Source organism: Episyrphus balteatus, chromosome 3 (genome assembly GCF_945859705.1).
Source record: "Episyrphus balteatus chromosome 3, idEpiBalt1.1, whole genome shotgun sequence".
In the NCBI taxonomy this organism is placed as follows: Eukaryota; Metazoa; Arthropoda; class Insecta; order Diptera; family Syrphidae; genus Episyrphus; species Episyrphus balteatus.
In genome coordinates this window covers 95,375,635-95,447,723 of record NC_079136.1, presented here as the reverse complement: position 1 = coordinate 95,447,723, position 72,089 = coordinate 95,375,635, and the positions used below count along the sequence as shown (strand labels likewise).

At 30.5% G+C, this 72,089-nt stretch overlaps 4 protein-coding genes across 4 annotated transcripts; 1 reads left to right on the top strand and 3 right to left on the bottom strand.

The window, feature by feature from the left end:
• Nucleotides 1-11,357: 11,357 nt before the first annotated feature.
• On the bottom strand, nt 11,358-12,186 carry LOC129914731 (protein archease-like). Its single transcript, XM_055994084.1, has 3 exons — nt 11,996-12,186; nt 11,881-11,905; nt 11,358-11,812 (listed from the first exon to the last, which is right to left on the bottom strand). Exons 1-3 carry the CDS (start codon nt 12,048-12,050, stop codon nt 11,422-11,424), a joined length of 471 nt encoding a protein of 156 aa, XP_055850059.1. The 5' UTR covers nt 12,051-12,186; the 3' UTR covers nt 11,358-11,421.
• A 12,458-nt stretch (nt 12,187-24,644) lies between these two features.
• Nucleotides 24,645-32,550, top strand: LOC129914725 (circadian clock-controlled protein daywake). The gene is made up of 3 exons (XM_055994079.1): nt 24,645-24,839; nt 31,854-32,151; nt 32,213-32,550. Exons 1-3 carry the CDS (start codon nt 24,668-24,670, stop codon nt 32,493-32,495), a joined length of 753 nt encoding a protein of 250 aa, XP_055850054.1. The 5' UTR covers nt 24,645-24,667; the 3' UTR covers nt 32,496-32,550.
• A 2,473-nt stretch (nt 32,551-35,023) lies between these two features.
• LOC129914711 (DNA polymerase alpha catalytic subunit) lies at nt 35,024-48,535 on the bottom strand. Its single transcript, XM_055994054.1, has 8 exons — nt 48,394-48,535; nt 48,137-48,331; nt 47,014-48,071; nt 41,029-41,214; nt 39,853-40,960; nt 35,891-37,148; nt 35,353-35,825; nt 35,024-35,292 (listed from the first exon to the last, which is right to left on the bottom strand). Exons 1-8 carry the CDS (start codon nt 48,404-48,406, stop codon nt 35,162-35,164), a joined length of 4,422 nt encoding a protein of 1,473 aa, XP_055850029.1. The 5' UTR covers nt 48,407-48,535; the 3' UTR covers nt 35,024-35,161.
• A 2,837-nt stretch (nt 48,536-51,372) lies between these two features.
• Nucleotides 51,373-62,675, bottom strand: LOC129914732 (uncharacterized). Its single transcript, XM_055994085.1, has 4 exons — nt 61,632-62,675; nt 52,056-53,294; nt 51,853-51,988; nt 51,373-51,632 (listed from the first exon to the last, which is right to left on the bottom strand). The coding sequence occupies exons 1-4, from the start codon at nt 62,055-62,057 to the stop codon at nt 51,496-51,498; spliced, it is 1,938 nt and encodes a 645-aa protein (XP_055850060.1). The 5' UTR covers nt 62,058-62,675; the 3' UTR covers nt 51,373-51,495.
• Nucleotides 62,676-72,089: the final 9,414 nt, after the last annotated feature.

Sequence of the window (72,089 nt, the reverse complement as noted above, 5' to 3'; positions counted from 1 at the left end):
TGAGGTATCGATGGCTTCCACAGTTCCCCTTTAACTTCGTCCACACAAAAACTTCTGAAGAAGGAGGCAAGCACATATCTTCTTTGATGACAGTTCTAATTGTTGTTGAATTTTCGTTGCCATAGACCATTGGGATCTCCACATTTCTGTATTTCAGGACTTGATTACCGATATCCAAAATGATTCCATGCTCCTTCATAAAGTCGATTCCAATGATGCACTCGTCACATATATCTGCCACCAAAAACACATGCGAAAACTCTAGTTCTGCCATACGGATCGTAAGACGAACTTCACCGTACACCCTTGCTGCTTCTCCTGTGGCGGTCTTCAGACGGTAGCTGTTGGTGTTATGTAGCCACGTCATCTTCACCAAGTCTCTTCGTACAATAGAGGCAGTGGCACCGGTGTCAATTGTAGCCACGTGTTGGTTGTTATTTATGGTTGCCTCTACTGTCAGACTTTTGTTGTCTCGTTTAGTCTGTGAGACTTGAATTGTGGTTCTGGGGCCATCGATACCAGAAACCAGCTTCTGCCCCTCGAAGTTGGTTCTTACTCGTTTCGAATGGGAATCAAGTTGAGGATGAGCGTTGGTTGTATCGCTTACCTGTTGTTGGGCAATATTCCTGTTTCCACAGTGTTGGCAAGCAGTTCTTCTTGGTGGCAATCTGCACTGCCGCTGGAGATGTCCGGTCTTGTTACAGTTCCAGCATCGAGCAGCTCCGTCTCGCTGGTTTCTTTGGAATACGAGTTTTTGACAAGAGCATTCCTCCACTCCAACTTCTCTTACCCGATGAACACCTTGAGAAGCCTGTTCTGCTGCTTCCATAGTTAGTGCGAACGCTAATGCTTCAGGAAGGGAACGTTTTCCAGCTGTTCGAATTGCTCGCTGAAGATTTATATCAGATACAGCACGTACAAAGGCTTCTGTCGCAAACTGATTGATAATGTCGTCTCCTGCTGTCGGATATGCCAGATGAGCTAACCTTTCAATATCTGCTTGGAGTTGTTGCAGAGTTTCTCCTCTTTTCTGGACTCTTGTATTGAGTTGGACGCGGAAGACTTCCTGCATATGGCCATCTCCAAAGCGTTTTTCAATGACCTGGACAAGAGCGTTAAAGTTACCATTCTTTTCTGGTGGTAACGTTTGTAACAACTCAGCAGCAGGACCTCTAAGAGCAAGAGTCAGCGCTATACATTTGTCTTCGTCATCCCAGCCATTTGTTGTGGCAGCTGCCTCAAACTGTTTCTTGTAGATCGACCAAGAACTTTGTCCATCAAAGGTTGGTGGATGCATTTCCTTCTTCTTTGAATACTCACCAGAACTTTCTCGGGCCTTAATTTTTCGAACCTTGTCCAACTCTTTAGTAATGTCTTGGAATTTCTCTTCGAACTTTGTGTCCATTGCCAACAGCTTTTCTTTGTTTTCTTCAACACGCTCGTCAAGAGCAGTGAACTTCTTCTCGAAATCACCAAGCTTTCCCTCTAAAAGATTTTTCTGTTCTTCTAGAAGATTCTTTTGCTCATCGCGATGTTCTTCTAGATGTTTCTCCATTTTTTCGAGAAGATTCTGTTGTTCACTCTTTTGCTCGGTACGTTGTTTCTCAATTTTTTCGAGAAGATTCTGTTGTTCACTCTTTTGCTCTGTTCGTTGTTGTTCCATTTGTTCTCTTTGTTCATTGCGTTGTGTCTCAATTTGTTCAAGAAGATTTTTCTGTTCATCCTTTTGTTCTTTACGTTGCTGTTCCATTTGATCTTTCTGTTCTTCAAATTTTGCAAGGAGAACAGCCATCATGGATGACATATCGGAACTAGTACTTACTCGTTCTTCTACCATTTCAACTTCGAATTGAAATGTATCCAAATCTTCGTTTTTCTGGGTTAAATAATCCTGCAGGCGAATAATGAGGTCACTTTTCGATCCAGCAGTAGGAAGACCTCGTTTAGTTAATTCCGCCTTCAGCTCAGTCAAACTTAACTGATTCAATGTCTTACCCATTTTAACTTTTCAAAACGCGAGCACTTTTACTTATTTCAAAATGTTTTACACTTTGTTTATTGTTAAAACACACGCGCACTTTTTATTTTATTCGCGAAATTATCTGATTCGCACAAATAAATAAGTTTTATTCCACTTTTCTGACACCAATGTAATGTTTTATTCCGGGTTCACAATAAAACTTATTTCGTTTATTTTAACTTCCACTTATCTTTCCGTTCAAATAAGAACACACTTTATTTCAAATCAATTTACTTTTATTATTCGCTCAAACAAACACACTTTTCAATCACTTTATTTACTACTAACAATTTCCAACACTTTATTTCACTTTGTACTGTACTCTTTCACATTCAAGATTAAACTGTATCCGGTCGGTGTCCACGCTGCCCTTTTATACCTGAAATTCGGAATTCGAGAATGTCTTCGAAGGTTCTCGTCTTTGCTTCTCGAAGCTTCCTTTCCAAGAGGGGGCGCTTCATACTTCCAGTCCAGTGGGATATTTTGGGATATTCAGCAGTCGAGGGAATTTCTTTGGATGCGTTCAGAGGGTAGTTTCTTAATTACTAAAGGTCCGTTCACATTTCTACCTTTACTGTAGCAGGTAGTGTGTTCAGACTTTTATCTTAAAAGTAGTTCGGTAATTCATCGTTACAATACATTTAAAACAATGAGGATTCGAAGGATTTTGATTTTTTCTTTCAGTTATAAAGTTTTTTTTGCAAAAATTTCCTTTAAAATTTTTTTTTCAAATGTTTTAATACATTGCACTTAAACATATGGAGGGACCCAGAAAAGTTGTTCTAGTGTTTGTTGCTTATTTACTCAGCTTTCAGGTGCTGGCTTATTTCTGTTCAGATTAGTCGTTTATTTCTCAAGATATAGCCCGAATACTAATAGGCTAGAAAAAACTTGGCTTGGTTCAAAATTTGGTGAACAAATTTGTTACAAGTTAAAGACTGGATGCATACTACATGCTAAATGTAATAAAAACCGTAGATAACCAATATGAATTTTTTCTCATAAAACCATCCCCGAGAGTTGCTATATGTTGACTCGTAATTTCTAATTATGCACAGTGTTTTTTTTTCACGCAAAACTATTTTCAGGGGAGTCATAGTCTTGGTTTTAGTTCCATTAGGGCCAGTTGTACAAACGTGGTTCAGTCTCGGATCAGGATTTTAACCCACCGATTTCGGCGGATTACCTGCGGGTTCAAGCATGGATGTGGCTATTTTTACATATGTTGACCTTGCACCAGTGCTAAACCCATGGGCGTAGCTAGAGATTTGTCTAGGGTGGGCCAGATGATATCGTCCACATGAAGCCATGCATTTTTATTTTACTTTGCTCCCTACAATGGCAAATTATTCGCCAAGCTCTGTTGTTTTAAATAACTTAAAATTTGTCAAAAATAATGGTTGTGTGTGTAACTCAATTTTTTTGAAAAAAGGTGTTTTTTGATTAATGGTAGGTATCGTATTTTCTTAATATCATTCAATATAAAAAGGAATCAACTTCAATTACACAATATATCTTTGATAGTTACTGTTTTTTGTTTTTATATTGTGTGGTGTTAGGTATATGGAATTCCTTTTTTTAAAAGCTTGTTATCTCGAAATGCAATTGGACGGAGTTACAGAACTTTTATTTTGATAGACACACATGTTGAATTCATTCAAAATATATGACAGCGATTGGCTTTAAAAGCTGACCTTACCAAGTTTTCAATTTTATTTTATTTGCTTTATATTTTTACTTAAGGTGCTCTTGAAACCTAAGCCGAAATGTAGGAAATTAAATTTTGGGCATTGGGTTAAGTTAAGAAATTTGAATGTCTGGTTAGTAAAAAAATTATCTTTGGCTTAATTTACCTGTGTGAATTTGAATAAATTTTTAACGTAGATATATTTTTTTTCTGCAAAACTAATAGACCAGGGTCGATAATTTTTGAAACCAAAAAAAATCATAGTAGAATGAAACCCATTGCAAAAGGAGGTGAATATGATGAAAATTAAAGGAAAAATAAATTACGGGCGAGCCGAGTTCGGGAAGTGGGTGGGTTGAGTTTTTAATGGTAAAAAATGGTATATCTCGATTTCCGGCAAAACTACAAATTCTATAGAAAAAAGTTGTATGGCAAAGTTGTAGGTAATAAAAAGATCTACAACTTTTGTATGAACAATTTTTTCACATAACCTCAAAATTTATGTGAAAAATTAAAAAAACCGAGTTTTTGGTTTTTTATTTTTATCTTTTTCAAAAACAAAAATTTTTCTACGAAATTTAGTGAAAACTTACCTAATTATGTCCCAAATACACTGTAATTTATTTGATTTAAAATATTAATTTGTTCACCTTATTTTGACTTAATACCAAAAAAACACCCTAATTTTCAATCGAAAATTCACGTGTCAAAATATCAGCTTTTTTCAAAAAGTCGGTGGGCATTTCGTACGTTAAAATGTCTGTTTTCTGATGGTGTAAAAAAAATTTACATTAGTATACTATAGAACATGTTCTAGTAAGATTCAATAAATGAAAAACGCTTGAGTTCGAAAAAAAATTTTTATCATTGTTTACAATAGGTGTGTTTTTTATTACAACCGGTCTTAATTAGACAAAAAAAACGCAGTCTGGGCTAAGCAATTTACATGTTAAATACAACAACACCTTAGCCCCTTGGGCTTAGTTGTTTATCCCGGAGATTTCTCTGGGCTTAACTTTTTGAAGAGTTTTAAATCTGTGCTACCAAACTAATTTTTTCATAAATTGTTTAGAATTTGTTTAAAAACGTGAAAACTCACGTTTGGAAGGACAAAATGTATTAAAATAGTTTTGCTAGCATACATTTTTGTATCTCTTTGTAAAACATACATGAAAAATACAAGAAAATGACGAAAGCGAAAAATATGACAACTCTAAATTTTTGTTGTGTCTGCTGTTTTCGGAACATTTAATATACAGTGCTGCCAAGATTTCAGGTTAAGCCCCGAGGCGTTTTTTTGTCCAGTTAAGACCGGTGGTAATAAAAAACACACCTAATTTTGGCCTATTTATTCAAATCTACACTTTAATTACTCAAAAAACTTAAGATTAATCAATGTTACATGAAATCTTACGTTTTTTGAGTAATTAAAGTGTAAATTTGAATAAATAGGCCAAAATTGTAAACAATGATACAAAAATTTTTTCGAATTCAAGCTTTTTTCATTTTTTGAATTTTACTAGAACATGTTCTATTAACTAATGTAAATTTTTTTTACACCATCAGAAAATAGACATTTTAACGAACGAAATGCCCACCGACTTTTTGAAAAAAGCTGATATTTTGACACGTGAATTTTCGATTGAAAATTAGGGTGTTTTTTTGGTATTAAGTCAAAATAATAAGGTGAACAAATTAATATTTTAAATCAAATAAATTACAGTGTATTTGAGACATAATAACGTAAGTTTTCACTAAATTTCGTAGAAAAATTTTTGTTTTTGAAAAAGATAAAAATAAAAAACCAAAAACTCGTTTTTTTTAATTTTTCACATAAATTTTGAGGTTATGTGAAAAAAGTGTTCATACAAAAGTTGTAGATCTTTTTATTACCTACAACTTTGCCATACAACTTTTTTCTATAGGATTTGTAGTTTTGCCCGAAACCGAGATATACCATTTTTTACCATTAAAAACTCAACCCACCCACTTCCCGAACTCGGCTCGCCCGTAATTTATTTTTCCTTTCATTCTTATCATATTCCCCTCCTTTTCCAATTTGTTTCATCCTACTATGATTTGTTTGTACTTTTTAATGTTTTTGAAGGCATCTGCACTGGTCTATAAAGAATTAATGATGTTAAATTTTATAAATATTAACATAAGCTTCCAACACACATTGTCCTGTGAATTTTATTTTTGTGTTGCCATTCACTAACAATTTTTTTCATCATCAATAAAATAAAAATATTAATTTTCCCTAATACACACTCATAATAGGTCTGTTTAATGAATCTGATCCGCACAGAAAAGATCCGAAAAGTACAGGTTTGTGTGTTTCATGAAGGCAAACCTTCTCCTAAACTGTTCTACAAACTGTCATTTTGTGTTCCATGAAGTTTTCCAGCACAGTTTAGTTCAAGTTTTTCTGTCCCTACTTTTGAGGTAGAGCAAACGAGTGAGAAGTGTCAAACAGCAACTGATTTGTTTTATTCTTACAAAAAATATATTTAAATGAACTCAAAATAATAGAAATTTGTTTAGAATCTTCTTAATATGGAGAAAAATTAAAAATGTGAGCAAATATTCTGATTAATTATAATTTATTTGAATGAAAAGTCATAACAAAAAAATTTATTTTAATTTGAAATTTTAAAACCAATAGGCAAATGTCAACCCTATAAAATAGGAGGTGTACTTTTGTGATCTTTTTTGTTCTGACAGTTTTCAAGAATTTGTGCTGTTCTGATCTGTTCTGTTTCAGTTTTTCTTCATTAAACAGACCTAATGTTTCTTTCTTTATTTTCAGTTCTTGATTAGATATTGAAAAAAATACATAAAATAAAATATTCTGCAAAATATTTAACCTCTGAAGATAAAAATTAAAATTTAAGCAAGATAAATTTTTGACAACTGAAATTATCTTTTCACCTCAAAAGTGTCAAAAATGTATTCTCGTCTAAATATTTTACGCGATTCACACACGGCCTAAATATCAAAATAAAGTCTTGTGCCAAAATTTTAAGTTGAAAAAGCTAATTATTGAATCCGGCCTTTGAGGGCCAGTTGTACAAATATTTAATCCATGGTTCAGCAACTTTTATCATCTGAATTCGGTGGTAAATTTGACTTTTAGCACTGGTTCTAGGTCCATATAGGTTGAAATAGCTAGATCCATTCTTTAACCAAAGTTGGTCCACTGCTAATTCGCCGAAATCGGCGTGTTAAATTCCTGATCCGAAGCTGAACCACGTTTGTACAACTGGCCCTGAGTCTGCTCATATAAACGAGGTATGTACTTATACTATAGCAGACAGCAAGCGATGTTATGAAAAAAAAAAAAACTGTCAGTGGGAGCTAATACCTACCAGACTAAATCAAGAACTATAATTGTCGGATGAACATGAAACGGACGGCAACAGCGCTCGCAACCGCACTCGCGGGATGAAAACTTATCAAAAAGACAAAGAAAACAACAACAAAAACGTGAATTTGACATAAATTTCCGACTGCTTCCTCCAATTATAGTTCTGGCTTAAAAGTTCCATAGTACTGTCAATTTTTCTAGAGTGGGCCATGGATTTTCTAGGGTGGGCCTGGCCCACCCAGGACCCCCCCTTCCTACGCGCATGGCTAAACCGGAATCTTACCACCGATTTCAGAAGATAAAAGTAGCTGAACCACGGATTTAATATTTGTACAACTGGCCCTTAGATTCAGCATCAAATAATATGCCATAACCAAAGATTGTTTTTTAGATGCCGCTTTGCTTGTTTTTATGCAAAATTCACATGATGGACTAAGGACCCACATTGGGCGTGTTTTTTTGGCAAAGCTATTCCCAGTAAGATGAACCACATATTAACACTGAACATAAATGTACATATTTGCAGGCAATAAGAGAAAGGAAAACGTAAACTTATACAGCTTGGTTTAACTTCTATTCTTATCGGCAGCTGCGTGTTGTTTTTGTGATGCATGTAAACGCCAACTGCGAATACGGATAGCAATGCCAAAAAAACACAGCCATTAAGTAGGTTTAGGTATGTGGATCTGTTGATATCATAAAATAATTTCTATCTTGGAGGGGTCTTTGATTTGGATGTATAAGATGTGAAATTCTTGCTTAGCCAAGTGAACTTACTCTTTCACTTTCTCTAAACTTTCTTAAATAAAGATGATACGTAGAAAAAAAAAACGATACCATAATATGACTGAATTTCCTTCCACGATTCGAAAAAGTTTAGTTCAAAACGGTGTAAATGTTGTCTTCTGACCGTAAAATGTACCTGAAAACGCTAACTTTAAGTGCATGTGTGGTAAGATGTATCCACATAAAACATTCATAAACTAGACATTTGGTAAAAGCTAACAAGATCTATCATGCGGCAACAATTTTGTCAGGTATCATCCTTACTTAAACAAACTATTGTTAGTGCACTTTATTTTTAAATAAGCTCACTTGGCTCAGCAAGAATTTCACATCTTATATGTACATCTATGAGATATGTCTCATTGGTCGTGTCTCATGAGACATGTCTCATCGGTCATGTCTCATGAGACATGTCTCACGGGAAATGTCTCATGAGACATGTCTCACGGTAAATGTCTCATGAGACATGTCCATTGAAACATGTCTCATGAGACACGACCGATGAGACATGTCTCGTGAGGTATGTCTCATGGGACATGTCTCATGAGACATGCCTCATCGATCATGTGTATTGAGACATGTCTCACGGGAAATGTCTCATGAGATATGTCTCATCGGTCATGTCTCATGAGACATGTCTCATCGATCATGTGTCATGAGACATGTCTCACGGTAAATGTTTCATGAGACATGTCTCACGGGAAATGAGAGACATGTCCAATGAGAGACATGACCGATGAGATATGTCTCATGAGACATGTCTTATGAGACTTGTCTCATTGAACATGTGTCGTGTCATGAGACATGGTTCCCGTGAGACGTGTCTCATGAGACACTTCACGTGAGACGTGTCTCATGAGACATTTCCCGTAAGACGTGTCTCATGAGACATGACCGATGAAACATGACCGATGAGAGATGTCCCATGAGACATTTCCCATGAGACATGTCTCATGATATACATATGTCTCATGGGACATGAGATACTAAAATTTCCAGGGGATTTCCGATCGCCAAATAAATTTTATGGGTGAATTTATTATGAGAAAAACCATATTCCTCTGGAGATTCACAATATAACTTCCAGCGATAAGGACTGGTCGTCCTATGGCTGGCTCTTAGACCACAAGTTGAAAGAGTTATTGTTTAGAATTTTTTTTTGTTTTTTGATAAATTAAAGTTGACTCTATTGAAAACAAGTATTGGACAGAAAAAAAGAAATACAAGGTGTCCGGTTAAGAATGGACAAGTATGAAATGGGTGATACCTACACTTATGACTGTCCTAAAACCAAATGGAAAAAATTTCTATCGCAACCAGTTTAGAAAATACTAGCTTCTTTTTCGTTCACCACAACTACGAATTAATGAATTTTATATATTTCTTTTTTTTTTATTATTTTCTACAGTGATTGATTCATTACATAAGATATGTTAAAAGTTTTCATAACCGTTGCATCTTTTTTTTTTAAATTTTGTATAAAAAAATGTTATTACCTTTGAATAGTGGCTATACAAAAATAATTTAACTTTTTTTTAGATGCAAAGGAGAAAAAAATATTTGTTTGCTATATTGATAATTACCATTTTAAAAGATAAAATAAGGATTGGCTCACTATTAGCTGCGTTCCTTTGGAAATATTTATCTTCTTTTTAGTACTTAAAGCTGCTTTGAACTACTTTTTCAATATAGCAAAAGTAGTTCAAAGTAGTTTTAAGTACTAAAAAGTAGATAAATATTTCCAAAGGAACGCAGCTATTAATAAAATTGAATCTAAAAAATATTGGATATTTTTCATAGCCCAATAAGATTGGGAATTCAACACAAATTCGAAATCGTACCAACGTTTTTGATAAAGTTGCATTGGGCCAACGGAACCGAAAATCTTAATTTTGTTTTCAACGAGATCATTAATAAGTCAAATTTCAGAACTAGCTGTTCCGATGTATAATTGTATGCCTTGCTTAAACTGAGCAAACAAAAAAAGTTAAATTATTTTATGATAGCCACTATTCAAGGGTAATAACATTTTTTAAATGGTCATGTATTAGAAAAATTATTGTAAAATATGACTGAACAAAAAAACTGATGGAATCCATGAATTTGTGGCAGCAATGTGGAAAAACTTAAGACTATACAAATAAAATAATTTATTAAATTAATAGGCTTTTTTCATTTTGGTACCAATAACTTCCTAATTACTCTAGATACGAAAAAAACCATCACCATTCTAAAATTTCCTTTAGACGCGCGTATTTTTAAAAAAGTTGGCCACCTACGAAGCTATAGATTTTTTTTATACCACGGCACAGTGGGTCCCGCCATAGGTCAAAAATAAAAAAAGTAAATGTCAGTTTTTTAAAATCCAATGATTAAACAACGTTCTACAATCTCCCATCGAATCAAAACCAAAAAAAATTTTGACGGTTACCCTTTTTTTCATTTCTTAATAGCCATTCAAAGTCGGTATATAAAAAAAGGTACAGTTTTTTAATCGCTGCAGTTTTAAGGTGTGAACTTGCGATAGTGATAGCGGGTGTTAAAAATTGTGAACAGTATTAAATTGTTATGGATATTAAACGAGAAGGTTAAAACTTTCTAAAAACATAAATTATATTGTTAAATAACATTAAGGCTAATTGTAATGGGGCTCGTTAGCGAAGCAGTTTTAATCATTTTTATTTAGCTCAATTTTCATTAAATTAGAGATTTAGTTGGTTTGCCTTCGAGTGCCCTCTACAATTTAAGGTCTCAAATGAAGAATACCGTCCTACCTTTCGAAATAATAGCGCCGTATTTTCCCCTTTTCGAGTAATGCGAGTTTAAATGACGATACACGGAGAAAAAAAAATTACAACGTAAAACTAAAAAAATTCCTTTTTGGCACTATTATTTTTATAAAAGACTGAACTAGAGGGTAAGGGTAAAGTGCTCGACTGACAGTCAGGTCCATTTCCGGCATTAACCATTTTTTTTTTATAATTTCAAAAAAAATTTTTTATTTTTCTTGAAAATAATAATACAGGCGTTTCATTAAAAAAAAATGGTCATTATATTTTTGACCGCACTTTGTATGGAAGGGTACCCATTGTGCACGGGTTTTTAAAATTTGTCATAAATATTTTTTTTTACATTTTGCATCGAAAACAAATTTCAAAATTTTTTTTAAAGAAAAAGTGCAACAGTTATGAAAACTTTTAACATCCTATGTAATGAGTCAATCATTGTAGAAAATTATAAAAAAAAAGAAATTTATAAAATTCATTCGTTCGTGGTTGCGGTGACCGAAAACGAAAGATGATGAAATTTAATATACATTGAACGAAAAAAGCTAGTATTTTCTAAACTGATTGCGATAGAAATTTTTTCTGTTTTGTTTTAAGACAGTCAAAAGTCTAGGTATCAGCCATTCCAGGCTTATCTATTCTTTATCCTGTATATCTTCCAAATATTTGCAACTAGATGAAAATATTAAAGATAACGTACAATTCAACAAATTTAATTTGTAAAAAAATATTATTTACTTATTAAAATAAAACAAATAATTATACATCTTTCAACTTAAATGTCAATTATAACAAACACTTCGTACTTTTTATTTGCATCGTCTTGATGCACCTGCATCGCAGAGTAAGTTATTGCCTTGACTTCTGTTCCCTGCGGGTGTTTGCCAATTTCAAAAGGCTCACCATAGCACTTGCATTCAATTGAAAACGTTTCCATATCAAACTTTGTAATCTCAAGTCTTCTACAGATGAGATTAGGTTCGCAGGAGAACAAAAATAGCAATTCGTCGAGGAAATGGAAGAGCAAACCTTCAATATCATCACCTTGGGCTTCGATTTGGTAGCAAGATTCCACCGAAACATATTCCAATTCTGTCATATATCCAAACATTGCCATGCCACATTGTTCGAATGCCTCTTTCAGTGAATCACCCCATGCGTGTAACCTACAATAATACAGAGAAATATTTATGAATGAAATCTGTGAACTAGGAGAGGTATAGGTGCTTCTTACTGAACATCAGCTGTGTGGTCAAGGTCTGAAATAAAGATTACGATAAGGTGACTGTTATTTTCATCATAATCCAAGAAGATACAAAGTTGGGTTTAAAAATTTGATTTTAACTTACATTCGTATTTAATTTCTGGAAGAAAGAAATCTTCTCTACTAAATTCAACTTCCATTTTTTAGAAAATTTATTTATTTTTGTGTCCAAGGTATTTTATTTTATTACTCAGAAATAAAATTATTTTCTTATTAAATTTATTTAAAGAGTTTCACCATAAATTAATTTCGCAGAATGGTTTTGTTGACATACTTTTTAACGAAAGATTTAAGATGTCAAAATGACATTCGATGACATTTTACCAGTGGTGGGGGGAGAATTTTAACGAAGATTTTACTTTTCGAACATGGTTTGGTACAATTTATTACTTTTGTTTTAAACCGGATGTGCTTTTTGTGGCAGTTACTTTTTAAATAATTTATAACTAAAAAAATATATAAATTATACAAATTTGACTATAAAGTAATAAATAGTTATGCAGATTTCGAATGAAAAAACTAAAAAAAAATTTACATTTACACTATTCAGAAATCCGGATTTTTGCAAACAAATTAATAATGGCGCAATTTTTCACACATTTCTAAAATCTATACTAAACCGACATTAAAATGGGAGTCAAATCTTAAAAAAGAATATATATAATTTGAAAAAAACCATTGCGTGATAAGTCTACAGTAGCCCTGTTCCATTGGAGGTGGTATTTTACTCGTGAGTAGAAATCTAGTACAACAACTACACTTTTGTATCTCCTCGAGTAGAAGATCGTGTGTTAATTGTAGTACTAGATCTACTCATGAGTAAACTACCACCTCCAATGGAACAGGGCTAGTAAGCAGTCATTAGCCCCGTTCCATTGGAGGTAGTAGCTTACTCATGAGTAGATCTAGTACTAGACCTCGTCTGAGGTGGCGCAACCAAGTGGAAGGGGACCTCGATCAACTTGGCGTGCGAAACTGGGAGCAGCGAGCTAAAGATAGAGCTGGCTGGCTAGCCCTGTTCCATTGGAGGTGGTAGTTTACTCGTGAGTAGAAATCTAGTACATAAACTACACATTTCTATCTCCTCGAGTAGAAGACCCATGTTTTAATTTTAGTACTAGATATACAACCACCTACAATTATCTACAACCACCTACAATTATTCTCCTAAGAATAAGAAGTACAGGAATGGGTGTAATTTATGTAATTTATAGTATAGAATTGGGTGGCATAAAAACTTTCAAAAATAAAACCAAAGCTGTCATTCGAGCCATTCTGGTGTGAGATAAAATTAAAACCAAAGTGTTATTCAAATTCAAAAACCCTTTAAAATCATTCTTCTTACTCGTTATTCTTAGCCTACAATAAACGGGCCCCATCGTGAGTTTCACGTGAAGAAGATTCCACCCGAAAAAATTTAATATTACTTTGCCCCTATTGTGAGAAACCGGGCTAAAAGTTGATCACATTTTCCGCTTAATTAGTTTTTTGTTCGCCACAACAAGAAATTGTTAAGTGGAAAATGTTGTTTCCCTTCTGGTGAGACTCTCAACAGCTATTAAAATTCCGGGTGAACAAAAATATTTCGGGTAAAATAATTTCCACGTGAAACTCGCGGTAATAAGTCTTTGGGTTCTTTGTGACTAAAAATATCAAATTTGTCAAATTTTAAAGAGTGGAGATGAAATCCTGGATACTGGAAACGAAAAGCATAACGAACATTTTCGTTTACAATTTCGTTGTTCAAGGCAAAAAAAAAACAAAAGAGAATGGCAAAAAATCGTTGATTTAAATGACTATGATACAAAATTCAATTTTTTTTTTAAATTTAAATTTCAAATTATAAAGTGTTTTTTTTTCCGATAAAACTTTTTTTTCCAGGGATGTCAGATTGTCTCTGTTTTAAGTTCCATGAGATCCAACATCGAAAAATACCCTAGAATCTAGATCACGTACCATAATACCCTGTTTTCACTAGAACCCAAAGTGAGATAATTTCGCAAATTAGGTCAGTTCGAATTCCAAATTCTAAAAATGTTCTATTTTCCTTTAAAAAAGGGTTGCCACATAGAAGTTCCCATTTTTAAAATGTCAGCCCTAGTTTTTCTTTTCAGTTATCAATCTATATTTCATTCCACAATATTTTTAACCTAGGTATATATATATATCATTATAAGCTTATTGGTTATTTGACGATCGCATCTATGACTATCATGAGTACTGTAATAATGTGATCCATAGGAACAGAACTTACATATAGGTACCTATTCCTTCAATTCCATTAACCAATTTTAAAAATTTGCTGTGGATTTGTCATAGGTATGCACTTATAAGAGCGCTGCAGCTCCTTTTTATGAACATATATGTAGACCTCATTGGTTTTATTAAAGGAATTCAACGATCAACAACCTCTTGCTACCGTCATAATAATACACCCACCTACTTTAGCCGAATATTTGGCTTTAATTGGACAAAAACATATAATGAAAAGGAACGCCACCCGAATATTAATTAAATGATTTTACCAACGGCAACGGTAGTAGGTATCACGTTTACATCTCCATCGAATTTGGGAACATCGGACTTAACGATTTTTTTAGGTGCTTTGTTCCCATAAATATTTTATTTGGGAATGCAAAAAAAATAATACAACTTTTGTTTACTTAGATTCTTATTCTAGTTTTTAAAGTTTTTTGGTGGTTAGAAATTGCAATAATAATTAACCTACATCTGAATTAGGTGAGAATAACCTGAGTTAAGTGAAAGTAGATTCTATTGTTTTTCATTACCATAAAATATTTTTACAATATTGAAGTGATTGTGTTGTTTTTATTTAAAGGAAACAATTAAGAAAGTACTTGTTTACTGAGCAGATTTTTTATTTGTTTGTGGCAAAGTTGATATAACTTTTACCATAATTTGTATAAATAGAAATAGGTCAAGGAATAATTAGGACTAATACTCATGAGTCAAGCATGGGTCTACAAACTTTTGGGGTAAAAGTCTTCATTTTTTAAGCTGCTGTCTACGAGTGTAGTTTTTTGATGTCTTCATAAGAACAGTGGTAAATCTAGTAGAGGGTGGGGTGCCCTTGCTATAACCCAGCCCAAACCTCCGATAAAGTACAGAAAATTTTAAGACAAAAAGGTGGGAGGGCTACCTTTGCGCCTCTAAAGAGGTGTTTTTCCTCTTTTTATCACCCAATCTACTTTCCCTCCACTTTTTAAAAATTGACAAAAAATCCTTCTTTTTGATATTTTGGTTCCTTTTTTCCTCTTTTTTACGTTTGATTAAAAAAATTGACATATTTTTGAAAATCAAGGAAAATGTGACTTATACCACTTTAAATTATAACGACTCAAATGTAAAAAAAAATATACGTTACTGTTGTTTAGCGCTGATTTGATTTTTATAAGGTTATTTTTGCTAAATTTTGTGTCGTTTCTTGAAGAAATTATGCACAGGTAATGTTTTTATATTATTCTTATTATGTCCATGTCCATACAATTTAAATTTTAAAAATTTGTGTTAAAAGGTTTGTGTTGCGGTTCGGGAAAAGCGCAAATGAGGTATTTCGTGTGATTGACGTACTTAACTTATTCTATATTCACATATTTTTGTTGGAGCCTCTTTTTTATGAAAATCCTTTTTTTTGCCTCTTTTTGAAAATCTACGAAGGTTGCTTTAGGGCAGGATTTATGGGCATATTTGGAAATTTTTTTGATTTCTTCCACCTTTTTTTAGCGAACACTTGCAAAAGTTGAAAAATCATATCATAAACGCTAGGCAGTGTATCCACGACCGATACTAATTTCAAAAACGTCGTTTTACATTTTGTACCTGTGTATAATTTATAAAATGGAATCGATTTTTTAACTTGTACAATTTTTCTTGTTGCAGATAATTTTTGCTTCAAAAAACCTTAACTTTTTGCAAAAGTACAAAAGTGAAAAAATTTTTTTTTACAAATTGTTTTTAAAAATAAAATAATAAGCTTTCTCCATCATTTATTTAAGTTTTCCAGCTTAAAAAACTATCAAAAAATAAGTTCGAAAATGTTCACTTTGTCAATTCCTCGCAAGAGGAATGTTGCAAGGAAAACATTTTTTTTTTTTAATTTAAAGCTAAGTGATTGAATATAATTCAATTTAAAATTTCAACTGACCTCAACTCCAATAGGTAAAAAAATGTAACCATGTTCGCTTTAAATATTAAAATTCACAGTCTATTTAGGCTGTGATTTTATAAGGGCCTGTATTCCTGGGCCAAAAATTTTGCGTATTAGTAAGGGTATGACAGATAAGTCCACTCTGTCATACCTGGTCAAAACTAGAAATGCACTTGAGTTGAGGTCAATTTAAGTTAAAAAAAATATGAGTCACAGAAAAAGGAGTGTGATAAACTGTAACTTAAACTGAAGTCTGATTAAAATTTTAAAGTTATTTAAGTTGTTTCAACTAAAAAAAAAGTTTCTTCAAATATTACAAAACCTAGCAATTAGGTATTGTTTTTTTTATCATAATGAGCCACTTAGATAGCTTCTAAGAAAAACTGGAGTTTATCCTATTCAAATAACATTATTTCATAAACCCCAGTGTTAGATAAACTGGGGTCTAAAAATGACTATGAATCTACCCCAATAACTATCAAGCTTAAAAACGTCATACCCAACCCAACGCGTCATAACCAAAATGTTAACGAACTTTTTCTACTGGCTTTATAGTACTTGTAACTTGTCCATCTTTCATAACATGTAAGTCAAAATTCAAAATAATGCATCTTACTACAAAATGCGTCACTCTTTAATCAACAAGTTAGCTCAAACAAACAAAAATAACTACTACTACAAAATATCATGTATACACAACATTCGAAGGCAACAACAAATTTGACCAATTTTGCACAGGTATAATATGGATTTGATTTCGGCCACTCTTATTAAACACTGATACTGAGCTTCAAGTATAGAGTGTTAGCGAGGTATAGGCTTTGCTGAAAAGTTTGGTCTGCATCTAGACTTAATGCTACATAGTGGCAAACTACCGGTTACCAGCAATCAGTATGTGAATGGATTTCAAGTGAGTTACCTGTGTTGTCGGTTGGTTTGAAAATTGTGTAACAATATAATCATATTCGCGAATAGTTATAAATTTTTCTATTTGTTTGGAAAAATTCAGTTGCGAAATTAAAACAAAACAATAGTTGAGAGAGAACCCTGAAACATTATAAATTGTTATATTTTGAAATATAACAAATTACCTACTGCTCTGTGAACTACCTGACTGATTGCAATTCCAGAAGTCTTACTCTAGTCAAGGTATGTCTTTATTATTGTTTACAGATGAATGCCTTTTAAACTGCATTTAGATTGAATAAAATACTTGTATACTCGTTGTAAAAGATTAAGAAAAAAAAAATATATAGGATAAGTAAATCTGTAGCCTTAATTTCATTGAAGGTGATATTTTTGTTTTCATTCCTATCTTATTTTTCTTATTTTTAAGGTCACCAATTAAAATTCCAAAGTGTTCAACTAAACTTATTTCGGGTTGTTTTGACCTGGCTTTGTATGACACCTTGAACATAAACTTTAAACTTGTAAGTGAGCTAATCAACAGAGTAGTTGTTATTATCAGGTGTTTAGATTTACGTTGTCCAGGAAATATGATAAATCAAACAACAAACAAAGAAAGCGTTTAAATACGTATTTGCTGCGATGTGCCTTCTGCCTATACCTGTTTCATCTAATGCAATCATTTTCAACCCGGTGGGTATTTCGTAATTTCGTGAGCTTTTTCAATTTATCTAAGTTAAAGTGCATAATATGAAATGAGCCTTGAATAGTGGTCGAACGGATCTTAGTTACATATTAGCCCTGTTCCATTGGAGGTGATAGCTTACTACTAGTAGATGTTTTGGTTAATCTAGTACTATCATCTTCTCATGCTCTTCTTCCCGAGTAGATGCGATTTGTATTGAATTCGTTGAAAATGCGTTCCATTGAAAATCGCTAGTAAACTACTTCTACTAGTAGTACCTTACCACCTCCCAAAGGAACAGGGCTATTATCTCACCATCTTTATTCTTTATTTGTTTAACGAAAACCCCAGAGTCCCTTAAGATGAAAATGACGGTAAATTTTTTTTGGAGTAGTCGAATTGATTTCATTAGATTAGCGGTCCATCTTATGTATGTATCTTCTTCCTTTCCGACAACTGTTATGATATCAAAAACAACTTCCTGATTTTACAATGTCACCCTTAAAATTAACTCCTGCGGGTCATCTTACGTAGATTTCTGGAACTGTTCGTTGCCTTGGACCTTGGAGATATCAAAACTAGTAGTTTTATTATAAGTGCTTATATGAAAAAGTAAAACACTATATACCTACGAATTCCTTTTTTTTAATTTTTTGAAAAAAAAACTGTAACTGATGTAGTCTCTTCCCGTATTTTCTCTTTTAAACAATTTTGTTAAAAATGTATATATTTTATGCCTAATTAAAATTAAAATATTTTAATGGTTAGCTATATCTATGTAGGTGGTTGTAACTACAATATATATTAGACTGATTCAAAAAAAAATTTTTTTTTGTTCAAAGCATTGTTGAAAATATTGTTGGAAATGACGAAAAAAAAAATACTGTAAAAGTTTCAGCCCTTAATGTTAACATTTAGTACCGCCGCATCGCAAATTTCTATTTCCCATACGATTTGTGTGGGAAAGATTGTGTATTTGTGTTTGGAAGTTTTTATCTTTTTAATGGTTCATCCAAAAGGCTTGAAAAAATCATTTTCTTTTATAAAATTGTCCGCTCTACAAAAAAGCTCTTATTAATTTTTTTGATTTACCCCCGCGTTTCGAAGTTATTGAACTTTAAAATATAAAAAGTAATTTTTTCTCATTTTTTTCCGATTTTTTGACGAAATTATTATGTTTTTTCAAAAAAGTTGGCAAAATTTTCGAATATTTGTATTCTATGTTGTGTTTTTGTTTCACACATCCTTTTATATAACTCTCAAAGCCCTAACACTATCATATTAGATTTCTTCAAAAAATTCGAATTATTCATTTTTTCAACTAAAAATTATTTTAATTAATTTTTCGCGTCCGTTTTTTTTTTAATTTTATAAATGCAATTTTGTGGAGCGTTCAATTTTATACAAGAAAATGATTAAATCTAGCCTTTTTGATGAACCATTAAAAAGATAAAAAATTCTAAACACAAATACACAATCTTTCCCATACAAATCGTATGGGAAATAGAAATTTGAGATGCGGCGGTACTAAATGTTAACATAAAGGGCTGAAACTTTTACAGTATTTTTTTTTCGTTATTTCCAACAATATTTTCAACAATGCTTTGAACTAAAAAAAAATTTTTTTTTTTGAATCAGTCTAATATATAAGTTTTTGTCTATAAATAAAATTCACGGCTGGATGTCACGTACTTGTTTTGATTACACAAAATTATAAAAGAATATTTTTGATTTAATTTAAATAGTTTTGAATTAAAAACGAAGTATGAAATATTATTTCTTGTATACCAAAGAATTAAAAAAAAAATTAAAATTGTTGGAGTCGTTTTTTTTTATATACATAACATATGTATGTATAAGTAATTTCAAAATAATTTTTATAAAAAGATTTGTCATTAAAAAGAATATTTTCTAAAAAAATCCAAAAATGATTTTTAAAATTTTTTCATAATTATAATTTATAAGTTATAACAATAAAGTTACAAAAATTTTCAACGCTCACGAAATAACAAACATGAAAAAAGGTTCTATGATGGGTACTGATTATAACAATCCAAAATAAATGTTTTTGCCACAGCAAATCGTTTTATCGGTTTTTTAGAAAAAAAAATAATTTTTTGAGTCATATAGCCCAAGTACCGTTAATTTTGGTCTTAAAAACAAAAATTTCAATTTTTCCTCTAGGGATTCGTTTTTTATACATAAAAAAATTCTTAATATTTTTATTGACTGGCCGACATAATCCTGCTTACAAAAATTAAAACATTGCACTTATTTGAATGTCCTTAAAAGAGCACAGTTAAAAACTGTAATGTTTAAAAAAAGGAGCACAGTACAAAAAATCGTTATAAATAGCATTGTTTAATATGTGCTTAAGACAAATATGTGTTAAAGGAAATAAATATTGAATATCATCTTTTTTCAAAAATGACTTTTGAATGAAATATGTAAGCGGATCAACCCAGAAAATTTGAGGTCATTCCGGAAACTCTAAATGGACTTAAATTCAAATTTTGCACAACACGTTTCTCCCAAACTACTCTGTTGTTTCTCTACTTTTTCGTCTCTCCTGAAAAATTTTGATTTTGGGAGTTACGAGATTTCCTTATGAGACCGACGATATTGAAATTTAAGAATCTCATTTTGTCGGGAACTGTATATGTATTAGGGTGGGTCAAAAAAATCGAAATTCTTTTTTTTGAATTGGTACTCCGAAAAATCGATTGCTAGACCCCTCTAGAATATACACACCAAATATGAGCTCTTTATATTAATGGGAAGGTCCTCCGCTTTGCAATTTTCCATTTTTACATCAAGCTTCTACTAAAAAAAAATAATTTTTTTATTAATTGACTTTTTAGCAAATTTCTTTTCATATTCTTGTAGGAAATTGAACGCTCTACAAAAAAGGCCTTATACACTTTTTTCGTTTATCTAACCGTTGAATAGATATTTGAGGTCCAAATATCGAGAAAATCTTTAAAAATTCGTTTTTTGTTCTTAATTTTGTAACAAATTGAAAAATTATAATGATTAAACGCGCAAGACATATTCTTGTTGGAAATTGATTGCTCCACAAAAAAGGTCTTATTAACTTTTTTCATTAATCTAACCATTCTAAAGATATTCGAGGTCAAAGTTAAAAAAAAATATAAAAACATTTTATATTTTTAAAAAATTTCTAATTCACTGAAACTTTATTATTTTCAAATTAGCAAGATATATTCTTGTAGGGGCTTAAACGTTCTACAAAAAATTCCTTGGAATGAAATTGATTGCTTTAACCGTTTAGAAGATATTCGTATCCAAACCAATGCTCACTGATTTCAATAGTTTTCTTATGACCCGTATGCATTGCGATTTGGATACGAATATCTTCTAAACGGTTAAAGCAATCAATTTCATTCCAAGGAATTTTTTGTAGAACGTTTAAGCCCCTACAAGAATATATCTTGCTAATTTTGAAAATAATAAAGTTTCAGTGAATTAGAAATTTTTTAAAAATATAAAATGTTTTTATATTTTTTTTTAACTTTGACCTCGAATATCTTTAGAATGGTTAGATTAATGAAAAAAGTTAATAAGACCTTTTTTGTGGAGCAATCAATTTCCAACAAGAATATGTCTTGCGCGTTTGATCATTATAATTTTTCAATTTGTTACAAAATTAAGAACAAAAAACGAATTTTTAAAGATTTTCTCGATATTTGGACCTCAAATATCTATTCAACGGTTAGATAAACGAAAAAAGTGTATAAGGCCTTTTTTGTAGAGCGTTCAATTTCCTACAAGAATATGAAAAGAAATTTGCTAAAAAGTCAATTAATAAAAAAATTATTTTTTTTTAGTAGAAGCTTGATGTAAAAATGGAAAATTGCAAAGCGGAGGACCTTCCCATTAATATAAAGAGCTCATATTTGGTGTGTTTATTCTAGAGGGGTCTAGCAATCGATTTTTCAGAGTACAAAATCAAAAAAAAAATTTTCGATTTTTTTGACCCACCCTAATATGTATGTGTATATAAACATAATATTAATTTTTCAAATGTTTTCAAAAGTAAAAATTAATAAACTATTTATCTACAAATAAAACCAAAATTTTAAAAGAATTCAACCAAATATTGCTTTTTCAAAAAAATAAATGTTTTTTTTTTTAATCCAAAATTAATACAGTCAAATAAGGAGAAAAAAGGGGTAAATCTCGGAATGAATGTTAGTAGAAATTTTTTTTGCTCAATATCTTCCTTTTGCCATTCTATAACATATCTCAAAAGTCTAGAAAAATCTCATGTCCGCTTGTCGCGATTTCAAGGTCAAATCGCGAAATGGAGATTTTCAAAATTAGCAAAAATAGGCTATGGTATTATATACACATATGATACATGATTTCAAGGTATTTTTTAATGCTGATTCCAAAAAATCTAAAATCAAGACAATCTGACGTCTCTTTAAAAAGTTATACCTGTTTTTCATCTGTCAACTCATATTATTATAACAGTTGCAAACTTACTGCCGAAAAACCCTTAAAAGTTATGGTAGATGAACCAAATTTTGCATGAAGATTTTAAGATCCATCATTATTAAAAATCAAAACAATCCCTTACAAAAAATATATATACCTACGAAATAATGGTATTTTTTGATGGAGGGGCAAATTTTAGGATATGCACTAAAGAATATTCTTGTTCATCTTAGGAATAAGTGCTAATAGGCTAATTTTGTCATTTTATTCTTTGTTTGGATATTCTTTAACTACCCTCAAAAATCTAAAAAATCTCATGTCCGCAAGTCCTAATTTTCTTGGTTTGAAGATAAGGTGCAGATTTTAAAAAATTAATAAGAAAAGTTTAAATTTTTATGTGTATACCAACATAAGCGACATGATTTAAAGGTATTTTTTAACACTTATTCCAACAAAACTCACAAAAAAGTCAACCTGACCATCCCTGAAAAGTAATGCACCTTATTCATGTTAATCTGACACAAATATCTGAAGAGTAGTTTTTCAATTTTTTCAAATCTGCACCTTATCTTCAAACCAAGAAAATTAGGACTTGCGGACATGAGATTTTTTAGATTTTTGAGGGTAGTTAAAGAATATCCAAACAAAGAATAAAATGACAAAATTAGCCTATTAGCACTTATTCCTAAGATGAACAAGAATATTCTTTAGTGCATATCCTAAAATTTGCCCCTCCATCAAAAAATACCATTATTTCGTAGGTATATATATTTTTTGTAATGGATTGTTTTGATTTTTAATAATGATGGATCTTAAAATCTTCATGCAAAATTTGGTTCATCTACCATAACTTTTAAGGGTTTTTCGGCAGTAAGTTTGCAACTGTTATAATAATATGAGTTGACAGATGAAAAACAGGTATAACTTTTTAAAGAGACGTCAGATTGTCTTGATTTTAGATTTTTTGGAATCAGCATTAAAAAATACCTTGAAATCATGTATCATATGTGTATATAATACCATAGCCTATTTTTGCTAATTTTGAAAATCTCCATTTCGCGATTTGACCTTGAAATCGCGACAAGCGGACATGAGATTTTTCTAGACTTTTGAGATATGTTATAGAATGGCAAAAGGAAGATATTGAGCAAAAAAAATTTCTACTAACATTCATTCCGAGGTTAAACCCTTATTTGACTGGATTAAATGTATTTTTAATTTTTTGATAATTTTGTTATATTTTAATATAAGAGCAACTCAAATACTTCTCGTTTACAATAAAGTCGGAAATCGAAACGGTTCTATAACAGGTAACGGTAATAACTTTTTTATTACAAAAGGACTGTTTTGTATGTAAAAGTTAGGTCCATGCTTGTTTTAAATTAAGATACAGAAAAGAGGATCCACTTTTTGGCATTATCTTTTATTGTCATGTCGATGTCTGATTGTTACCTTGAGTCCAATTTTGTTTTACGAATCCCAAAATCGCCCTATACGAGAACGAGTAGTAGAACCACAAGTATAGCAAATATTCTACTCTTCGAATCCCACATAGTAATGATTAATAAAAAATACTTTGAAAATCTGATTTGTCACCAAGTTTATTCCTTCAAATAAAGATATGGTTTATGGTTATTAAATAAAAAAATGCTACGAAAGACTTTGATGAATAATTTAAGGCGAAATATTAAAAGAATAAAAAAAGTCTCAATCGTGACCGAAATGTTTGAATATCGATATCCTCGATTTAAATTAGTTTCATGATTGTAAATAAATTTAAAAAAAAGTCAAACATAACTTCGCGTGTATAGTTGAAGATGTGAAAGAATATTAATAATGTTCTAATGACGTTACAACTTTGAAATGATTAAAACACTCACGTGCTTGGCTCTGGTTCCATCCGACCAAAATCTTAGAGCAGGTAAATTTTCATCAATCTATTAACCAGCATTGGCATGGTTACATACAAGTGCGGCTGCTTGGTTTTTTTCTTGGAGGGTCTTATAAGAAAAAAATGAAAATGGAGCAAAATTGCTAGTTGTGACGTAATGTTTTAAAATATTTGGAACTTTTGCATATCATCTACTCCTAGCTTCAGTAGTTCACCGCGGTTGAGATTAGTTTCATTACCTTCAAAAAAGTAGGTATACTAGAGTTCAATTCAAATGAACTTCTTACACTTGCACTGTAAATGGGTTAGCTTTAGTTAAGTCAATCTAAACAAATCCAACAACTTGTTTTGCTCCAAGCTTCTTCGTTTCGTGTCAATGGATAATTATATTTTCGGCGCGTTGCTTGGAGGTCTTAATAAGACATTGCTCGCTAACGTTTGAAATCTCTGCAACAAACTTTGATGTATTAGGTAGGTCAAGGTTTTCAAATTTACCATTGAATTATAAAATAGGTATACCTACTAAAACTCGTCTTCAACTGTACCTTTTAATTATATGTTTCATAAATTAATGCGAATGAAATGATTTTATATTTTTGCAGGTCTATATTACCAAAAAAATTACAATCACACACAATTTATAAACATGGAGAGAAGGTTGGTTCTTCTAACCGTATTACTTTGTCATTTGATAACCACTACAGTCCGATGTGATGAAGAATTCTCAAGAATACTTTCAAGATGCCACAAAAATGCTCCAGATTTTGATGACTGTATGAAGGGTGCCTTTAATGATCTTAGGGCGTATTTTCCCACTGGTATGTATTATTAAAATTTAAAAGTATGGAATCATACTCGAATATAATGGCGCAAAATTTTAAACGATTTATTAAAATTCTAAACCTATTTCATTAAATCGCATTCCACTAAATCGCAGCAATTTTCACTATGCTAGTGGCTATGTGAAGTAAGCATTAGAGTGACCGCAACTCCCATAGAAAAAATTTTTTGTCGAATTTTTTTCGGGGGAACCCCATAAAATGTTCCGCCTTTGCAGATTTTTAGATAGCCAAAATTTCAGCTCGATTGGATAACTCTAAATGGTGCCGACACTCGCTCAAAGTATAAAAAATCTCTGTTTTTTCACTGTTTTTCGAAGAAAATTAGCTCTAGCTCCCAAACAGATCGGGTTATTTTCACTTTTTATATAGGGTCAATGTGGGTAAATGTAAACAGGGGTAAATGAGAACATGGCTCATAACAAGCTTCATTTAAATCTCTTTGACGCATACATAAGTACAAATCGCGGACGCATGTATCTTTTAACTTATACGTCAAACTCATTGCTGTCAAGAGAGAATTCATTCGACGAGCGTATTTTCCGTGAAAGATAATTTTTTAAAGTGTCAAACAAGTCGTTATTCTTTCAGAAATATTAAAAATGTTTGCAGATTCAATTAAGTCAGTACAATTTGCAAATACTTTTTAGTTTCGAATTTTGATGTAGATTCTATGTGAAACAAACAAATTTTAAAATACAGGACATTTATGTCGATTTGCATGTGTTTACATTTACCCCAGAATATTTTTCATGTTGGGAAAATGTAAACAACGTATTCTGGGGGTAAATATAAACATACATTTTTGGTGAAATTATTGGTTTTAATAAAAATAACGTATTTTTAGTCAGTTACTATTGCTAAAGTGCGGCGGAGTCACATTTTAAAGTAGCCAACACCATCATTTTCAGTGGATGATGTTGTAAAATCGGTCTTTGACGTAAAAAAACAAAAAATATGACGTTCAGAGCTGCTTAGGATGCATATTGGGCGCCTATATAAAGAATCAAAGGAAGAAAACAAAAACTTTTATTGGAATTTGAAAAAGTTTTTGTCAAATACCTTCTTGAACGTTTTTCAAGTTGTTATCCATATGATAAAGAGGAAATTCTAAATTTTAAACCACCGTTTACATTTACCCCAAATTTGTAAAAAAACACAAACATGGTGGGGTATTTGTAAACATGCCATATTTGACAGTAATGTTAACAATTTGGGAAATATTTGTTTATATTTATAAAGAAGAATTGCCATCATTTCATATTTGCATTTGAAGATACCATTCGAGTTGTTCCGTGAAAACATAAAAAAATCTAAAGTCGAAAGAAAAAAAAGACATAAAATTGTTTACATTTACCCACATTGACCCTATTTAATTAAAGGTAGTGTTGTTACACATAATTCAGATGCTTAATTTGTCTAGTTTTACTAAAAAAGAAAAATATTGTCATCAATTTAAATTTTCAGTACTTACCACAAAAAGAGCTGAAGTGCAAACTCGATTTAAAATTAAACTTTTTTTAACTGTTTTATTCTGCGGATTGGGATAGAATGGATGTTTCTCTATCTCTGGGCCCTCGGGTAGCAAAAGTATGAGGTATAGTCGTGGCTCGTGGGGTGAAAGAGCTATTAACAATGAAACTTTCTTTGTTATTGGATCGATGTAAGGCATCTGATAGAAATGCTTCTCGCATAATTATAGCTACAATAGAAGCACTAGGGCAAAATCCAATTGACTTTGTAGTTTCAAAATCAAATTTACATTCAACAAGAAAAAACTTTTGCTTGGTTTAATGCCCCAAGAGCTTATCTGGCTCCTTAACAAGATCTTGATCTTTTGCGTAATTGCATTGAATACCGCAAGATAGACAAAGATATTTCAGAGAAGGCTTTTGCTAAATTCTCAAACCATTTATGGTATTTGAGTTCAGAGCAGGCAGGTCTGGCGTTCTTTGACCTAACTTTACCAGATGGCGAACAAAATTAGAAACGGCCAACATAATTTTGAAAACCAGTGAAACGGAAACCAACAGAATAGTAAATCCAAAGCTACAGACACATGAAGATGAACAATTTGTCACAGCACGGCAAAAAAATATTGTGAACAAAGAAACATTGAACTTTTTCAGCCGATTGAAAATAGACACAAGTTTTCTCAAAGAACCTCCAAATCTTTGGCCCGAAAACCCGCATTTTAAAGAAGGCTTTAAAAATGTGCAATCACTTAAAGTCGTAAATGACATCACAGAAAGAGGAGTCAAATTAATAACGGATTTTAATAACCTTTTAACTAAAGATGAGGAACAAAAACAATATGTACTTCAAGTAGTCAGTGAGTGCCGAAAATTGTACCCTGATGCTTCCAAAACTACTTTGTAAATCTGTTGATTAAATTTTTTTAGTATTTACTTCATTAATTATGTATAAGAAATGTAACACGATGTTATTTTTTTTGTTTTTTAGGCCGTGTGTGAATTGCGTAAAATAGTTCACATAGTGTAAAATATTTGACACTGTTGAGGTGAATAAAAAATTTTCAGCTGTTAAAAATTTATTGGGCTCTGGGACCTGGTTTCATAGCAGAAAAGAGGCAGAGAAAAATATTAAACAATAAGCCATACAGCTGAAATTTTTTTGTTCACCTCAATAGTGTCAAAAATTTTACACAGTGTTAACTATTTAACGCAATTCACACACAGCCTTAGAATTCTGTTAAATGTTTCGTTTTTTTAAATAAAACAGTTTAAAAAAAAAGTTTCATTTTAAATCGAGTTTGCACTTCAGCTCTTTTTGAGGTAAGTACTGAAAATTTAAATTGATGACAAAATTTTTCTTTTTTAGTAAAACTAGACAAATTAAGCATCTGAATTATGTGTAACAACACTACCTTTAATTAAATATATAAAAAGTGAAAATAACCCGATCTGTTTGGGAGCTAGAGCTAATTTTCTTCGAAAAACAGTGAAAAAACAGAGATTTTTGATACTTTGAGCGAGTGTCGGCACCATTTAGAGTTATCCAATCGTGCTGAAATTTTGGCTATCTAAAAATCTGCAAAGGCGGAACATTTTATGGGGTTCCCCCGACCAAATTTCAAAAATCGATTTCTTGCGGTCACTCTAGTAAGCATATCCAAATGCTAATTTTTTTTTCAAATCTGTCTGGTTCGATTGCCCAAGGTTAGCCCAGGATAGCCCAAGATTTTTTTACGTTAGCCCACCCTTAGCAACAAAATAATAATTTTTTTTTGTTCAGTGTAAAAATTGTGGGTTTTGCAATGTGGTTCTTTGCCCAACGTTAGCCCAGGATAGCCCAACTTTTTTTTTCATTATCTCACTATTTTTTCAAATCATGCAACAAAAAACTTTTTTTCATATCAGAAACCAAAAATATTTGATTTATTTTTCCTGTGAAAAAATCGTTAGTTTAAAACCGTGGTTTGTTTGCTCAAGGTTAGAATAGGATAGCCCAACTTTTATTTTCTCCTACGCTTAGTTAAAAAATTATAGAAGAATTAGAATTAGAAAAAAAGTACGCATACACCACAGTGACCTTTTTTAAATTTATAATTAGGAACAATTAAATCCGCTGTTGTTTGCATTGTGCCTCAAATGTTATTCATGCTAAAAAAAGTTTTCTTGATTGAATGAAGTCCATATAACATTCCTGTTATGAAGCTTTTTTTCGTTAGCCCACCCTTACTTCAAAAGTTATAACAAAAAAACATTTTTCAAATTACCAACCTCTTAAAAAATCAAAATTTGTTTTTTCAGTGTAAAAATTATCCTGTTTCCTTTTTTTCTCAATTAATATACTGCTAATTCCAACAAATGACATCACTTTTTTTCGTTATAACAAAAAACTTTTTTCAAACTACCAACCTCTTAAAAAATCCAAATTTGTTTTTTTCAGTGTAAAAATAATCCTTTTTCTCTTTTTTTCCAATAAACTATGCTAATTCCAACACATGAAATCACTTTTTTTTTCGTTAGCCAACCCTTAGTTCAAAAGTTATAAGATAACAAAAAAAAAAAATTTTCACAGGAAAAAAAATCACAATGTTTTCGGTTTCTGATATAAAAAAAAAAAAAATCATGTGTGCAATTCACACGTGGTAAAAGTGAAACCTTAAAAAATCATTTTTCTTGCAAAAAAAAAAATCGAAAAAGTCTACCTTTTTTTATTCTTTCACCTTTAAATCCACCCACCTATAATAAATTTTATATCACCCGAAAGCTTATTTTTTTAGCTCAAAATATTTATATCGACCATATCTATACAACATCTACAAAAAGAGGTCGAATTTTTTGAACCCAATCAATATTTTCATCCAAAAAGTAAATAAATCAATCTTTTTTCTCCCATTAAATCTATTTTTTTAAATGACAACCTATTATAAATTTTATATCATCTGAAAGCTTATTTCACTTTTTATATGACGTATCAATCATATTTCTAGCATGCCTACAAAAAAAGTAAGATTTTTTTTCAAATCCAACCATGTCGATATTTCAAACTGAGATAACGGTACTTCCTACACTGGTGGCAGGTCATCGGCAACAGATCTCCACAGGTGTTTTGAGGTATTTTTCAATTTTTTCAATTTAAGATTGTGTAACTTGTAGAGCACGTACCGTTATGTGTGATATATCAAATAAAAGGTTATGTTATCATCATGCGTATTAAATCAAATTTGTATGTGCACTAGATCAAGAGATATAACGTGTTTAGAAAAAGAACATCTTTGTACCGTTATCTCGGAATTTTGAATATGAAATTAATTGAAATTTTGTACAATATATTTTATTTAATTACCTATCTACAGTACAAATTTCATTTATCTATCTATTAAAACAAAAAAGTTATAACAAGTTGAAGTCGTGTCGCGTTTTCGTTTCATCTTGTTTCAAATCAATTTTTTTTTTACCTTTCGAACAAATAGTAAAATAAACGAACCAAAGTGAAAAACCATTGTGGTTTTTGAGGTGAAAAAAAAAATTATTCCGTTATAATTTTAGAACTAAGGATGGGCTAGCAAAAAATAATCTTGGGCTATCTTTGGAAATCGAACCATGCAGGTTTGAAAGAAAAATTAGCATTTGGGGCTGCCAACTTCACATAGCCCTGTTAACTGCATTTGAAAGTTAAGGTACATTAACAAAATACTTTTTTTCTATTTTTTTTCCTTCTTGTTTTTGAAGAAATTAAAAAATAGAAAACCTACTTTTTCATCAATTTTTCGAAAACTTAAAAAAAAAACCCTTTGATATTTAAAACAATATACAAAGAGTTAGTTGGGAGCTTAGTGCGTCTTCAAAAAAACACTTGATATCCCTTGTATGCTGTACTGATGGGGGTGCAGGGAAACAAGATCACAGAAACTAAATCTGAGAGATTTGGTTCTCACTCAGATCTCACGATTAAAAGTCGCTAGGCAGGCTCCAATTTCAGCAGCTTTTTAACTAAAAAGAAACTTGCGATCTCTGCCACTTTAATCGAGTCCAAGTTAGTTTCTTGCAGTCGCGAAGAGCCAAGGGTTCTTGATTTGCAGCATAATGTAAGACTCTGCTAGGTGGTGTGTCAAGCTAATAAAAAGCAGATGAGCTTGCAAGAGAGGGCTCAGTATTTCAGGTTATCACAAGGGATCTGCATTGCATTGATGTGACGGTAACTAAATCCACTTTTAGCCCATATAACCTAACATAACTAATCATCTTGCCTGGCCCGCTTGGCGGGTTCTTAGGATTTTAACTCCCATTTCGCGTCATCTGTCCCGCTCACGCAACTTCGTTGCTCCGCTTAGGAATTAAAGTCGCCAGCTTTTTAACTAAAAAAGTACATTGCCTGGCCCACTTTGCGGGTTCTCAAGATTTTATATCTCCTTTCTGGTCCTCTGTTAAGGTCACGCAACTTCGTTCTACCGCAAAATCAACTAAAACTTCATTTAAACACATTGATAGTTATCAAAAATACCTAAAAATGTGAATTATAAGAAAAACACTCGTTTAAGAAATTGGTTGAAACTTGCGAGTCCCAAGCATGTGACGTGTAATTGTGTTGATTAAACCATCAAATTTATGTATATTTTCACTTGCGATATACATAGGTAGGTACTATATAAGAAGTTATGAATTCGTAAAAAAAAAGATGAGATAACAATTTTCCATGATATTACGATGATAGAGAAATTGAAAAAATGGAAATGGACAAGACAAGGTCTGTCTTCTGATGAAAAATTTTTTTTCGAAAATAACGGTACCTGCCGTTTTTTCAAATATGATATCTGCCAAACTATTTATTTCATTTTAACGAATTTTTTTTATACAAAATAATTTTAATATAAACCAGAAATAAAATTTTGAAAAAAGTAATTTAAAAAAAAATTTGAATTTTTTTTTTTGAAAAATCAAATTTTCGAAAACGGGACATTGATTTTGCTTGAAATTTTGGTTTTCAATGTTGATTAGTTAGTGATAGGTTTCTACAAAATGGCATACCAATTTTATTTTAAAACTTTTTTTCCAAAAAAATTGTTTATAAAAAATTAGTTTTTTTAGAAAACGAATTTGAAATTTTTTTCTAAAAATGCATCTTGATAAAACAAATCAAACTACATACTTGTTTTGTACATCAATTGGATTTCAGATGTTGTTTTGTATCTTTGAAAAACGAATTTTTTGTTTTTTTTTTTTCATATGAAATTTCTAAATTTCTATTTAAAAACTCTTAAACATTTTAGGGCCATTTGCTGAAACGAAACTTAAATAATTTAAGTTGAACACAAGCTCGTATTCTCTATTCTCTCTCTTTTTCCTCTGCGTAAACTGTCACATAAGGATTTATGTAGAACATAAATGCTTAAGTTTCGATTCAGCAAACGGCTCTTAGCAACTTTAACCCTAAGAGCAAGTTCGTGCGACCCAGTGGTGCATTTTATTTCAGCTCAAATCCTGATTTTTTTTTAACAAAATCCTTATCATTTTTTCTATTTAGGTGTTCCAGAATACAATATTGCACCTTTCGATCCTCATCATTCAGACTATGTTGAACAAAGACGAGGTGATCGTAGCGGTTTGGGTGGTTTTAGTCTTATTTTGAGGAACGTCTCAGAATACGGATGGGCTCATTCTGAAGTGACTAAATACCGAACGGACAAAGCAAACAATCGTATTGTATATACCCAACATTTCCCAGAGAAAAGTCTTGAAGGGTTCTACGAATTTTCGGGTATGCTCTTAGGGAAAAATGTAAAACGACAAGGAGCATGGAATATGACTTTATATGATTATAGGTAAGCAATTGTAAAATTAACATTGAAACTATTTATTTTAACTTATTTTTCGTATTTATAGCCAAACAACAAGTGTTCGTCGAATTGGAGAACCAGGTGGTCTTTTAAAAGTCCATGTTGAAGTTGATAGAATTGGAGGCATGGAAATGCATGTTGGAAATATTCTCAATGAAGGTCGAACAGTCCTTAATAGTTTGGCAGATAATGTTATAAATACCTCGTGGAAGCTGGGTTTTCCATTTATAAAACCATTGATCAATGACCTTGTTAGTACAGCATTCACTGATATATTTAATGAATCATTTCGAAACTTTCCATTCGATAATTTTATAAGAGATAGTTGATTTCTAAGATTTTTTTGCTACAAAATTTAATTTAAACTCAATGACTGTAAATATTGACTGTATTTTTCTTTTATTATTTAGATAGTAAAAATTTAAATAAATAATTTATTTTTATAAAAACAATTGTGCTTTAATTTGTAACACGTATTTTCAGACAAGGAAAATTTAAATCATAGTTTAGATGTGTTTTAATTTCTTCAAATTAGATATTAGCAAAAAACTTGTACTTTTTTCGAGACTGGTCATAAGATATCGGCTGCAGAATGTAAGAAAAAGAAATAAAAAATGTTTGGTTGAAAATATCTTAGGAACCAAACCTCCAAGAAACTTTTAATTTTCAGTTATGATAGAGCTTAAAGAGACCTTTTTTTTGATGTCTCACTCGATGGATTTGGAGGAAACTTTTTAAAATGGAATTTTTTTTTACCTTGATTTTTTCTCAAAAATCTCAAAAAAATAAATTTATAATTTTTTTACCGCAATGTAAAGGCCTGTTAACTGTGAGCTCAAATCTGTAATTCAAAACTTTTTTCGAGACTTTGGTCAAAAGATATCGGCTTCGGAATGTAACAAAAAAGATGTTTGGTTGGAAATATCTCAGGCACCAAACCTCCAAGAAACTTTTAGTTTTCAGTTATGAATAGAGCTTAAAGAGACCTTTCTTTTGATGTCTCACTCGATGGATTTGGAGGAAACTTTTAAAAATTGAATTTTTTTTGGCAAGGGGTTAATCTTGATTTTTTCTCAAAAATCTCAACAAAAATAAATTTGTAATTTTTTTACCGCAATGTAAAGGTCTGTTAACTGTGAGCTCATAAATGAAAATCAAAACTTTTTTCTAGACTTTGGTCAAAAGATATCGGCTTCGGAATGTAACAAAAAAGATGTTTGGTTGGAAATATCTCAGGCACCAAACCTCCAAGAAACTTTTAGTTCTCAGTTATGATAGATAGAGCTTAAAGATACCTTTCTTTTGATGTCTCACTCGATGGATTTGGAGGAAACTTTTTAAAATGGAATTTTTTTTGGCAAGGGGTTAACCTTGATTTTTTCTCAAAATCTCAAAAAAATAAATTTGTAATTTTTTTACCGCAATGTAAAGGCCTGTTAACTGTGAGCTCATAAATGGAAACCAAAACTTTTTTGGAGGCTGGCCAAATATATCGGCTTCGGAATGTAAGAAAAAAATGTTTGGTTGGAAATATCTCAGGCACCAAACCTCCAAGAAACTTTTAGTTTTCAGTTATGAATAGAGCTTAAAGAGACCTTTCTTTTGATGTCTCACTCGATGGATTTGGAGGAAACTTTTTAAAATGGAATTTTTTTTGACCTTGATTTTTTCTCAAAAAAATAAATTTATAATTTTTTTACCGCAATGTAAAGGCCTGTTAACTGTGAGCTCATAAATAAAAATCAAAACTTTTTTCGAGACTTTGGTCAAAAGATATCGGCTTCGGAATGTAACAAAAAAATGTTTGGTTGGAAATATCTCAGGCACCAAACCTCCAAGAAACTTTTAGTTTTCAGTTATGAATAGAGCATAAAGAAACATTTCTTTTGATGTCTCACTCGATGGATTTGGAGGAAACTTTTAAAAATCAAATTTTTTTGGCAAGGGGTTAACCTTGATTTTTTCTAAAAAATCTCAAAAAAATAAATTTGTAATTTTTTTACCGCAATATAAAAGGCCTGTTAACTGTGAGCTCATGAAAACCATCACTTTTTTCGAGGCTGGTAGAAAAAAATAGCGGCTTCGGAATGTAACAAAATAAATGTTTGGTTGGAAATATCTCAGGCACCAAACCTCCAAGAAACTTTTAGTTTTCAGTTATGAATAGAGCTTAAAGAGACCTTTCTTTTGATGTCTCACTCGATGGATTTGGAGGAAACTTTTTAAAATGGAATTTTTTTTTGGCAAGGGGTTAACCTTGATTTCTTTTCAAAAATCTCAAAAAAATTAATTTGTAATTTTTTTTACCGGAATGAAGAGCTGTGAGCTCATATCTGTAAACCACAACTTGTTTCGAGACTTTGGTCAAAAGATATCGGCTTTGGAATGTAAGAAAAAAAAAAATGTTTGGTTGGAAATATCTCAGGAACCAAACCTCCAAGAAACTTTTTTTTTTCAGTTATGAATAGAGCTTAAAGAGACCTTTCTTTTGATGTCTCACTCGATGGATTTGGAGGAAACTTTTATAAATCGATTTTTTTTTTGGCAAGGGGTTAACTTTGATTTTTCTCAAAAAAATTAATTTGTAATTTTTTACTGGAATGAAGAGGCCTGTTAGTTGTGAGCTCATATCTGTAAACCAAAAACTTTTTTCGAGACTTTGGTCAAAAGATATCGGCTTCGGAATGAAAGAAAAAATTTTAATTTTTATCAAAATTGGTTTTTGGTATGGTGAAACATGTAGAATTCAAATAAATATTAAAGTGAGCTTTAAATTTGATTATGACCCATTGAAAATTTTTTGTAAATACATACAAATCAGCAACTGATTAGATTGAAAATGAATATAAACAACTTTATTCCTTCATTTTTTAAAGCAAGTGATACACATTTGCAAAATAATGTACAATTTATTTTATTAAACCGAGAAAAATACGTGACGAAAAAACAATTTTAAGAAAATGCACTTATTATAGTATTTTTTTTGCATATCGTATTATGTACACGTGAACTGGGCAAACAACTTTGCCAAACTTATAGTACAAAACGCTGATTTGTCTAACTGTTGTTCTACTGTTTCCTTAAGCATAGCATAAGCTTGTTCTATTTCTGGTGTTAAATTTACATCTGCAAATAAAAAAAATTAAATTTACAAATTAATTTCATAAAAATAAAAAAAAAACCTACTCTTTTGCTGATGTTTACTCAGATCAAACATGTACTGCAGATAGGTTAGCTGATTGAAGAGATCTCGCTCTGAATACTGCCGCACAAGTATTCCTTTTTTACAAGTCAAACATACTGGCCTTCGACTATGTGTTACATGAGAATATCTTCTTGTGTTGCTATTACACGCTGGATCATCACAAACCAGCCAATTTTCATAAAATCGTCGTATATGTTTTCGCATTGCCAATATCAATTGATTTCGTATCGATATCACATACTGATAAGGACACGCTCGGCATTCGTTATTGGAACATTTTGCAAGAACTGCATCGTATGATCTGTTGGCAGCTGGTTTGAAGGCAGATGCTACAATATTATTCGTCTTACAGGTTATACAGGAAAATTCGAATTTTTCACATTGAAGGAATCTCTGCAAAGATGATTTAACAATCGATTCACCAACACCGTCATCCATTTTTTCTTGTTGGGATCTTGAATATCAGGATTGTAAGAAAATTTAATCAGAATTACCTATAAATTTAGAAAAATAACATACCTTTGTGCAGCCATTTTAAATTTACTCGGATCCAGTCCAAGACATTGGGCAATTCTGCTAGCATCGGTACCCTCCAATGGATCACACATTCTCCAAATAACCGGATGTATTTGATGAGCCAAATAGTATATTTTATCGACTTTTAAATTTTCACTCGATTTAATCTCATCCAAATGGTATGCTCTTTGAGTAGCTGGGTTGCCAGTTCCATCATCACAAATTATATAGTCCACCATGTCTCCTTTCTTGTAGCGTCTATTTCTTGTTTCATTCATTCTCAACGCAACTTGCACATGCGACTGTGTAACGGCACTATTGCCAGTGAATTCTTTGGGTGCTTTAGCCAGCTGTTTGGTAATTACAAACATCGGTAGCGGAACACTGCCTTCTTCAATGTTTGTTTTGACTTTTTCCAAATGACTGTGGATAGCATCTATTTTATCATCATGTTGCTTATCGGATAGAATTTCATCGAGAACAATCTTTCCTACCATTACAGAGATTTGTGACCAATCTCGACGCACTATATCCAAACCTTTGTGTTCTTGTGAAAATTTCAATTCACCTTTTGGAGTCTTACTCACAGTAACAGCAGCATATTTCTTCTTTTTTAGCAATAGAAGACATTTGAATACACCATCTATATCGAGTTCAACTTGTTTGTAGATCTTATTTACAGTTTGTTTTATGCTATGACCAATTTTGAAAACCTGATCATAATCCAAACTGTTTGTGTTTATCATGATACTGTCTGTATCACCATACACAACTTCGTAATTAAGTTTCTGAACAAGACTTTTGGTATTCATAAGAATTTCTCGACCTTTATGTGTTACCAAAGCTGCCAAATGTTGTGCATAGAAGCGAGAATGCGCAAAACCCAGACAACCATACATAGAGTTGGCTGTTAGTTTAAGTGCCATTTGTCGAATGTGGTATTGCATTTTTAGCTCAGGTTCCAAATCTGGTGCAGCCATAAGTTTTTTAACCTCACGTCTACTTTCAACCAATCGGCGAATTTGTCGTGGTAGAATACCAGCTTCAACACTTGAATCTGGTAAAGTGGCAAGCTCTTCATCTTTATCTGGTTGGGGGACTGTTGTGAAACATATATTGTACTCTTGTATAATACTTGGGTATAAAGAGTTAAAATCCATGAGAAGAATGAATTTATCATAAAGTCCTTTGATTGGTTCTAAAACTAGACCACCAGAGTAGGCAGCCTTTTTTCTAGTTGCTGCTGTTTTTGTGGCATCACCTAAAGTGTTTAAAATTTTTTGTTAGGATATTGTTTTAGTTTATAATTTTTGCGAAGCACTAAGAATGTAAAGATTTTTATTGCATTTACTTTATTAACGAGTTTAGCGTTTTCACATACATCTATTTTTTTAACAAGCGTCTCTAATTAGTAAGATAGGATTTTTTTGTATCTTGTCTGTGGGAAAATTCGCAGCTTTAAAATGAGAAAATTTTCACTGTTCAAGAAAACGGTCAAATAAATTGTTTCCTTAGAAAGTTGTTTAAAATTTCAGAGAAAACGATTGAAAATTATTGATTCTGCTTTCGAGATGGTTTTTATTTGAGGGTGCTCTTGGAATTTACTTCTTTTTGATTGAAAATATTTTATCTATCTTTATGTTTCCACTATATTTTAAAGAACGATTAAAAAATGTCTACTTAAGTTGGAAAATGTACTACATAATATTTTGTATGAACAATTGTACAGTATCCCAGTGCGATGGTTAGTGCGATAGACTTTGGCGCTAGGCTAGACTTCTGTGTTCTCAGTCTCCAGCACCTAAAACTAAAAAGATTGTTTTCAGGAGTACTGCCTCTTGCGCGGAGTTAACGAAGCCTCCTAGAGTATCATTGTCATTTTCAGCAGTTCGATTTCGGCGGTAAATTATCACTGGCCAACAATTTTCAAGTTTTTAAAATTTTCCAGAAAGATTTATATCGAATTGTATGGATTTTGGCTCAGTAAACTAAAAAATCATATCGGTTTCAGTTTAGCAGCTCTAGTTTTTGAAATATTTAATTTTTAATATTTGGGATCATGTTCATACTATTTTTTAAGTTTTCCTTATTTTGAGCCTTTATTAAAATTTTCTGGAAAAAAATAAATTAAACTTAGAACGACTCAAGTTGAGATTTTTCTCAACTTAAGCATTTCCTCAAATAATATTTTCCAGAAAAACTTTATCTGGTTCCTTTATAGGAGTTCTAATTTTTAAGATATTTCCATTTTCCAAATTTTAGACGTTATTTCATACTATTTTTTTTTGTTTTTCTTATCACATGCGTTTTTTAATGTAATGTATTTCAGTTCAGTTATCAAAATAAAAATACAAAAAATAAAATTAAATTAAACAAAAATTTTAACAAAAAAAAAAATTTGTATGAATTTGTATGTACGAATAATTTAAAAACTAGAGCTGCTAGGAAAAAACTAATGTTGTTTTCGGAATAAGCACCCATTTAGTAACTAATGATAAATAACGGACTGGAAAATTTTTGTGTGTTGGACAGTGGTCCCTTCCATTCTTGGTAATTAATTATACGCACACAATAATGGTTGAGAGTTTAAGTCACTAGGCCTTGCTTCTTCATGGAGTGTCGCATGAACGACATGTCGTGGTACGAGACTAAAACTTGTGTGGTACCTCATTTTACTCACTCACAAAAAAACTCCTGAAGTTTTCTTCAGCAGAACGAAAACTTAACGAAAAACCCTTGATTTTGTACATTAGCTGTGTTTTATTTTCCTCGTGATCTGGATTGGGGGTGGAATTACGGCATACGATTACGATCATTCGTTAACGTTTTTACTATTTGTGTCTCTATTTAATTAGTAGAAAAGGATAGGGACACATAGCAACCATACGTTAACGAACGTATGCCGTAATTCGACCCCAGATTATTGTTTTTATTAACTTCACAACAAAAGTAGGATTTTGTTCTGTTATTGTTTCGCAAATAAATTAATGATTTGATCGGGATCACGAGGAAAATAAAACACAGCTATTAATATTTCTAATTTTTCTAACGTTTATTTAAGGCAGGTATGTCTTAAATGCGGCCCACAACGAATACCTTTGCGGCCCTGTCCACATATTTATTAATTTTATAGTTTTAGATTATAATTTAGATTTTATGTTCACAGCTTTCGACACACATGCACCTCCTTTTTTTCCTAATCAACGAATAAATATGGGACAAAACCAAACAAAACAACAAATTTTATAAGATCTCGTGGCTTAAATCAGGTTAAGTTATGTGATTTCTTAAAGTGAACTAGGAAGCGAATATTCTGAGTTAACCTACAAACGATTCTGGGGCTTGGGAATTTTTTTAGTTTTTAGTAATAAAAGTCTTCAAACCAGCATGTCTTGCTGTCTAAAATGGTTGCAAAGTTTATAATTCATGATACCTACCTAGATGTAGCAAAACATTTATCTGAGTTAAACTCAAAACTGCGAGGAAAATTCATAATATAACGAATATGTGAACAAATGCAACATTCAAATGCAAATGTGCGATTTCTAGTTTGACTCCGAAGTAAGTTCCAAATTCGTTGAAATGCCCGATCCTGAATAGCTAACTTTGGTCTGAGAAAAAAATGGTAAATGAAAAAAAAAAAGGTTTCATCATTCTTGCTGTTTTTTTTTTACAAAATTGTTTTACATATAAAAATTGTAGCTTAACATGTTCTGCGGCCCACAAATTTTTATCTCGCTGTTTTGGCCCCTTGTAACCACTGAGTTTGACATGCCTGATTTAAAGAGTTGTTTTTTTTCGAGAGAAAATTAAAAATCCGAAAACACCGTGGAATTTTTGTACTAGACTGAACCACTGAAGTACCTACTTTCAGAAATTTTTCAAGCACATCTTCAATCCTCATTTCACCCTGATGTATTGAATTTTTGTAAAGCAAATCTACTAGCATATTTTTATTAACTTACCATCAGCTAAATCAATTTGAGTGCTATTCCAGTTAGTGTACTCTCGCTTTTTCTTATCTGGTACAATATAGTTCTTTTCACTAAAAGCGTGCAACAATAAAAATTCGTTTCTCTCTGATCTACCTCCTTGCAGTGTACGTGACATGACATTTCCACAAATACTGGTAATTTGCATGGCCAACGGCATTACGTTCAATTCGCACATAAGTCTTAACACAAACGAACAATCCTGCATAGTCAATGTGATAAGTTTCAAAATACCATCGCCAGTTTCAAACATTTGATGTAATTCATCTTCATTCACATCCATTCGTTCACCTTCTTTAATTTTAAGGACATTCACACAGAGTGTGTTTAAATCAAAACTTCTTGATTTAATCAATTCTTCTGCTGATCTCTTAACATCACAGACCATTCGACCAACGAAAAAGTCTAACGTTCGCTTTCCAAAACTCTGGGACATCCTCAGGCGTCCCAATCGTGACCAAAGTTGAATTTTCAAAGCTGACACTCGATCACAAATAACATCTAGCTGGCAATCAGCAGCATCTTGAGTGACAATCAAATCGGGATCAATACTCTGATAAGTTGCTAAAAACCAACTTAGAAGAGCTCTTTCAGAATCCATTTTCTTGGCTTTTGTCGATTTGTATTGAGACAGCTTGAGATTGAGATCAAAGGGCCAATTTTGTGATACTGGTCTAGTGAAACCACAAAAATGTCGATTAAATGGAGGATTCGGAGGTGGTTTATCCACACTGAACTTATTGTTAACTAAACAAGAAATCATCACAACTTCGTTTTTCATTAGTTTTGGATTAAGAGCAGTTCGCACATTGATTGTTAGAACACAAATTGGCGGTGGTGGAGTCTTTTGATTTTCAGCTAGAGTAACGTAGTTGGGGGATGAACAAGTAACTTCAGTTTTACACCAACTTTGTGGAGTTTTGTTGATGGTGAAATTTGTCAGTTTCAACCAACAAGGACCTTTGATTTTACGATCAAGTATGAAACGCTCTAGAGAGTTTGTATTTGCACCAAAAATATGAGCAATAGAATTATAGACTTTCTTGGTATTTGGTGGACCTTTTTTTCCACTGTAGTGAATCTAATTAAAAAAAAAAAAAAAAAAACATTTAAACAATTAAGTACTTCACTTTTCTTAATCAAAATTACCTCAATGTATTCACAAACTTCAGGAACATCAACATCAATTGGATGATAGGCAAAGTTCTTTTTTACTCTCTTTGATCGGAATTCATCGACACCAATTTCAGTTGATATCACTTCTTCGAATTCTTTATAAACATCCGTGAGTTCAACTTTTTGTTTTGTTTTCTCTTTCGTTATTGGATCCAGCATCTGAAATGAACATGAGAAACATACCCAGTTAAATTTTTATTCACGATAGCCCCCAATATGTTATTTGAACACGAAAATAAACTATTCTGTTCTACTCTACATTTTTCTCAAAACTTTGTAAGCAACTAGACCATTTTGTAAACATGTGAAACCAACTAACCCAACTCAAATATCCCCACCTCTAAACATTCGCATCTGAATACTCGGAGGACAACAGACTTGTAAAGTTATCCTTGTATTATATTTATTTATACATATGTTCTAATATTTCATAGTCCCTTGTCTAAAAAATGGAATTTTCAAAAATTTCCTCCAAATCCATCGAGTGAGACTTCAAACGAAAGGTCTCTTTAAGCTCTATTCATAACTAAAAACCATAATTTTTTTGGTGATCTAGTTGCTTCGAATCAAATATTTTCGAAAGTCTCGAAATAAGTTTTGGTTAACAGATATGAGATCGCAATGAACAGGCCTATGCATTCAAATGTAAAAATTAAAAATTTATTTCTTTTGAGATTTCCGAAAAAAGTACAAGGGGTGCCCCTTGTCTAAAAAAAACATTCGCATCTGAATACTCGGAGGAAAACCTATTCAACAGACTTGTAAAGTTATTCTTGTATTATATTTATGTATACATATGTTCTAATATTTCATAGTCCCTTGTCTAAAAAATGGAATTTTCAAAAATTTTCCTCCAAATGCATCGAGTGAGACATCAAACGAAAGATCGCTTTAAGCTCTATTCATAAATAAATCAATAAATTTTCTTGGTGGTCTGGTTGCTGAATTATTCGTACATTCGGAATCAAATAGTTTCGGATCAAAGTCTCGAAATAAATATTATTAGCTTAGGCATTCCTCATTCGTATCAAATTTACTCGATTGAATATAGTTACCAGCATGATATCCCTGTTGTTTTACTCTCACAGAAGCTTGCAAAACTGTTAAACAGGTTAATGCACTGGGCTTAAGAGTGTGGTTTGGATATAAATCCCCACAAAACGGAAGTTATCCGAACTACAAGATATTAGACCTTAAAAATGTAAGAAACTATATTATCAAACTTAATATACTAGCGGCGTGCTAAAGTCAACCCTTTTGCACGCAATCAATATACTACTGGATCTCAAACTTCTTGACACCTACAGCAAACAAGTAGCAGCAAACTCAGCTACTCGTCTCAAAGCAACCAAACTAACATTCTAAATTACTCTAGATTCACCATGGATCGCTTAGATTATACCACAACCCAAAATTGTTGTTCGAAAATAGTTTGAAGGACCTTAGCATCTTGGATAATGACTTTACTTTGACTTTAAAAAATTTAATGAAGGTGTGGAAAGTGGAATATTTTCAGAAAAACTTAGTTTCAGATTTACATATGTTCCGCCTTCCAAACCATTATTGTAGCGTCTTCCAACGAAAATTCTGGCGATTAGAGGAAACATGATATCCAACACGAATATTTCGGTCTTCTCGAGCAGCTAAGCCGCAATTAAATGTATCTAAGAGACCAAAACTTATGCTAAAGCAAGATCTGCATGAATTTAGAAAGAAAGGAAACTGTTCAAAATCTTCTTTGTACTTGTTCCGGTCTATCCAATTAAAAGAAAACTCCAACTAGGAGAATTCTTCTATAAAGATTAATGATCTAGTGACGAGACACCATATCATAAGAAGTTCGGAGTGGTGCGACTAGTGAGTTCTTAACTCGCTAGTCTTTGTGAACCCATGACGTTTAAGTGCGTCAGGCCATCATTTGCTGTGGGCTGTCAGTCTATTTGGAAATGTGTTACTAAAATGACTCGTAGATTTGTCTAATAGAGACATTAAAAGTCTATTCCACTGTATATAAAGCTTCAAGTGATTTAATATGCAATAAGGTTCTACATATTCATACTATGGCTGTATAAGGAGTCACAGACTTAAAAAGCTTGTTAGTTTAACAAAATAATTAAAATTACTAAACTCGTATGAGGCGTTTTTGTGAGTTTCCTCACAGGGCCTTTGTCTAAATATACTAGCTGCAACATTGAGCGTGAAAAACAGTTCCGCTCAATTGAATAGCACACCTTTTTTGTTTTTAATACGCATAAGTGGATATAATTTAAGTCTCTTAATAGGTAACTGTTCAATATTTTACTATTTTGTATGTCCCCTATTGGGAGTTTGCATTCTCCCTATTTTCATTTTAGTTAAATTTTGCTCCTATTTTGGCTCACTTGAATATTACACCCCCATTATAATTTGCTTTCGTGTGCAAATCAAAGAAGTGGAAATGCAAAAATGTTCTCCACTGTCTTAGTAATTTTTAGCATATTTTAGTTTAAATGGATCGCGCGAATTTATTGGCAGAGGAAAAAAAAGCGAAAATCAAGAGTGTCACTCGTCTTTTCACCAAAAAGGTAAAAAAACGCAACAAACTCGTAAAATTATTTCAATATTTTTACGGAACTACTCCAACTGTTGACAAAATTTGAAAGAATGAACAGTTAGTGCTGTTACTGCAGCTGACACAAGAGCGATTCTACGACTCGCATCAAATTCACATGACTCTGACACCAAAATAAAGGAAAGAAGTGGTGTAAAAGCAAGTGTATCCATATTAAAGCGAGTCATTTCGAAGGCTAAACATTTGAAGCGATTAAAGAAGAAAAAACCATATGTCAACCCTTTCCGTAAAGAACAACGCTTTAGTTTCTGTCCGTCTTATGACATAAAATGAAGTTGGTATATTTTCTTCAATGAGAAAAAAATTAGTTTAGAAACTTTCGTTGGATTTAACTATTATTTTTATGATCTAAAGCATGGACCTTCTTTCGCAAATCATAAAAATAATAGTTAAAGCCAACAAGAACCCTCTAAACTATTTTTTTCTTCATTGGAAAAAACATACTTTACTTCATTACATTAGAAAGTTATTATTTAGAAAATCATATATTTTAACTTCTAGTTTATGAATATTTTCTGATTCATAATAGGCGTGTTTTTTCTACAACTCAGTAGCTACTCATTTTTCATTTTATTCGCAAAACAATAATAAAAATTACACAAGTAAGTATTTGTTTTTATTTAACTCTAATGTTAAAGCTTTTTGTTTTTATTCAAGAAATTTAAAATTTGATATTTTGAAGAAATTTCAAAAGTAGTATAAAAAAATTAAATCTGTTTTTATAATTAATTAAACACCGTTTTAAATGATCTTTTACAAAAAACCATGTATGCCATTTTATTTCTTGTATAAAAAGTAGAGATACCGCGAACATTGGTTTGGCCGAATACCGAATATTCGGCCACGCTCCTCGGCCGAATATTCGGCCAAGGACACTCAGAAAAAAACGTTGGTAATATCAAAAATTGTATACTTTGTATAAGAAAATATGTGGCTTAAAATATTCCCAACAACATCGTATTGTAACGATGAATAACTGAACTACTTTTAAGATAAATGTCTGAACACACTACGTACTACTGCCTACGTACCTCCCTACAATCAAAGAGTTATGCTACAAAATCTCCCTCTATTCTCAAAGCATAGAGAATACTTACAGCTTTGTTACATCATTAAAATAATAAACGGTTCTATAACATCGCCATCAACTTTGGATCGTTTACATTTCAGTTTTAGCCAAGCTAACATAAGAAGACAAATACCTTTATGTCCATCTTTCAGTAGAGTAAATTATGGATTATATAGTCCTCTTAATCAGTTGATTTCAGTATTCAATAAATATTACTTTATGATCTCTTCTGTTAATGATAATTTTAAAAGTATAAAATTCAAACAAATTTTTTTAAAAACGAGAATGTAATGTAAATTTAAAATGTACTAGTTTTAAGATATATAATAAGTTGTTTAACGTTAGTCCTTAACGCATTAAATAAATAAATAGCAGTGGCGTCTCGTCAGGGTTGCATTGCATTGCACACCCTGATCTAACAACGAAAAATATCCCTCATTAAACAAGTTCTCATTTACCACGCACAAATAAAATATTCCCAATATGCACTTATACACCCTGTATCACAAAGCCTACATTCATTTTCTTCCTTCTTAATTTTTCTTTCAAAATTTCTTCCTCAAACAACAGAAACAAAAATATCAAATAAGCTCGTACGAAATCCTTCTGTGCACATTTTCTCTCATCAAATAAATCCATCCAACTCGATCGTACACAATTTTCGTAGTATTCCTATCCATCCCCATCGCCATTCTTCGCCCGCAAGATATACACACGTACACAAAATCTTTACTTTGATGAATTTGTAGTGAACTCGTACGACGCACATAGGAGTATTTGCAGTAAAAACCTGGTCATAAGTCGATTTTCTGAAAATCAAAATTGACACCAAAAAGTTTGGCAAAGTGGGTGCAAAATAAACATGTGTCAATATGCTGCACTCATTTTTTTGTTTTTCGATCGAGTTCAAAGTTAACTGTTACATCTATCTCAATTTTATTTGAATTCGAAGTATTTTGGTAAGTGTTATTCTATATGCGATATCGAAGTGTTGTGATAGAAATCTAAAAAAATTTAAATGGAGAACTCTTCTTCAGTTATTTATTAACGGTATTAATAAAGTTTTGAAAATGTTAGATGGTTTTTTTCTATTTTCATTCGGGCTTAAAACTAGTATCTAAAAACTTGATATTTTTGGTAAGTTATTATTTGAACTTAAATGATTTTGTTTTAGTATACCCCGTTATTCTGCGATGAATTGAAACTTATGAGTTAGTTTATATATTCTTTAACAGAATGCAACAAAAATTGGGTGCTCTTAGGTGCTCTTTAGAGAATCGAGGGTCAATTAGTTTTTCACTTTCTGATAGAAAATACTCCTTACTTTATGCAACGTTTTTTATTTTTAAATTAAATTTACTGATGTTATTAGTGTATTTTATTTTGGGTGATCTTAATAAAGGTTGGGGAAGAGAGAAAAGAAACTGAGAATTGCGTATTAGGGATGAGGAAAAAATTTTGAGAAAAATAATGTCGACATGCGGAGTACAGGCCATTAATCAATTTTTTTAGTTTTTGGTAAAAAAAATAAAAATAACAAAAACTATGTTTATATTGTATTTTCTTGTAGGAATACTTATTTTAAACAGAAATAATAACAAAAACCACGAAAATTAATTAGGGCCAGGTTTTTGATGACAATACTCCTATGTGCGACGGTTTTCTGTGCACGGTCTCTATTCTTATTTTCTTTTCTTCCTTGCTGTTTTTGTAAAGCATTGAAGATGAAAAATAGAATGAATTACATCGAAGCTCGTGCGAAAAAAAGCAATGCACGACAGTCGGCGATGTAGGATGTAGGTATTATTTGTCTGTTTTAGGTAGAATACACCAACATCAAATTTCATAGGAAAAATGTGAAAATGAAATGAAGTGGACACAGTTTCAAGAGGTACTTTTTTTCATGAGGTGATATTTTTTGTTGTTTTGTTGCCAAAGTTTTAATTTTATTCAGAAGGTGATTGAATAATTTACCAAGAAAAATCGATTTAATATTATAAAAAACTATAATTTATATGTTTTGTATTTAGTTTTTGTTGAAGCTTAATTTATTTAGTTTTTGTTACCTACGGTTTTAGTGGAGTCTTTTTTTATAATAAAAATATACCCAATGATATTTTTTGTTGTTTTTTTTTTTTAATTTGGAGAAAACAGTATAATTTTCAAGGATTGCACATTTATCTAAATTATTCACGCGACGCCAGTAATAAATAGGTATGTAATAGTTATACAAAAAGGTATGCTGAAAAAAAAAAACTAGCTAAATGATTTTACTTACAAATGCCCTCGGCAGTAGATACAAAACTCTCTGGATACCCTCAACTCGTACACAAATAGACTTTGCATCAGAAGCATTCGTCCCGCCATCTTTGCCAGGTAACTTTCCAAACAGAAATACTTCACCCGGAATCCTGATTGGATCTTCCCATGCCTCCCAATAATAAAACTTAAGCTCTTCGCTATTTAGAGCACTTTCTTCTGACGATGTTCCAGCTGCTGCTATTTCTTCCTCAAAATTGTCCATATTGCAAATGTTCTCCCAATTATTTAGCAAGTTTTTCATATCATCTTCGGCATTGGTTTGAGGTTTAGACGACTGAATGTTTGGGGTAACCTTTTCAACTTTTGCACTAACTTTTGACTTGACAGGACTTTGGATCTTTTCCTCAAATTGATTTTCATCGTCATTGAGGATACTAAAATCCATATCATCATCTGGAATATCTTCAAGTTCTGGAGAAGCTATTGGCTTTTGTTCATCTTCTTCCTTCTGCTTTTTATTGTTTTCTTTAATAAATGGATTCTTTCTTTTAGATTCTTTTTCGACTTTTTCAATTTTATTAATTTCTGTTTTCAACTCAACAACGGGCTTTGGTTTTGGCTGTGGTTTAAGGATTTTTTCTAGCATTTCATCGTCACTCGTATTGTCGTTTGTTTTCTTTGTCTCTTCTTTCATTTTTATATTATTGATAAAACTGTTCATATACTCTTTGGCCATAGCTGCATCTGATTGCTTGGCTTTTGAAGTACCTTGAGAAGATCCCGTAGTTTTAGATGAATCTCCATTGGTCGTTCCACTTTTATTCCCGCCACCATCATCAAGTTCACCCAAAATATCAGCCAAAACATCATCTTCGGCGACTTTGATCAATGGTTCTTTTTTCTTTGGCACAGCATTGCTAAATAGATTTCTTATAGAACCTTTACCTTTAGCTTTTGATTCATCTCTAGGTCGCTTTTTGGAGCCTTTAACAGCTCGACTACTGCCACTTTCTTCATCAGAGTAATCTTCGTCTTCGAAGAAATCTCTTAAATCTTCTGTGTAGCCAGTTCCGTCTGTAAAGTAAATTTTTAATTAGAAAGGAGTCTATGGATTTGGTGTTTTTTTCTTTTTTTATTACCATCTTCAATCCAATCATGATCACCATATTTTTCTTTTGCTCGCTTTGCATAGTCTTTTTCATCGATAATCTCATAGACGTTATCTACATCCTCTTCGACTTCGCACTTATTTTTGCTGCCTTTTAATTTTTTGAGTTTTTCTAGGGCAGCAAATCGACCAGCTTTGTCCACACGTTGTCTTTTAGCTCTTGGCGCTAGTATTAAATTAAATTGTTTTCTAGTATTATTATTCAGATGTGGATTTAAATATTCTTACCATCTTCTTCCATAATTGTTTAATAAAATATTATTTAGAGTCAAACAAGTAAAATAACAAGTTTAATTAAATTTTGTTAAACAAGCAGAAAATTTTTATTTGGTTTAAATTTTTTTTCTGCAAAAATAACAACAATTGGCGGGAAAATCAAAACAAAATTTTTATTGGTATAAAAATATGTCATCTTAAATTGTAATAGAATTTTTTAGTACATTTGTTTTAAGTTCAGGTTATTAGACAAGTTTATTTTTGAGGTGGTAGTAGCCGTGTTCCTTTGGTGACGGTAGACAACAGAACACATGAGGTAATTAGCCCTGTTCCATTGGAGGTGGTAGTTTACTGCTAGTAGATGTTTTGGTTAATCTAGTACTATCATCTACTCATGCTCTTCTTCCCGAGAAGATCCAAGTCGGAGTCGTAACTGGAATAGCAGTCAAAGTATTCAATGTACGCAAATGCAAATGTACTAGAGCCTACTATTGCACGTGTATTAAGGTACACATGCTACACGTGTATTTAAATTATTCGTGCCGAAGCACGTGTACTTTGTATATAAAATTACTTTAATTTTTATTTTACTTTTTAGGGCCAATTTTTCAATAGTCAGTTAAACAGTCTGTTAGTACTTATTCCCCTGATAGAGAAAAAATCATTTTTTCAACAGGCAGATATAGCTTATTCCTAGGAATAAAACTATCTGCTTCTTTCAGAGACGAATAAAATTACTCTATGGAATAAATTCAATAAAAATATTGTGTCAATTGTCAAAGCTGCTTTGAAAGAATTTTGACAAAAAATACAGAGGAACACAAGAAAACAAAAACAATTATAAATAAAAATGACCTTTAATTTTGAATATTTTTAAATTTGACAATTTTTTTTTGTTATTCTGTAGAATAAATTCTTTTTGATTGAAAAATTCAATGTTGTTATCTGATTGTTTATGAGCTTAATAACTTTATTCGTCGAACAGCTAACTGACTGTTTATTAGAAGATTGAAAAATCGGCTCTTAGTCGTATATTATTTGAAAGTATGTATGTAGATGAAAATTTATTTGGGTGGTATGAGCTCCCAAAGCCCCTCTCTTGCAAATTACCTAAAAAAGTTTTTGCGATAATTTGGATGGGATAAAATAGATTTGGGGTGTTTCAACCCCCCCAATGCTCCTCCCCTGAGACCGGACACCAAAATATTGCGTTGCCATCCGAACTTCATAAATGTGTACAAAGTTTCAGTTGGATACGATAATGGGAATCGGGTTAAAAAAGTTGTCCAATATTTATATGGCTAGTTTTTTAGTTGCTTTGTCAGTTACAAACAATTTAATTAAAGCGTATTAATAATAAAAAAAACTTAATTGTTTTTGCTAATTTCCTGTTTGGCAACTTTCTTTTTGTGCGTACTTATATTCATTAGAAAATGAATCAATGAATTTTATTAACGGCCATATTATTCACTAGTTTAAAAAATACATCTGGATGTAAAATTGTCAAATGTCAAAAATAAATCCAAATCCAAAATAGTTACATATCTCGATTTTAACTATGAAAATAGTTAAAAAATAGTTAAAAATAATTATTTTTTTCTCTGTGTGATAGTGAATTTTATGGATTGGGATTTATTTTTGACATTTCAATTTCTTTACATCCAGATGTATTTTTTAAACTAGTGAATAATATGGCCGTAAAAGTAACTAATAATATTTAATTTTTTTTTAGAAAATTTCAATAAATTTTGAAATTTTTCATGTCAATTTTTTTTTATTTCTTAAAAAAAAAAATTGTTTTATGATTTTTTAAAAACAGTAAAATCTGTAATTGTTCCCAAAGAGCCAAATATTCATTTATTAATTATTATTTTTTTTTTTGATGACAAATTTAAAGTTTATACCTAAGTTTTTAGACGTTATACGCAAATCATTGGCTTTTTGGGACTTATTACAGATTTAACTGTCTCTTTGAAAAAAAAAAAACACCATTTCACCTAAACTTTTTTTATGAAAACTCTTTTTTCTTGCTTTCTATCCCAAATGAAATGTTTTTACCAATTTTCATAAGGGTGACCCATCAATTTTGTGTTCACTTAAAAAACACCCTTTTAACCTTGGCAATCTTATAGACATTTCATGTCGTTTTCTATTGACTTTTGAGATTTTTGTGTAAAAATCTCAGATTTTCCACTGCAAATAGAAAATGAAATCTAGTTTTGTAATTGTGTACGAAATCTGTGCGTATAAAAAAAAAAAAAAAAAACAACAACAAATGTTCAGACAAATGTCAAACAGAGGAGTGTGTGTGAAAGTGCGTGTGTTTGTATGCGTGAATCTTGATAAAAATCCAGATTCAGATTTCTGATTCTCAGGTTCATTTTTTTGTCATTTTTTTTAATCTCAAGACGCAAATAGATCATGAAATATGAGATTTTTCCACTATTTCCCCTCTTCATCCCCCCCCCCCCCCCCTTTCAGCTGTCAGATTCACAAATCTCATTCTGAATCTCGTCAATAGAAAACGACATTAGATCCTTGTTTCCAATCTAAAAAGTAACATAGTAATTGGTGAATTTCAACACCTAAAAAAAAAAAAAACACCCTTTCACATGAAAAATAATATATACACTTACTTAATTCGCTATTCCCATGGGAAAAGCAACATTTTTAAAAATTTCTTAAGGGTACCTTTTATAACATTAATTTTAACGGTCTTATCGCGGATTTTTCTTATTTCCCAAAAAAAAATTCACCTAAAACATTTGTATAGACTGCTTAGATCCTTGCTTTCCGTTATAAATTTAACATTTTTACCAATTTTCATGTTTGTAACATATTTGTCCCAATTTTTGTATAGACTTTTTTGATTCGTGGTTCTTATCCCTAAACCAAATCTTTGCCAAGTTTCATGAGAGTAACAATTTTTTTTATTTGCTGATTTTTTGTACTATTTAACCTAATTACACTGTTAAAAAAAAAACAAAGAAATTTACAATATCACTTCTTATCATCTCAAAATTTATTCCAATATTTTCCTTAAATTTTATTGGCATCTTACTAACACAACTTTTAATATAAAAACATTCTTATCGACATTGCAATGTTTGTATCTTATTGTATCCGAACATTCAACGGATTAAGTATTCGACCAGCCATAGTTGCGACATCCAAATCTCTGTCTATGATGAAGAACATGAACGGATGATTAACAGACACTTGAATGGGTTGAGTTTGTGGGCCGTAACTCCCTGATAAATAAAACAAAAAAAGAAATAAGAAAAACAAAAATATACACATGTAAAAGGCAAAAAATCGAAATCTTAAGATGAGTATATCTTTTTTTTTTTTGCATCCAACAATAGATTTATACTTGATTAAACAATTTAATTGGATATGGGAGTGCAATCTATTTGCACCGACATAATTATGTAACATCCATTCCATATGCAGAACATTATACAAACTTACTTTTGAGGTGATTTATCGGGCGAGTGCGAATGTTTACATCAATGTTTTGCTCGATGTGTTTAACATAAATACCATTATCATCGGTCATTGGTCTAAAATCAGCTCGATTAGGCTCGAAAATGTCACAAACTCCCAACTGCCAATAAATAAACAAAACAAAAAAAGTAATGGATAACTGTGGCGTATACGTAATATTTTCTCACATTTTGTAGATCATTTGTCAGGAAAACTGTCCCATGCAGTTCAAAATCTGGAATAATTGCCTGTACCCAACGAGGTTTCAACTGCTTACGGAGTGATCTAAGAGTTGGCCCTAATCTGAGATTAGATGAGGCAGTGAGTAGATCCAAATCATAGTCTGGTAAAAGAATCATCAAATTATAATCGGTTGAATCGAGTTCCAACTCCAGAATAGAGATTTTCATTTGCTCAAAGTATCGATAATAGAGAACCGAATTATAGACCTTGAATGTTGTGTGAATAATATCCTGGTTATTGACGTAAAATATATGATCAACGATTTCACTTCTAAGTTCTTCTTTTTGAGCCAAGAATCCCTGTTCGACATCGAAGTATCCGTTTTGAATTGGCAGCACTGGGATAGTATCAATTGGTTGAATCAATGAAGTAGATGAGAAACTTTGTACATGGACTGGTGCTGGTGGTGGTGGAGGAGGTGCTTCTATTTCTATAATTTCTGCTGGTGGTGGTGCCTGGAGAAATTGAGTCCTTGGCTGCATAAAAGATAAGAAGAAATTCGGGTCGAGTCCTTTAAGACCGAATAAGTGACGTCGGGTTCTTTTGAAAGGTTTTGTTCGACTTGGTGTAAATTTTACCGGAAGGTACTCAAGTCTTGGTTGGGACACCAGTTTTCCGTTATTTTTAAATCGTTTAAAATTTGCTTTTTCTCCTAATGATTCATTTTCGGAATTAGAAAGAGTAACAACTTCGCCAGATTCCTGGGATGCTGGTGAAGGGCTTTCTACTCCTTCCTCTTTTGGTTCGAGAGTTGTGGATCCTGAAAGGGGCTGAGGAGTTTCCGAAACAATTGTCGTTTCGGTCTCAAGAGTTGTTGTTTCTGGAATTGTTGTTGTTTTGATGGGTTCAGGGGTAGTTGTTGTAGTTGGTTCTGGTGTTGTTGTTGTGGTTGTTGTTGTTGATTTTTCTGTTGTTGTTGGTTCCTCTGTAATTTTCTCAGTTGTCATTGTTGATGGTAACGCTGATGTATCTGTAATCGCAGCTGTTGGAAGATATGTTACAGGTGTGGTGGTGATTGTTTCATTATTATTATTTGATGATGCTGTTGTTGTAGAAGACACCATATCGATGCCGAGATCATAACCATAGAATTTGAGAACTGTTTCAAATTCTGCAGTGATTGTGACATTTTCCTTATTTAAACTAAGTCCTTTTAGTGGGTTTTCGTCGTCGAAAAAATAGGTCTGTTAACATAGGCATAAAAGAAAATTAAATAAACAAAAATTAAATAATTTTAAATTCAATAAATTATTGCAATAGTAGATACTACTGGCATAAATTGAAGTAATAAATAAACAAGCAATATAATACAATTGAGTTATCAGAGATCTTAGAAAAATTTATATAGACTTTGTCAATTCTTCACAAGATATGTAGATATAGTTCGGCTTAAAAAATTTCTTTGATTAAGCCCAGATAATTCTAATTTGTGAAATGTATTAAGCAGAAGATATCACACCTTAATTTACTTAGCAATCTTACAGGGAATACACATGTCAGTTTTATTTACATATAAAGACATTTATATCTTTTATCCATAACAAGCAAGTTAGTTTTACTCCAAATGAACCCACGTAAACTAACAATTTTAGGTCGTTAAGGTTGTTGAACTTTTTAAGAGAAAAAACTATAATAAGGTAAACATTTACTGATTTTAGCCCCAATATATCGACCATAAACACACACATTTTTAATAATTTATTCAAACAAATATTTATTCATTATTTATTATGCTTATAGGTGTTAAATACTCTATTCCATCATTGTTATCTTTATGTACATATAATGTACTTTATAACCGTAAGTAGAACAAACATACGAAAGATCAAAGTTTTTTATTCATTTCAGCGCAAGCGCATCAATTGACCTATTTGCAAAACTATCGATGAAATAAGGCAATTCAAAATAAAAATAAAGTTAATGCAAAATTAGGATGGAAAGGGACATTTTTTACCAGGCCCACAAAAAAACAAGTGGTCTGTACTCTTGACCGCACCTAACTTTATTAATGTAATTTGATGCGCTGGATCCGTATCTGAAGTCTGTTCATAAAAAAAACCATAAAAATAGGGGCAAAATCGACTTCAGATTCAGATTCATTACATAATGATTCGGATTCAATACCTACATAAAGATAGGAAGATTCGGTCAAAGCTCCACACAACTTTTTTTTTTGTCGTGATAAAGAAAACAAGACACTTTTTTTTTAAGATATGATCATTTTGTAAATATTGAAAAATTTGATTTTTCGCTACTTTTCAATATGTTGTGATTTGTGTATCAATGGAAGGTGATTTTGAAAATTCTACTCATATGTAAAAAATTTAATTTTCTATTGAAACAGAAGACTTTTATTATTTTAAAAATTGTAAATAAAAAAAGGGCATTTTAAGGTTTTTACTAAATTCTTTATTATTTAAGGATGATCCTGAGATTGAAAACAGAAAAACAAAATCAGGCCCAAAAATTGAAAGGAACAAAGAAAACTTTTCGTTTTTTCAGTTCAGTTATTATGCGTTTTCGATATCAAAATCACCAAATTGGACACTTTAAATTGTATAAATTTACAACGATATAATATCCAATATCTGTAGAAGAAATATGTGCCCTTAATTATGAAAGTGGACTAAGTCACTCCTAAAAATGGCATCAAATCTAGCCTAAAAATAATTATTATTTAAGGGGTAAGGTTTATTTGAAAGCGAAATTGCAGTAAATAAACTTCTTTATTGCTCCTCTAGTGATTTCATAAAAGGAATATAATTAAATAGTTAAAAGAAAATTATTATGTAAGTTTTTTTTCAAACAATGCAAAAAGTGACTTAGTCCACTTTCACAATCATGGGCACATATGGGATCAAGAAATATGTTTTATTTTTTAAGTCAAAATTTTGTTTGTTTGTTTTTTTCAAAAAAAATTCAATGATCTTCTGAGTGGCAACCAAAAACTGAAAAGACATAAATTTTTAACTTTTCCTTCTTTTTAAATATACAATCACCCCCTTTGCGTCAGTCGTTTGTAATAAAACGACAAGAAAACGACTTGCTCTAGGAGCGCCAATTTGTGTGAAATTAAAAATTTAAATTCGCAGTTTCGTCGCTCTTCGCCCTTCTTCCCTATGACACAAAAATTACTTTCCTCAAAATTCAATTTTGTCGTCCAGAGCGAGTCGTTTTAGTACAGACGACTGACGTAATAGGGAGGGGTTTTTGTAAAAAAAATCCTTTTTTTAAATAAAAACACACTAAATGTGCATTTCTATTTTGCTTTTTTTCTCATACATAGCTGCCCTGCGAAATTTTGTTGAACAAATTCAGATTAAAAAAAAAAATATTAAATTGGCCATCGACATCAATAACACCTGAACTTTAAATGAGTCTCAATACAATTTGTCTGGACTTTATTTTCCTTCTAAAAAAAGTAGGAACATTTTTTCTGACAAAAAGATTATTATTTTTAATAAAGCTTTAGTTTTCTTTTTATTTGACAATTGTACGATTTTTTACAGCAATGTCCAGTCAACAAACTAAAAAACTTATTTTTGACTATAACTATCAATACTCTAGCAACGCATCACTCTTCAGAAAATTCAAGGTCGAAAACATTATTAAATTCTCCAAATAAAATTAGATTCAATTTTGAAATCACATTTTTATAATTTAAGGAAAAAATAATCAAAAAATGAAGATTTTTTTTTTTTTAATTCACAAGCATAAAATATCCAATAATTTCAATTTTCCAGTATAAAGTGGATTTCAAAAAAGTAGTTCAGTTAAGTTGCGTGAAAACAGAACAAAATCGGGTTCCTCAAAATTAGGCGGTAGGTGCAATTTTCAACAAAAAAATTACTTTGGGTTGGGGTCAAAATTCTGCCGGGGTCAAAATTCTTTTGTCAAAATTCTGCTTTCAAAATTCTGCTTTACAAAATTCTGCTTTCAAAATTCTGCTTTTCAAAATTCTGTTTTTCAAAATTCTGTTTTTCAAAATTCTGCTTTTCATAATTCTGCTTTTCAAAATTCTGCAAAAAATTAAAAAAGGGTTTGGAAAATGTTAAAAAGCGCGCGCTTTTTAACATTTTCCAAACCCTTTTTTAATTTTTTGCAGAATTCTGTAAAATCATCTTTTTGAAAAATTATCTGCTTATTTGATTACTTACCTACATAATTTTTCATTTTTTAAATGCGAATTAATTTTTGTTTTATAAATGAATAAATTTGAAAATATTAAGAAAAGGTTTTTAATATTAAACATTTCCGAAAATAACTAAAAATTTATTAATTTATCAAATAAAGATGAATATTCAAATTTTGAATAAGAAAAGGAATGTACAACATCGGTTCCAATTAGTATACATATTTTATTTGAAAGAAAGTCAGTATATGCATTTCAAAAAATATTTGCGACACTTAAATAAAAAAATTTAGGAAAGTACCAATGTTGAATTACATTAATGAGGTGTATTTTTCTTTAGCCAGCGCATATGCTATAAAAAAAAAACAGAATTAGCAGAATTTTTTTGTTCAAATATAATGCTGGCAGAATTTTGAAAAGCAGAATTTTAAAAAGCAGAATTTTGAAAAACAGAATAGAAAAAAAGCAGAATTTTGAAAAACAGAATTTTCGCTGAAAAAGCAGAATTTTGAAAAGCAGAATTTTGAAGCCAGAATTTTAACCCGATCCCAATTACTTTATTTATACAAAAATATAAAAACAATGCCAACACTTACAATATCGTGCTATACCTCCTTCGAAAAGAATTTTTTTAAATTTTATTTTAATAACAAAATCGTGAAAAGGGATGAATTTTTATAAAATTATAATAAAAATCATAGATCTATATAGACCCAGTGCACGGTTAAAAATTCTGGAGTATTTTTTAATACTTTTTGGGTTACATATAGGGGTACACTAGAAATGTATTAAAATTTAATACAAGACACATATTAAAATTTTTTAGTTAATAAAAAATGATACAGTTTATATTAGAATTTAATACCAAATGTATTAAATTTCAATTATTGCATATTAAAATTTAATCTTTTCTTAAAAATTTCTAATAAGAATTTTATTAAAAGGTAATACAAAAATATTTCAATTCAATACCAAATGTATTTAAAGTTAATAATATGTATTCTTTTCCTAAATTCATTACTGAAAATAAATATTAATCATAAATAATACAATAATGGTGATTTATCTGTTTCACAAACTGTGGCATGTAAAATCTTATTGCCGATCAAAATTCATCTGCAATGTATGTATCTTGCTTCGAAAAAACACAAAGCGCCTTCAAATTAGTACAAATTTACAAATTTTAATAAATTTTTTTTTTTTTAAAAAAGGTACCTTAAACAATGGATTTTTTTACATTTTAAAAATGGCTACTGCTGACCACAGTACACATAAAAAGGTAAAATCTTCCAAACTGACATCGGTCGCCAAATGGTCAAAACATGACGATTTGGCGACAAATGTCAGCTACAGTAAATCTTATTTCTTTTATTTACCGACGAAAAACGCACAAAACCGAAAAACCATGCACACCACTAATTTGTTAACAATTATTCATTATTTTTTAATTTATAATTTTTTCAAATGACATTTTATAAATTAAAACAAAAATAAATTTCCTGTTTACTGCGATTGGAATATAAAAAGGCCGACCTGACAGATTGGTGCCCATTTTTGACAAACAAATTTTGACAACGTTCGGAATATATTACCTTATTATGTGTAGGTACTGTGGCTGCTGACGTTTGATTAAAATTTAATATTCTCGTATTACAATTTGATACTTTTTATATTAGTTTTTAATAAATTTGTATTATATTTAAATACAATTATATTAAAATGTAATATAATTATATTAAAATGTAATGCAATATAGTCAAATATAATACAAAAATAATAAAATCTAATAGTAAAATCTAATAACCCACGGAGATTATTTTCTAATAATTTTTGTATTACAAGTAGTAAACTTAATACGTACTTAAATATTGAAATTTAATACAAAAAAGATTTAAAATATTTTTAACATTTTGGAAGTATTAAAATGCAATATTTTTTTATATTGAAAATTGCTTTAAAATAAAATGCACGACTGGGGTCGCACGTACTTGCTCTTATGCTTAAAGTTACTCTAATGTTAAAGCTTTTTATTCAAGAAAATTAAGAAAATTAAAAATTTGATATTTTCAAGAAATTAAAAAAAATAAAATCTGTTTTTATAATTAATTAAATACCGTTTTAAATGACCTTTCACAAAAAACCAAGTATGCATGTTTACTTCTTATATAAAAAGGAATTTTTAGAAAAAGTTTTCGAAAATCGTTAGAGCCGTTTTTTAAAAAAATAATTTTTTATATATAAAAATTTTCTAACATTTTTCAAAAAAAAAGTTGGTATGTCATTTTGAAGAAATAATTTATTTGCGCATAAAAACGAAATTTCAAAATTTTTCATAAACCCATTTTCAAAAAATTGATTTTTCAAAAAAAATTTTTGAAATATTTTTTAAAAATCCAAAAATGAGTTTTTTGAAATTTTTCTAAAATTTTAATATTACCTTCACCTAAACGCTTTTGTATAAAAATTTTTGTTGAAATCGGGGTGGTCTTGAACGAGATATTCATAAATCAAAAAAACCGTTCTATGACAGGTACCGTTAATAAAGGTAAAAAAAATATTTTTTTTATTTCGAAAGTTGGCTCTTATGTGTAATACTACACTCAAACATTTTAATCAAAATCGTTAGAGCCGTTTTTGAAAAAAATTAACTTTTCTATTTCCGTTATATGACAGGTACCGTTAGTTTTGGTCCTAAAAAAAAAAATTCGAATTTGTCCTCTAGGGAATCACCCAAAACTGTTAACTACCAAGTTTGAACAAAATCACTCGAATAGTTTAGGCTGTAGCTCGAGGTACATACAGACAGACAGACAGACAGACAGACAGACAGACAGACAGACAGACAGACGGACAGAGAGACAGAATTGCCGGACCCACTTTTTTGGCATTCTCCATCATCGTAATGTCATGTAAAATTGTTATCTCGAGTTCGATTTTTTTTACGAATCCTAAACTTGCCCTATAGTACCTATATCGCAAGTAAAAATCATGTGTGCATGCACACGTGGTAGAAGTGAAACCTTAAGGGGGGAAATCCCTCCAGACGACACCTTTTTCACTATTTTTTTATGAAAAACTGAAAGCACTTATTGAAATTTGGAAAAAGACAAGATATTACTGACATTATCAAGAATTGAAAAAAAATTTTTTGAAATGAAAAAATAACAAAATGGCGGCTCTGGAGCCTTTCAAAGTTGACGCCTCTAGTTTGCGCCGTGCAATGTACAGGTCCAGGAAATCATCTTAAATCAAAAAGGAAATTTTTTTCCGTTAGATGATATTAGTACGCATTCCATGAACCTAAATTTATTTTTTTTAAATGAAAAATAAAAATTAGAAATCAAAAAAATGAAAAAAAACATGTTTTTTTTTACAAAGAAGTAGTTAAAAAAAAATATTTACTGTACACATTTTATTCAACTTTTAGGTTCATGTTGTGGCCAATGATTTAAGGAGTAATTTGCTTCAAATTTCAAGTCGATAGCTTCATTAGTTTTTGAGTTACATTGCACGGCGCGGAAAAAAAACTAATTTCGAAAAAAATGCGTTTAAAGCTTTCGTTTTCGTACTATGGTAGGTTCGGAGCGCATTGGTTTCGGGACTATCTAGGCACTTTTGAGGCTTCATTTAAGACTAAGACCACTGAAAATAGTTCGGTTGATAAATAAATTTATTACGCAAAAAAAAAAATAATGCAAAAATAAAAAATTCCGGAGGGATTTCCCCCCTTAAAAAATCATTTTTCTTGAAAAAAAATAGACCATTAAAAAGCTTACAAAGTTTTCTAAAGAATTAAGCCATACTTAAATTTTTACAATGCATGAAAAGTATATAAATAATTTATTGAAAACAATCATTTTCATCAAAAAAAGCGAAAAAAACATGTAATTTTATCTTCTCACGCTATTAAATGCATTTTTTCCCCAACAACCTATAAAAAATGTTATACCATCTGAAAGCTTTTTGTAAGAGCTCAAAATATATATATCGATCAGGTCTATGAGACATATACAAAAAGAGCTAGAATTTTTTTAACTCGATCAATTTCCATCAAAAAAAGCGAAAAAACACGTATTTTTATCTTCTCACACTATTAAATCCATTTTTTTCCCCAACAACCTATACAAATTTTTACACCATCTGAAAGCTTATTGTCTTAGCTCAAAATATATATTTCGATCAGGTATATGAGACATCTACAAAAAGACAAGAGCTAGAATTTTTTAAACTCGATGAAATTTCATCCAAAAACCAAAAAAAAACATTTATTTTTATGTTCTCATGCTATTAAATCAATTTTTTTGTTTGACAACCATTACAAAATTTTATACCATGTGAAAGCTTATTGTTTCACCATGTATATTTATGTATAAATCTTATTTCAAAGATGTCTACAAGAGAAGTTAGAATTTTTTAAAGTCAACCATGTCGAATTTCCAGACTGAGATTACGGTACTGCCTACACTGACTGGTAGCTGGTCGCCAGCAGATCTCCAACAACTACAGATCTCCACAGGTGTTTTGAAGTATTTTTAAATTTTTTTCAATTTAAGATTGTGTAACTTGTAGAGCACGTAAAGTTATGTGTGATATATCAAATAAAAGGTTATGTTATCAGCATCCGTATTAAAGTTAAATCAAATTTGTATGTGCACTAGATCAAAAGATATAACGTGTGTTGGAAAAGAACATCTTTTTACCGTTATCTCCGAATTTTGAATATAAAATTAATTGAAATTTTGTACAATTATAATTTATTTTATTACCTATCTACAGTACAAATTTCATTCATCTATCTATTAAAACAAAAAAGTTATAACAAGTTGAAGTCGTGTCGCGTTTTCGTTTCATCTTGTTTCAAATCACTACGATATTAGTATCATATTTTTGAAGTGCAAACCTCTTTAGAGAGGTTTTCACTTCAAAAATACTCCAGAATTTTTAACCGTGTGTAACAACGGAGGGTTAAGAAATCTTATCATGGAATTTGCGTGTAATGAAAAATTCAACTTTTCATCAAAAGAACTGGATACGCGCTATATATCATAGTAGGGTATTTTGTATTATAATAATAATGAGTATTACTAAAATTTTCAACTCATATTACTTTTCTATTTATTTACTTTTAAAAACTTTTTTTCCCACTCAAACTTCATTTATACCTAACATTTATTCAAAACATCAATGAAAAACTCATTCAACCATCTAATCATTACGAATAATCAAATGCGTGCATAAATTTTCAAATTATCATTATTCTTTCTCTCACTATATTTTACGCTCTTACAGAGGTTTTCCCATATCTCAATACTTGTACTCGTATATAATAAATAAAATTAAAACCATCAATTTAAATTCACAATCATTGAAATTCATGTATCTTTCTTACCCTTAACCTTCGGTGTATATCACGATATCCAACTCGAATAACATCTCTATTATTTGGCATCGGTAAACAATTGCGCATCTCTAATGAACTGCGTCCCGCAGATCCTTCATAAAGTGCCACCAGCACACACATCAAAGCCGTTGGCGAGAAAGCGAAATTATTTCGATTCAAAATCGAATGCAAGTGTAGGATCTTAAATGACAAATCATTACTAAGATCAACCATAACCTCGGATGGACTTCGTTGATCTAATTGATGGTTTGGATTAATAGGCGGTGGCCTTGCCCGATATTGTTCGTGATCATTAAGAATCAAATGCGCTTGTGACACGGCAATGCACAGCGACCATGCAAAAAATACCGCAATCATATGAGATAATTTAATATTATAACTTAATTGCGAATTATTGAAAGTGGCACAAAACATTTTTTTTTTCTTTTTTTTTTTCAAAACATAAATGGACAAAAAGTCCCCACTGTTATTCTGATTATTATATCGGTCACCGATCCAACACGGTGTTAAAAATGTTATGTCTGCGAATACTGTGAATTCACCGAAATGTAGAATTTTGGTGCGATCACTCCAGACGGATGGGTGGTAGATAAACGACTAAACATTTGTTAGATTGAACGGTCATCACTCAGTCAGTGCCCAAAAGCAATGGCTATAAGTCTATACATTTCTATTGGATGCCTGTGGATGGGGCCGATAGATTCTCGAGTTAATATAAGATGAGTTTATTCCGCCAACTTACGAGTACGTTTGGATATGTGTTTCAAAGAAAAAATCTACTTTAACATGGTGCTGCCATACTATATAACTAACGCTGAATGCCACCACCTTGCAAAGCTATGTAATCCATCCTTTATTTCGAAATAGTCAACGGATGGAGGAAGATGGTTTATGTAAACAATTGTTATGGCTTGGAGTAGTTTCAGCTTGAATCGGGAAGCAATTGAACTGCAAATACGTGCGATTGTGATGTTTTTTGTTTTTCTTGAGTTTAATCAGCCGCTTATTGTATGTAAACCTGATGACCTAAATATTTGTTGGATTTTTTAGGGTGTGGGTTTTTGCAGACATAAGATGATACAAATTCGTTTTATTATATTTTTTGTCTTAAGTTATAGATATAGGTATACACATTTATGTATAGTATAGGTTTATCAGTTTTAAAAAAGGTGTTCTAAGTAAAGAAAACTAAGAAGCTATGAATATTTGGGTCAGAGAATCTTGTAAATACTACGAGAAACTTTAGAACATGGAAACATTGTTGTTAAGTAATACAAAATTGTGATTGTTAGTGCAAAGGCAACATTTAGCATTTTCTCTAATCTTTTTTTAAAGTTGACTCGAAACAACTTCTTTGTAGCTTCTTTAATTAATAAGTTAAAGACTAGTGGGAACCTAGCAAAATTATCCTGATAACATTGTATGAAAATATTTTAAATAAATAATAATTTAAGGAAATTATTTTTTTTTAGCCCCAACTTATTCAGACTCCATTAAATTTAAAGTAACCATTTGACATTTTTCTAATTTTTAAGTGGGCTTTAAATATTATGTATAGTAAAATATTTTGGGCTAAAACTCGTTTGCTCGAACAAAACTTAAAGCAGAAACACAATCACGCTTTGCCGTCGATTTTGATTGACAACTGCCAAAAGTTCAACCATACGAAATCTGTGTAACCTCCCACAATGACGCTTTTCTTACGTACGCTTTTTTTGACAAACGTAAGGAAACGTAAGAAAGCGAGCAAAAGTTCAACCAGACTGAACTTTTGCTCGCTTTCTGACATTTATCAGACATAGTTACAGTCACCCACATAATTATTGCGCCAAATGTGAATAAAAAAAAATAAATTATTGCAAAACTAGGTGTGTTTTTTAATTTCTCTTTATAGATGTTGCACATAAAAACGACGTCGAGATATTTTAAATCAAAACAATTAACTTATTAAAAACAAAAATAATTTAATGATGTTGTAGACTGAGTTTTACTGGTAAAAAACAATTTATTTTGATTGCTTTTGTTTTTATAACTATAGGATTAAAGAATAAACAAATTTCTATGCATTTTTTAAACACATTTTCATTTTTCCACAATTAAATCAAGATAAAGACTTGGCCCAATAATTTTGTGAGTGACTGTGTTTTTTTTTTTTTTATTTGACAGCAGATTTTATGTTTCAATCAGCTGTTCGAAGTCAAAGTGACAGAAGCGCGCTTTGAGGATTGCTCAACGTAACGCGATGACGCGTCTGGCAAAGCGTGATTGTGTTTCTGCTTTAAGATCTGAACTTTCAGAGGCTCTGATTGGTCAGATGTCATAAGAAGTTAGGTGGCATTTAGTTACGTTTTTGACATTTAGTTACGATTTTCAGGTGGAAATTTTCATCTAAAAATTCAGATTGGTGTGTTTGTGTTGGTGAAATTGGTAAACATACCAAATGTTCTACACACCAAAATTGAACTTTGTGATTTTAATACAAGTTGTAAAGTGGATAGCATATAGCAGAAAGGGATGTTAAAATTTTAATCATGAATAATTCACTTAAAACTAACAGATCGCATCATAATATCGCTATCGAACTAAGTTTTTACGATGTTACGACTTAAAGAAATAGTGTCTTAATTCTAAATCAACTACTCGTAGTTACCATTCAAATAACTTACAAATTATGTTTTGAAACTTCAAGATATTGATGCCGAACATCAAAATTTCAAATGGCGATCATGTCCAGAAATACATATATGGCATGATTGTTCACTTGACAATTTTCTTTTACATTAGCCCTGTTCCATTGCAGGTGGTAGTTTACTCGTGAGTAGAAATCTAGTACCTACAACAACTACACTTTCATATGTGCCCATTATTATGAAAGTGGACTAAGTCACTTTTTGCATTGATTAAAGAAAAACTTACATAATAATTTTCTTATAACGATTTAATTATATTTCTTTTATGAAATCACTATAGGAGCAATAAACAAGTTTATTTACTTCAATATAAGTTCAAGTGACCTCAACTCCAAAAATTTATAAAGCGTTTCGCCCAGGTACGACAGTGGGCTCATCAGTTGAGGTCACTTGAACTTATATTGAATTATATTCAATCACTCCACTTAAAATAAAAATAATTTTAATAATTTTTTATTATTTTTGTTATTTTTTTCTTCGTTATCAAGTTTATTTACTGCAATTTCGCTTTCAAATAAACTTTACCTCTTAAATTATAATTATTTTAAGGCTAGATTTGAGGCCATTTTTAGGAGTGACTTAGTCCACTTTCATAATTAAGGGCACATATGTCCTCGAGTAGAAGGTCATGTGTTAATTGTTGTACTAGATCTACTCATGAGTAAACTACCACCTCCAATGGAACGGGGCTATTACTGCCAATTTTGAAAGTTGTTCGAAAACTTGCCAAGTAAACAATCAAAAATCAGCGAAAATGGGCGATTATCACACCACTGGAGTGGAAAACTTCTAATTTTGAGCATCAGTAAGTGAGTGAGCCAGTCAGTCAGTTACGGTTTTTGTGTTTTTTGAAGCCATATATCGCAGGAACTACTGATGGTAAGTTGCTTAAATTTTCTGAAGTGATTGCTTTTATTCGTCTCAATTTGTATAGAAATAGGTAGGTAAATGACTTTGTTAGATCTTAGATCCTTTAAATTTGGCTGGGTAATAACGTGCCCCTTGATGGATTTTTCAAGTAGTATTATAGTTGTTTAAAAATTGAATCGGGGGTGTATTAAAGGCATTGTAGATATATAAATCTTCAAAAGACTCTATGAGGAGCCTCCACGACCGACATCTACTTTATTTAGAACATTTTACAATATAAATCGTTTTGCTTACTGCAAGTATTGAAGCAGGTACTTCAATGGTGGTTTTGCTTGAGGTTTATCCCGTGTAAGAAAAAGGTACAAAATTGGCACTACCTTGTGGTACCTCAGCCACTATGCCTTTAAACTCTAAATAGTTATTTTCGTGTCTCATGCGAAAAAATCTCTTTTATAGATATCCACTAAGAATTGTATAAAGTCCTTCAGGCAGAACTTGTTATAATTTGAATTTGAGGCTTTCGTGCTTCGTGCCATAATTTGCCAAATGCTTGGAACACATCTCAAAAGACCACTGAAAAAATACTTCACAGAAACGGTAAGCAACGTTGAGATTGTTATGTACAACCTATGAATGCTTCACCGTTTTGAATTGTTCCATGTCTGAGGTCCATTGAATACAGGTATCGTTGTATTGTTGTCTCCAGGAGTTTTTGGGCTTGTCTACAGGAGTATCTGTTGCTAGTAATTAACAATGGTTTTTTGTCTTAGGTTCAGTCATCGACCAATATTGTTCTCTCTATCAACGCTCTCACTATAAACGTGTTAAGAACAATGTATCAGCTAAGCTTCAGTTATATTAAAAAAAGATCAAAATAAAACATAATTTTTGTCGCTATTTATATTGTTTTATTATATATTTTTCATCATCATCAGAGTTGTATAATTTTTATATATTTTTTTCTCTCATTTATATATTTTTGTTGTTGTTTTATTTTCATATTTATATATGTATGTATATAAACATATGTATGTATATATTTTAAGGGACAGTATTTTTTCATCACCAACTTAATGAAATTATTTTCCATATTTATTTTTTTGTTTACTAATGTATGTCACTTATACATCGTTTCCTATAATGTTTTCTTTCTTATTTCATGTTGTTTCTTAAATATATACATTTAAACATTTTATTTATTCCATCGATAATAATTAATTTAAATATTTTTTTTTTGTATTTGAAACAAATTAAAGATAGATCTTTTTATACACAGATTTTTTGTTTTTGAAATGAAATTAAATTTCAAGTTATATTTTTTGTTTGTTTTTAATTATGTTTGAAACAGTAAAAGGCAAAAATAAAATGAAAAAGAAAAACAGTTTTATATTCTTTTCTGCTATTTCATATTTTTATTTATTTTCTTGAAAATAACATTTAATTTTATTTCTTGCAAAGGTACACATTTACTTTTTTTTTTATATATCATTAATAAATTTTAACATTCTTATATGCATTTTTTTTGTATTAATATTAAGACATCTTTTTGTTTCAGAAAAATAAATATCATACGTATTTTTCATCCATTTCTTGTTTAAGATGTGTGAAACACATTGTAATTATATTCTATTTATGTATGTATGTAAATGTAATGTATATTTTATTTATTTTTAATGTAAAGTATGATTTTTGTTATAGTTTGTACAGTTTTAATTTTTCTATTTTTTTTTTATTTTTTTAATTAATTTACATTTATGTATAAGGAGATCCATTGCTATTTTTTTTTTTTTTAATATTTTTATTAAATTAAATTTATCTTTGTTCCTGTTTCATATTTGTTTTTGTTTATTGCTTTGTGTTTTTTGTTTTGTTTCTGAATGGTATGTTGGTATGTGGATTTAATTTTTATATAAATTTTGTTGTGTTTTACTTTGTTTTTTTAAGATCGAACAGTAAACCAAAATCTTAACGAGGGTCTTAAGCACTGTTTAAAGTATACAATAATCATGTATGTATTTTATTTTCCATATACATAGCGGTATTTTTCTTTTTTCTTAATTTTAAATCTAAAAAGTATATTTTCTTATTATTGTTACATTCAAATGTAGGTATATTAAAACGTAGGGTTTAAAAAATCGTTTATGTAAGTTATTTGTAGAATTTATTTAGATATAATGCTTTTGAAAGATTGTTTCAAGTTTCATAATATAATTTATTTTTTTTTTTCTTATTTTATTTTTGTTTTTTTTTGTACCTTAAAGTTAATAAAAACAAGAATCATTATATCATAGACAACCAGTTGCAAAACAAAATTTTAGGTATATGCTTATGTATGTATATATATAGTATATGACGTATGCATTATATAATGTATGACAATATTGATAAAATTTTATTCAATTTCAATTTTAAACATGATGAAACAAATAAAAAAAATTAACAACACAACAATTATAATTTACATTTATGTTATTTCGTATTTTGTTTGTAATACCTATGTTTTATTTTTAATTTTAATTTGTCAAGACAACGTTTAGGACATTTATAATAAACCCAATCAACAGGTATAGAATTTTGTTTTTTTTTTTTATTCATATAATAATAACAATATTTTTTTCTTGTTCATATTTTAATTTAATTTTACAATCAAAAAGAGTTTAGGCAATAATTAAGTCTTAAAATATTTTTATTTATTACTTTTTTTGTTTTGTTTTAACAGAAGAACTTTCCGTAATTGTCAGCCATATTATTTTGTTTTATTTTTTTTTAAATTTGTTTCTCATATAAAATTTTAGTTTCGCGTGTATCAATATATAAAAAAATTATAAACAAAAATGTTCGAATTTTATCCTATAACAATAATTTTCTCGCCAATTATTGAACTTAATGTGTTTTTTTTTTCTTTATTTTATGTGTAAAGTTTTTTTTGTAATAGAAAATATTTAAAATTAGTCGGTTTTAAAATTGATGTTTTTTTTTTTATTTTGATTACGATAAGTGTAAAAGTTAACGTTACAATTAATTAAAATTCAGTCATGTTGCGCAAATTGTATGTTTTTTTGTTTACCAAATTTAATTTTTTTCGCAAATTATTATATAGGTTTTTTCTTTTTTGTTTTAATAAGGAATAAATGTCAACTATATGTAAGTTGCAATCACTGCAAGCGCGTTTTATTAGTTTCGAAAATTATTTTTTATTCTTTGTTATCTTAAGTGAGAATTTTGATTGCTTTTTGGGGGATTGTTCAGTTTGGTATTTTAATAAGACTTTTATTGTATGGAAGCAAATATGATTTTTAACAAAGTAATTAATACTGTTATTGATTTGGTTCCGAAAGCTTAGAAAAAAAAACAATATTTTTTCACGACACCTAAAAAGCGAAATGGATAACAACCATGAGAAAAAGGAATTGGAATGATAACGGTGAATCCCGTACCCAATCTAACAATTTTGCTTCTATAACACTTTACAGATGCTACTGTAACTTATTTAAGGGTTTATAGAAGTAAAACTGTTAGTTGAACTCAATATATTACTTTATTACAAAATTGGAGAACTTCTAATTAAAGGATTTATTCCTTTATTAAACCATTTATGCATAATTTTAGTTACCATTACGCGGAAGGAAAATATAACTTAAAATCAAAGAAAAATAGTTTTATTTAAAGTTTACCTGTTTTCAAATTTTGGACATTGGATAACATATCTCATTCCTATTTTATAATTAATTATAATAATATCTGAAGAATGAAAAAAAAAAAAAATAAATAAAAAAACATAAAAAAAGAAGTTAAAATTAAAAACGAAAAATAATAACAGCTTTCAAAGTGGAATAAAGTTAATCTTATTGAAATGTCGTGACTCGTGAATAATTGGGAACATTTTTCAATCGAATCAAGTTTTTTCTTGCTCCTTTTTTCCTTAGATCAAATAATAAATTTAATTAAGAAAATCAAACATAAAAAGGTGTGAAAATCATAAAATTTAATGTAAAAAATTTCTAAAACCCCATAAAAATTGGAAGCTTTAACTTTTTGCCAAAGACCTTTGCATAAAATGTTTTTCTAACATTCATTGGCGAATTGGGCTCAATTCAAAAACTTAATAGTAAATATAGGAATTCATTTCACCTAATTCACAATATTGCGTCACAAAGAGACGAGAACTAGGCTTCAGTTTTGAACTCCGAAACAACTCCGAAAACTTAACATATGAGCCTCTTGAGCTATGAGCGCTTGGAGAAAATCGGCCTTAGTTATTTTAATCGGGATAATCCATGAACCAATTTGTTATCTTGGGATTTATTTTGTCGAGGCCTTCATTTATGACAGAAAAAATAGAAAGTGTGGAAACTACAAGGTTTTTTGGATATAAATTTGACTTTCGTGACTTTCAGGCCGATATTTTTTTGTTCTGTACCTCTATTTTAATACATCTGTCATTTGTTATTTTTAAAAGGGTCAGATTTTTTTTAAATCAACAGCAGCACCAAGATGTACCAAGGAAAAGATTTTTTGTTTTTATAAATTCTCATAAAATAAAACCAGTTTCGAGAAACATTTTTGCTTTGAAATATTCATAATTTCAACATTTAAATCATGTTTGGCAATGTGTGATGTCGCTATTTCATCAAAAAATCATTGTTTTAACGTTGAAGGGCATCCAAATTAGGAAAAAAACAAGCAAACGTTTTGTTTGAATATTGTCGTAAAAGCCAATTGACGTTTTTTTTTTTTAAATATAAACGTCATTTATTTTAGAACATACAATTGCTATTCGTGCTTTGGACGATTATCATTTATAAAATGTTTTTTTTTTTTGTTTTTTTTTTTTTTTAACAAAATGTCGAAACATTTTTTTTAAAGTTCATAATATGTATGTATATGTATGTGGTACACACATGTTTAAAGTATTTTAGCCAATTTATTTAAGAATACTATAAGATAGCCGATTATAATTATTACAATAATATTTAGATAAAAGATTTATTTATTTATATCTAAGGTATAAAAAAAACAAAGCACAATTTTTTTTAATAAACAATTTCATTCACAAAAAAATTACTGTGAGTAAAGTTTTGTAATTGTTTAAAAAGAAATATAGATATATATTTTACATATACATTTATATAATTAATTTGAAAAATAAAAATAAAATCTGGCAGTGATTAATTAATTTGAAAATTATAAACTAAATCGAATTAAGAAATATAAATTTGTTGTAAACGTTTTTAATAGTGGTTTAAGTTTTTTTTTTAATTCTTAGGGGTTTTTTTTTTGGAATTGAATATTTCATATTTAAGACAGACGAGCTTGTTTATTAATACAAACAAAAGTATACTTTAATAATTTATTTAATTTGTTGTTATAGTCTTTATATCTTCAAGTTGTTGTTGTTTGTATGAGACTTAACAGAGAAATAGAATCGTTGCAAAGGTGATGTAAATGCATTTTACTTATTTTTAGTTTTTATTAAAATTCTACCCCTTCGTAAAAATTTAAATTTACGGTGCAACGATAAAAAAATTTCTTTTATTCTTTTGGAGAAATTTTTGATATCGTTTTATTAATTTTTGTTTGTATTGTGTAACAGTATTTAATAATTACGTGATATGATAATTTGCGTACAATTTTATGTAATTTGAACAATTTTTTTTTTACAACTATTATTAATTTTTCTTTTATATAATGAGAACTAAAATCAGCCTTCTCCGTGTATGATGTATTTTACTTTAAATTTATAACGACATAGAGACTCGATAAAGATTTCGACTAAGTTACTTTTGTTTTTTTTTAATTTATTTTTTGTTTAATTTAAGACCTATACAAAGAAAGATGAACGATTTCTGTGTTAAGGCTTAAGATTTTTTTTTATATTTGAATATAATGTAATTCATTTAACTGTGTGTTTTTTTTTTGTTTTGTTATATTTTAATTTGTCGAATTATTTTTTTTTTGTTTCTTTAAATACAAAAACTGCGCGTAAAAAGCCGATTAAATGTTAAGAAATTTATGTTTTCAATAATTCGTTATGATGAAAACTCTTAATCAGACAGTCTTTTTGCATTTGAAGCAACATTCAAAGCTTGTTTAATGTTTTAATTTTTTGTTTTTATGTTTGCTTTTTTGTTTTGTGACATATTTTGGTTGGTAAAGTCCTTTGTTTAACATTTTATTTATGCAGGATGCAGTAGGACTCACTGACAAATTTTACAATTTTGTTAATTTTTTTCATTAAATAAAAAAAAATAATTTTAATTTAGAAATAAACTTAAATTTAACAAAAACTAAGACCATACAAATAAAGAACGAGTGATTATGAAGTTAAAAAGAATGGGATATTTTTTTTAGAGCAATGTTGTCTGTATTTATTATTCATTTGTTTTTTGTTTCTTTTGAATTTTTAACATTTAAGTTTAAAAGCTATTTAGGTTAAGATAATTGTTTTTAGAATTCTGCAATATTTTATATACACATATAATATTTTTGTTTAACTATTTTATTGTTATCTATTTTAAGATCAAAAGCTTCAATTTTATGTAGGTATCTTATTTTATGTTCGTTATTCTGTCTTTTATACTTGTTTATTTATTAATTTTAACCCTTACCTTAAAAAGTGTTTAGAATTTGTATACATAAATTAATTACGTATATCATTATAATATTGTTGTAGATAATAATATAAGATTTTTGCTATTACATTACAGTATATTTTGTGCTTTTGAAACTTTGATTTTTAATTTTTTGTTTTATTTTCTTCTATTTTCTTTTTTTTTTTTTGTTTGTTTGAATTTGTTTGTAGTTCAACTAGAAAAATATATATGTGTTGTTGACTTTTGTTTTATATATATTTTTCACAAAATAATTTCTGTTTGTTTTCTTTTTT

What these genes read in the sequence shown, in the direction of transcription:
- LOC129914731 (XM_055994084.1), bottom strand. Translation starts at nt 12,050, where the DNA reads ATGGAAGTTGAATTTAGTAGAGAAGATTTCTTTCTTCCAGAAATTAAA. An exon ending in TCCAGAAATTAAATACGAAT is followed by an intron (nt 11,906 to 11,995) that starts GTAAGTTAAAAT and finishes TCTTTATTTCAG; the next exon opens with ACCTTGACCACACAGCTGAT. An exon ending in GACCACACAGCTGATGTTCA is followed by an intron (nt 11,813 to 11,880) that starts GTAAGAAGCACC and finishes GTATTATTGTAG; the next exon opens with GTTACACGCATGGGGTGATT.
- LOC129914725 (XM_055994079.1), top strand. Translation starts at nt 24,668, where the DNA reads ATGGAGAGAAGGTTGGTTCTTCTAACCGTATTACTTTGTCATTTGATA. An exon ending in TAGGGCGTATTTTCCCACTG is followed by an intron (nt 24,840 to 31,853) that starts GTATGTATTATT and finishes TTTTCTATTTAG; the next exon opens with GTGTTCCAGAATACAATATT. An exon ending in ATGACTTTATATGATTATAG is followed by an intron (nt 32,152 to 32,212) that starts GTAAGCAATTGT and finishes TCGTATTTATAG; the next exon opens with CCAAACAACAAGTGTTCGTC.
- LOC129914711 (XM_055994054.1), bottom strand. An exon ending in TCATGATTGGATTGAAGATG is followed by an intron (nt 48,072 to 48,136) that starts GTAATAAAAAAA and finishes TTTACTTTACAG; the next exon opens with ACGGAACTGGCTACACAGAA. An exon ending in ATCTACTGCCGAGGGCATTT is followed by an intron (nt 41,215 to 47,013) that starts GTAAGTAAAATC and finishes TGTTCATTTCAG; the next exon opens with ATGCTGGATCCAATAACGAA.
- LOC129914732 (XM_055994085.1), bottom strand. Translation starts at nt 62,057, where the DNA reads ATGTTTTGTGCCACTTTCAATAATTCGCAATTAAGTTATAATATTAAA. An exon ending in ATATACACCGAAGGTTAAGG is followed by an intron (nt 53,295 to 61,631) that starts GTAAGAAAGATA and finishes CTATGTTAACAG; the next exon opens with ACCTATTTTTTCGACGACGA. An exon ending in CCCGATAAATCACCTCAAAA is followed by an intron (nt 51,633 to 51,852) that starts GTAAGTTTGTAT and finishes TTTATTTATCAG; the next exon opens with GGAGTTACGGCCCACAAACT.